We start from the raw sequence: 72,089 nt of genomic DNA, 5'->3' as shown, positions 1-72,089 counted from the left end.
TCAAAAAGGGGGAGATTGTTGAATCTTGGATTTTGATGATATAATCAATTGGTGGGTTAATTGATCTAATCCATATTATTGAGTTAAGTGCGCAGGATTAACTACGATAACCAGAAAACATAAAGCAAGGATACCGGAGTCGAGCTCGATAGACGTTTAAGAGACCGAAGAATCATCGGAGATGCTGCCGGAACCATCCGAGAAGAAATCGGGAACGTGTCGGAAGTTCGCCGAAGAAATCGTCGGAGGCTCGCGGAGATCACCGAGAAGGCTCGGCTACTCGTTAAAAGTCATCACAAAGATTGGGAGCTTGCAGGGAGTCCGTCGGAAGAAGTTCGTCGGAAAGCTCGCCGGAACAATACTCGACGTTCGCGGTTGAAAATTTGCTTAGGATGTGTTTTGGTTATGTAGTCCACTTGTAATTAGGATTAGGATTAAGAGATAATCCTATATCCTGGTTAGGGGCCAACTGGGCCCAAAGTCAGAGTTGGTTTAGGCTAAAAATTAAGCTAAACCAGCGAACTAGAGAGCCAAGATTGAAGCCCAACTAGTGGCTGAAAACACTGTAGTTGGGCTGAAAACACTGTAGGCGGTGGCACCGCCTAGTTGGGCGGTGGAACCGCCCAGCACCCGAGTGCTGGGCGGTGACACCTCCTTGGCTGGGCGGTTGCACCGTCCAGTACCCGAGTGCTGGGCGGTGGCACCGCCTGGCTAGGCGGTGGAACCTCCAGCACCGAGAACCCTAAAAGAATTCAAATTTTGAAACCCAAAATTTGAATCCTCTTGAGGCCTATAAATACCCCTCAAATCTCAACTGAGGTTACAACTTTTGAGAAGCATTTTGATTGAGAAAAAAGTCTTAGAAAGTCTTAGCAAGTCTTGTTTTCAATTTGCTAGAGAGTTCTCCTCCTTCTTTCTTATTGAAAATTTGTAAGAGGTTGAGCTGCTTGTAAAAGGTTGTAAGAGGGGTGTTTACCCTTCCATTTCAAGAGACTTGCTAGTGGAAGGTGGGAGCCTCATCGAAGAGGGGCCTCGCAAGTGGAGTAGGTCATTTGACCGAACCACTCTAAAAATCGGCGTAATCTCTGGTTTGCTTTTTATTGTTGTCATTTACATTACTGCAAATCTTCTTACTGCTTTAGTTTGTATTACTCTTGCTGCGCAACTTTAAGAATACGCCTTCAAGTTAAATTTCTCAAGTTTCGTTCTTAACGTACGAAAGATTTTGATTAAAATCGAAGTTTTAATCCGCTGCACTAATTCACCCCCCCCCCTCTTAGTGCCGCTCCGATCCTAACAAGGTGTCAGGCAGTGGTACCGCTAGGACCCCGAAAATCTAGGATTAGATACTTTTTAGCTCCATTTTTGAAGCTATTGGGGCCTATAAAAATCCCACCCTTTTCTGTATAAAAGGGCACAAAAACATTGAGATAATCTTGAGTTGTTGGGGTGTAAAAGTGTTGTAAACAAGTGCTAGAGTTCTCCTCCTCCCTTTCTAAGTTTTGAGATCATTCAAGAGAGGTGTGAGACTTATAAGAGTTATCTCCTAAACCCGTGAAAAGGAGAAAGCGTTGTAAAAGGTGGTTGGTCTTCACCTATTGAAGGAAGGCCTTTAGTAGATGTTGGAGACCACGTCGGAGGAGGAATCCGAAAGTGGATGTAGGCCACGTTGATCGAACCACTCTAAATTCTAGTTTGCTTTTCATTAGTGCAATTTACTTTAACTACAAATCATTTCAAAGCAAACTACTTCTCCTCCTCATCTTGCTTACGCTCTTATACGTTTTAAGTTGCTATCCTTCCGATTCAGTTTTCATTGAATGTACGAAATATTTTATACGAAAATCGAAGAATTTTCCACTACACTAATTCACCCCCCCTCTTAGTGCTGCTCTTGATCCTAATAAAATAATCCTAGAGTAAAAATTCTAATATCTCTTGAAGAGTAGAGTCCCTTTTTCCTAGTATTTAGAAAGTTCTTCTAAAGGGAGAAGAGATGTCTAGGTCTAAAAGAGAGGTGTAAAGGTTCTCTCCTGAGCTTGTCAAAAGGTGAATAGAGTTATATGGGTGGTTGGTCTTCACCTATTGAAGGAAGACGGTTAGTGGATGCCGATGGCCTCAACGAAAGAGGAATCGAGAGTGGATGTAGGTCATGACGATCGAACAACTATAAAACTTGGTTTGCATTTTTGTTCTTGCTATTTTCCCTTACTGCAAACTGCCTTACTTGCTTATTGTGCTCACTACCTTACGAAAATGCTTTCAAGTTAACATATCTTCAAAATAGTTTTTGTCAAAATCGATTTTAATCGAACGAAAGATTTTCAAAATTGACATTTTTATCTGCTACACATATTCACCCCCCTTTTAGTGCCAACTTGATTATAACAGTTGGTATCAGAGCCACATTATTTTTCGGTTGGTTTAACACTGAAGAGAAAAGGCTCTTTTCAGATTTCAAGAGGGACTTTCTATCATTCATCCTCTTATGTTCAATGGGACGAACTACACATATTGGAAAACTCGAATGAGAGTTTTTTTAATTTCTTTAGATTTTAATATATGGAATATCATTAAAAATTATTTTCAAAAGTCTTCTAATCCAATAAGTGAATGGAATGATTTGGAGAAGAAAACTTTTTTCTTAATGCTAGAGTAATGATTGCTCTATTTTGTGCCTTAGACAAAAATGAATTTAATCGTGTTTCTATTTGTGAAACCGCTTTCGATATTTGACACACTCTTGAAGCCACACACGAAGGCATTAGTAGAGTAAAAGAGTCTAAAGTCAATCTTTTAATGCATAATTTTGAACTATTTTGAATGAAGCCAAGCGAAACCATTGTTGACATGTACACCTGTTTTATGGATGTTGTTAATGGCTTAAAAGCTCTTGGCAAATATTTTTCGAATCTTGAACTTGTTAATAAAGTTTTATGATCTCTTTCTAAAAATTGGGATCCTAAAGTAACGGCCATTCAAGAGGCCAAGGATTTGAATACTTTCTCGATTGAAGAACTTACTGGGTCTTTAATGACCTATAAAATGAGTTGTATGGCACATGATGAACATGATGAACATAAAAATCACCTTCCAAAGAATAGGAAGAATTTAGCACTTCGAACAAAAGAATACCACTTGAGTAATGACTCAAGTGATGATGATGATGACCTTGAACTTCTCACAATAAAGCTTAAAAAGTTCTTAAACCAAGAATCAAAAAGTAAAAATAAACTTAAAAAGAAGAAGCTACAAAAGAATAAGAAAACACTCAAGGTGGCTTGGGATGAATCAAGTTCATCCGAAGATGAAGAATAATCCAACAAAGGCGAGGTGGCAAACTATGTCTTAATGGCTTTCGATGACGAGGTAACCAAAATCCCTTTACTTTATTTTGAAATTACATGATGCATTTCATGAGTTATTTTTAAATTTAGAAATAAATAAATACAAAAATACAAAAATATCATGCATCTTTACATTAAAAAAAATTAAAGCATGACAATTGCATTACGAGTTAAATTCACTTAATTGAAGTAATAATGATTTGAAGTCATGCTTAATGAGTTTATGTTTCGATATTATGCATGATGATCTTTGTGATGTATGACTTATTGATCTTGTCATGATGAACTTTGCTTTTAAACAATAATACATATTTTTGTTTGGCATAAAGATAAAGGTATGCGTATATGAAATCAAATCACTTAAATTGAAACAAAAAAGGGAGAATGCATGTTTCTTAAAACAAAAGGGGAGAGATTAATGAATCTATTTGTCTTTTTGTATGAATCTCTTGAAAATGATGATTTGACGATTTGAATTTAAATGAGCTTTATCTTTATTTTTCAAGATTTACAACTTGAGATTTCTTATTCATGAATCAATATATTATATCATTTGATCTCCTATGTTTCTCTATGCTATTTATAAAAGAAGATATTTGTTGAAATAAATCGTGTCTTGTGACATTCATGATTTGATATTAATGTCTTTCATGTCATGATTTATTAATGATAGTCCTTTGTATTCATTAATTGTATATCTTATCACCAAATTAATCTTTTTTTGTGATGACTTGAATATTTACACCAATATGTTCTTGCCTTCTTCTTTCTTGTTTACAATGACAAAAGGGGGAAAGAAAAGCGCTAGCATCTCAAGAGAACCAAATTTGCTAGCTTGAATGATAAACTTAGACATGTTAGATCTCCCAAATACTTAAATTCTTCTTATACATTTTTCGGATCATGATCTTGATTTCTCAATTTTTAGACTTGAATCTTCTTTTTGAATAGAGATCGTTTCCCTATCATTCCTTCTATATACAAAAGAAGAGATATGTCAAAAAAAACATGACTTGATCTTTCATTTTTGATGATTGGAATGGTGATTGGAATATTGATGTAAATTTATTATTTATCTTTGTCATGCTTTGAAAATTGTTGTAAAGGGAAAAAGAATTACAAAATTGTATTCTTCCCTTCTTTTTGACAATAACAAAGGGGGAGATAAAATTTGCTAGCTTGCATGTTCTAAAATGATGTAAAACTTGCTATGCTAGCTTATAAATTGCAAGGAGAAAAACTTGCTAGGAAGCAAAATTGCTAGCTTGCACTTCTCAAAAGAGAAGAAAGAACTTGCTATCTTGAACATCACTAAGAATTGCTAGCTTGCAATCTCAAGAAAAGAAAAAGTGCTATGTTGTTTATCTCAAGGAGCATAATTTACAAACTTACACAACTCAAAATTGTTGCTAGCTTATATGTTGTAAAACTTGCACATCTCTAAAATTTGCTAGTTGCACTTCTCTACAAAAGGGGAGAAGGTACGATGATAATCATGCATATTATGCCTAAAATGATAATTTGAAATTATGTATGATGATCATGCATGTAATGATGATTTCGAAAATATATATTATGTTTTGGAATGATGCATGCAATACTCATGATTTTATTATGATGATGTATATGATGTATTGAATATGATGTGATTAAAATAGTTTCAACTTGGACTAAAAGGTCATCATTTATTTGAATAATACCTTATTTCAATATGATATATTGATAGGGGGAATTTAGTTTAAACTCTATCATTAATTGGTTGTCATCATTAAAAAGGGGGAGATTGTTGAATCTCAGATTTTGATGATAAAATCAATTGATGAGTTTGTGATCTAATTTGCATTTTGAGTAATGCAGAACTAGCTTCGATCAAGAAGAGACAAATTGATTAAAGTAGGAGGAATCAGACATTGGGTTGGAGTGAATATGTCAGAAGATTGGACGTCGGGTCGGAGGATCGGTCGACGTGTCGGCAGAAGGCTCGTGCCGTGAATTCGGGCATCGAGCCGAAGGATTGGACATTATGCCAAGGAGATCAGAAGTTACAGGAGTCAACATGCTGATTGGGCAATATGCCGAAGGAGAGGATGATACACCGAAAGATCGAACGAGTGCTGAAGGAACCAATGACATGTCGGACAAAGGATTCATTCTTTGTAATCATTTATCTAAGATCGAAGTAGTTTAGGGGGCTAATTGAGTTAACTTTTAGTGTAATCATTCTAACTCAATTAGGGTCCAATTGGGTCTTAATTGGGAATGATTTGGGTTCATTGGGAGGCCCATTCAGTGACCCAAAAGTTGAGTCAAGCGGTGGCACCGCCAAAACAGGTAGTGGAACCGCTTGTGAGTTGAAAAACTAAAAAAACTCAGTCTCTAAGGCTGTCAGGTGGTGGTACCACCAGACTGGGCGGTGGTACCACCCGGTGATAGTGTGTCAGGCGGTGGTACCACCAAGTGTCAGGCTACAGGCGGTGGTACCGCTCGTACCCCGAAATTTTAGGGATTCGAATTTTGGGCTCCAAATTTGAATCCATTTGGGGCCTATAAATACCCCACTCTTTCCTGCTTGGTATAGCAAGAAAGTGAGTTAAAAATGAGGAAATAATCATAGAGTTAAAATTATAATCTCTCTTGAAGAGAAGAGTTTCTTCGTAGTATTTAGAAAGTTCTTCTAAAGGGAGAAGAGAGGTCTAGGTCTAAAAGAGAGGTGAAAAGGTTCTCTCCTGAGCCTGTCAAAAGGAGAATAGAGTTGTAACAAGGTGGTTGGTCTTCGCCTATTGAAGGAAGACCATTAGTGGATGCTGGTGGCCTCGATTGAAGAGGAATCGGGAGTGGATATAGCTCACGATGACCGAACCACTATAAAACTTAGTTTGCATTTTTGTTCTTGCAATTTTTCCTTACTGCAAATTGACTTGCTTACTGCTCTCACTACCTTACAAAAACACTTTCAAGTTAATATCTCTCTGAAGCGGTTTTTCTCGAAATCGGTTTTAATCGAACGAAAGATTTTTATAGAAAATCAATTTCGAGAAAAAAATCGCTTCAAAGAGATATTAGTGCTGACTCAGAGAGATAACAAGGATAAACTCCTATTAGGATTGAGTCAGCACTATGAGCAACACTTGCAGCAGTGTAGGGATTTAACACAGCACAAAAATGAGCATATTTCATAAGTCGATAAAACACCACAAGGATTGTGCTTTTACCTTTGGAGGGTGGTCCATGGAGATGTCAGTCCACACCAAGTCTGGTATGGGTAGTAGTTGTAGCTTCACTGGACTCGCCACTGTTTCACGCTTTTTCTGTTGACATACATCACATTGTGGCACATATTCAGAAATAAGTTTTTTCATCCCACTCCAGTAAAAATTTTGCTTCACTCTTTTGTAGATTCTCAGAAATCCAGAGTGCCCTACTGAAGGTGTAGAGTGCATTTCGTGCAGGATGATTTTGATGCAAGGGGAGTCGGGTATAAGCACAATGCGACCTTTATAGTGTAGATCTCTCGAATCCTAAGTGTAGTGGGCTATTGCGCTGGATCCTCCTCCAATTTTTTTATGATATTGCTGATCTCATGATCCTTCTTCCATTCCTCCCTAATGTCCTTAAGGAAGCCAGTGGTAGGAAGGGAGATGATGAAAAATTTAGCTTGCTCTGGTAGCCGTGAGAGTACATTTGCAACAACATTTTCTTTCTTATTTTTGTAAATAATTTTATAATCAAATCTTAGAAGTTTGATTACCCATTTTTACTGCTCAAGGGATGATATCTTTTGCTCTAAAATGTACTTGAGGCTTCTATGGTTGGTTTTAATTTGAAATCATCGGCCGATTAGGTAGGGTCTCCACCTCATTATTACGTGCACAATGGCGAGCATCTCCTTTTCATATACTGATTTTTTTGACGAGAGAGAGACAACGCCTTACTTGTGTATGCGAGTGGTTGACATCTTGCATGAGAATGACTCCAATTCCGACTCAAGATGCATCGGCCTTATTGATGAAGGGTCGGCTGGTAGCGCTAGCACCGGTATCATCTTCATGGCTACCTTAAGTTTGTCGAAGGTAGCATAGACTTTGTTCAACCATTACAAGGCGTCTTTTTTCAATAGAGAAGTGAGGGGTGCACTTATCTTCCCATAGTCCATAAATTTTGGGTAGTAGCCCGTTAGTCCTAGGAACCCGCATAGTAATATTATGTTTATAGGTTTCGGCTAGCCCTACATTGTTTCTTTTTTAATTGGTTCTACCACCACTCCTTCTGATATTATGTGGCCAAGGTACTCTATTGTTTGCTAGAGAAAGCTGCACATTGGTTGCTTAATAAAAAGAGTATTTTCTTAAAGGATGGTCAAAATAACCCATAAATGCTAAAAGTGAGTCTCAAGAGAAGAGTTGTAAATGAGAATATCATAAAAAAATACCAGCATAAATTTGTGAAGAAGGCTTCAAAAAATATTATTCATGAGACTTTGGAAGGTTGAAGGAGCATTAGTAAGTCTAAAAGGCATTACCAAGAATTCATAATGGCCGTTATATGTGTGGAATGCAATTTTTGGAATGTTGTCTTGACATACCCGAATTTGGTGGTAACCGGATCGGAGGTCCAACTTTGTGAAGACTCGAGCTCCTTTTAACTCATCAAGAAGTTCATCCACCACTAGTATTGGGTACTTGTCCTTGACGGTGATGCCATTTGAAGCTCGGTAGTCGATGCACATCCGCCAAGTTTCATCCTTCTTGCGTACAAGTAACACCGGTGAGGAATAGGGGCTGCAACTTGGCCGAATCACCCCTATTTCAAGCATCTCCTTTAAAATATTTTTAATTTCATCCTTCTAGAGGTGAGGATAATGCTATAGCTGAGTGTTTATTGGTGGTTTGCCTGGAAGAATTGGAATCCAATGGTCATGTTGCCGAGTAGGAGGAAGACTGCGCAGTTCAACAAAAACGTCATCAAATTCAACAAGCAATTAGGCAAGATTTTGACCTTCAATTTCTATTTTCTTTCCCTATGATTGTTGCTAGAGATGCATAAAAAAGTTACCATTTACCTTGCATAAAACTTTCTCCATTCATTAGGTCGAAATGGTGGTTACGTTGCTTCCGTGCGTCCCGCATAAGATGATCTGTTTGCCTTTGCAGTAGAATTTCATAATTAATTTGGAAAAGTTCCAAGAGACGTCACCTAGCATCATCAGCCATTCTATGACAAGCATGGCTTCATAATCATCAATTGGTAGGAGGAAGAAGTCTCCGATAATTTCTTGGTCTTGCAGTAATAGTTTCACCTGCGGGCATCTTTGGTCGCACTTTAGGATTCTATTGTCGACGACCTTTATGTTGAACTTGCTGCAACCTTTGATATAGAGCGCCATGCAAGCAGCAATATGATTATTTAGGAAGTTATTAGTGCTACACGTGTCGGTGAGAATAGTGATCAGTTGTTGTTTGAGAGGGCCTCCAACTTTCATCGTTTGCGGGTTTGAGTAGTCGACTAGCAAGTGTACCATAAAGTCGGTCAGTTGTGGCTCTTCTTCCACATCTTCTTCATGTTTAAGGCTCTCTTCTAGATATTCAATGACCTCTTCTTCTACTGGTTCAATCACAAGAAGTCTCCTTTTTTTTACAGCGATGCTCACGGCTCCACGGCTCGTCGCAATATTGACATAACCCCTTCGCAGATCACTCCTGAAGCTCTTCTTTTGTCAACTTTTTTGGTGCAGGGGCTCGGCTGACAGTAGGGGGGGCTGAGGGTTTCGGTGTTGCTGGTCAGAGAGCTACCCTAGTTCTCCGGGTTTCATGGTTCAATTGCTCCTTTTGAAGTTGTGCGAAAGAGATGGCTGCCATAAGCATGTATGGTTGTCGCGTTTTAACTTCTTCTCAGATCTCCAGCTTCAAGCCCTCAATAAAGGTCCTCGATAATTATTTTTTAGACCAATCATGAGTTTGATTAGATAACCTTTCAAACCTAGTTTGGTACTCCTGAATAGTTCATGTTTGTCGGATCTTTGCTAGTTGTCCGTTAATGTTCTCGTAATCGGCTGGTCCGAAGCAGATCAGCAGTCCTTTGAATTGTTGCCATGAGAGGACTCCATGAGTGTGTTCAAACCAATCAAACCATTATATAGCATCCCCTTCAAGATGTATAGCCACAATTTCCACCATAGATGCGTCCACGGTTTTGTGGTACCGAAAATATCGCTCCGCGCACGAGATCCAACCAATCGGGTCTCCTTCTTCCCATCTAGAGAAATCCACCCTCATGCATGGATAGTAGGGATCGATCATAGAGCCTCCCCTCTCGTAGAAGTCATCTCTTTGGTTAGAGCTCTCTCCTTGATGTGATTTCTTCGAGCTTGATGGTCGGCCCAAACTGAGTTCGGTAAAGAGATTATATATATTATTCTCTCTTTTATTGTCGGGTAAAATCCATGTATTGGTTGAGAGAAGTGGTGACCGAAAGGATTGGTGGATTAGTGTATGTAGGCTGTGGTTTAGGCTTGTTTTGTGGTTGTTTTGTAAGAGCAAAATTATCGTTGAAGAAACAATAGTTTCACGATGAAATTTTCAGCAAACACTGAGAGATTTGAGGAGAAAATTTGATAGCAACATCTTGATTTAGATAACAGCAATGATGATAAATTTGTTCAAGAAGATTTCGGCAGTATAACAGCAAGGAAATCAGTGCAAGTTGCGATAGCAGAATTCTCATCGAAAAATTCTAGCGATTTTTGATGAAAATTTGCAGCAACACACGAATGTTTTAGAGATGAATTCCTCAATAGATCAATCTCATATGGAAGCCAAGATGATCTTTGAAGCATATAAGAAATTTCATTCAAAAAGGATAGCAAATAGATCGGTTAAAGGCAATAATATGCGAATGAAATTTTCTACAGCAATCCTTCGTTAGCAAAGATGATAACTTTTATGACAAAAGGAATTTGCTGCATATGATAGATAAAAAGACTTCTTCTTGGTATTTTGAATGGAAAATTGTAGCAACAAAAGGTATTGGTGATAGGAGAATACCAGATCTCTTGATGCAATTGGAGGTGACGACAGTAGATTGATTTGATCTATGGTAGAAGATGATGGTGGAGATAGCGACGTCAAGAGCAATTGTGGGAATTGCTTGGCTGGTGATAGGCGGTAGGGGTGGCAGCAAAAGCAGCAAGATCATTGCTCTGATACCAAATGATAGAACCTTAGAGGAATTTTATGTAGATTGATCTTTAAGGGGGATCAATCCTTGGAACGCTATAGGGGTTTCACCCTTCTAGAAGTCGGCCATATGACTGCAATTATAGATAGATCTTATTCTTAAAGAGATGGAGGCTATATGCTTATATATGGCTCCAAACCCTTGCCCTAGGCGCTGCTTCCTAAGTGAGTTACCCCTTTTGCCCTCAACCCTAGTTGACTGGCCCAATAAAAAGGAGGGAGGGAGTGGGGGGCAACGACTAGGAACCCCAAAGGCCCAAATATAAATCCTAACTATTCTTCTTTATAGGATAGAGGTGGCTAGGTGGGGTTTATTATAATCTCAAGGGATTTTTTTTAGTTGCTTCTTGGTTGAGTAGGACCCAACCCTACTAGGGTCCTATCAAGTTGCATATATAGAAATACGATTAAACTCATTTTTGTTTAAAACACAAAATAAAGCACTTATAACTTTAGCATTTAAAGAAAATAATTTTTTTTTCTAGATCATTCTATTCATTCATTGGTGTAGAGGATTTTTGAAAATCACATTCGATAATATTTCATAAATCAAAGTCCATAAAAATAAAAAAATCCTCAATTCATGTTTTCTAATACGTGTAGTCCGTCCCATTGAAGATAGGAGGTTGAGTGATAGAGTAACCCTCTTGATTATCGGTAAAAGCCATTTAATCTCTTTTGAGTGTTAAACCAATCGAGAGAACTTGGCTACGATATCAAGTGTTATTATCATAAAGGCACTATGAGAGGGTGGAGGGGGGGGGGGGGGGTGGGGGGCGTGAATTAGTGCTTTCAAGAAATTATAATTTAAAAATTCATTCGATGAAATCGATATTGAAAATGTGCTTGACTTAGAATATGAATAAGTGTAATAAGCAATTAAATTAGAAAGCAATAGCAATTGAAGAGAATAAAAAGAATACCTACCGAATTTATAGTGGTTCGATCATCATGACCTATGTACACTCCCGATTCCTCTTCCGTCGAGGCCACTTGTTTTCACTAACGATCATTTTTCAATGTGCAAAGATCAACCACCCTTGTTACAACTCTTTTCTCCTTTTCATAGGTTTAGGAGAGAACTTTTACAACTCCTTTTTTTTATAGGTAGTCCTCACTACTCCCTTAGATTGACTTAGAAGATCGAGGAGGAATGACTCAACATTTTCAATAGAGATTGCACATTTAGAATCATAAATTTTTTTAGCTCTTTTCTTGCTCACTCAAGTAAGAATGAATGGGATATTTATAGGCCCAAATGACTTAAAAAATGGAGCCAAAAAGTCTCATCCTTAGGTTTTTGGGGTACTGACAGTACTACCGCTAGTGCTGCAGGCTATGGTACTAATGCCCAGTTTAGATGGTACTACCACCTGACAACCTAGAACGTCATATACTAGCGGTGCCATTGTCAGTCTAGGCAGTATCACTACCTGACACTGGCAATACTACCATCATGTCTTCTGAAAAATGTACACTTCATACATTCTAGCTCACAAGTGGTTCCACCGCTTAGTTTGATAGTGACATTGCTTGATCCAACTATAGGTCACTAAATGGGCCATTCAGTAGGCTCAAATCAGCCATGATTCAAGCCCAATGGGCCCCTAATTGAGTTAGCATGGTTACACACAAAACCATCTCAATTAAAACTTGAACTATGACGATCAATATATAAACAATTACAAAACAATAATCCTATGTTGTCCTCCATGTCATTGATGTTGAATCTCAGATTTTAAAGATGAAATCAATTGATGTGTTTGTGATCTAATCTACATTTTGAGTGATGCAAGAAGCTTCAATCACAGAGAGACAATTAAAGCATGAAGAATCATGTTGGGCCGAAGTGGAACATGTTAGAAGATTGGATGTCGAGCCGGAGGATTGATCGATGTATTGGCAGAAGGCTTTGCACTATGGGTTGGGGCATCGGGCTAAGACGAGCAAAAATGACACCAAGGAAATCGAAGTTGCGGACGTCAACTAGCCGATTGGGCAATAGGCCACAAGAGAGGATGATGCACCAAAGAATCGGACGAGGCTTCGATGAAACAATAACATGCCGGACAATATTTAATTTAGCTTTATAATAATTATCTAGATTGAAGTAGGTTTTAGGTGTAATTGTTTTGAAATTGGGCCAACTCAATTAGGAGCCAATTGGGCCCAAGTTTAGGCTATGTTGGGCCAAGTGAAAGGCCCAAACAATGACCCAACAAGTGGAACCGTCGGTGGCACAGTCTCTGAGACTATGTCAGGCAGTGGTACTTCTAGTTTGGGCGGTGGTACTGCCCATACATTGTCTTTGAGACTATGTCAAGCGATGGTACCACTAGACTGGGCGGTGGTACCGTCCAATGTTAGTGCTGTAGGCGATGGCATTACTAGTACTCGGAAGACCCGGGATGAGAATAGTTTTGGCTACAAGTTTGAATCCATTTGGAGCCTATAAATACCCCTCTCATCCCTGGTGAAGATATATAAGCACAAAGAACTTAAAAGTGGGAAAACACTATAGCAATCACTTGAGAGATCCCCTCCTCTAGTTCTAAAGTTTAGAATTCTATTTAGAGAGGAGTGAGTGCTTGTAAAAGGTTGTCTCCTAAACCTATGAAAAGGAGAAGAAGGGTATAAAAGGGTGGTTGATCTTCGTTCTTTGAAAGAAGATCGTTAGTGGATGTTGGTAGCCTTGATGGAAGAGGAATCGAGAGTGGATGTAGGTCACGACAACCAAACCACTATAAAACTTGGTTTGTATTTCTATTTATGCAATTTACCTTTACTATAAATTGCCTTACTTGCTTTACTTTTGTATTACACTCTTACAAACACTTTCAAGTTAAATACATTTCTGATATCGGTTTTATCGAAATGAAGATTTTTCAAAACCGACCTTTTTATCTGTTGCACTAATTCACCCCCCCTCTTAGTGTCGACTCAATCCTAACAATTGATTCATCCAAACTCCCATTGCATCATGTTTTCCTTTGGTGTATTGCTCAATCCATCGATATGTTGGCACAATTAGGACCATTTCGACACAAAGAGAGGGGGCTGAATTAGTACTTCCATAAAATTACGTCAATTCTAAAATCTTGTTCGATAAAGCTCGTATCAGAAAGATGAATTTAACTTAAAAAATTTGTAAAAGTAGAGAGTAAGTAAATTAGTTTGCAATATGAATGAAAAGCAGAAAGAAAATGCAAACCGAGTTTATAGTGGTTCGATCGTCACGACCTACGTCCACTCCCGATTCCTCTTCCATTGAGGCCACCGGCATTCACTGCTGATCTTCTTTCAATGGGTGAAGATCAACTTGCTAGTTATAGGTGCTCCGCAACTCAATCACGTGAATGATGACACGTGTGACTTGACACGCGGTCTTTTTGCTTATTATTATTATTTGATATTTTATTACTTTATATTGCATGTTGCTTGAATATATTATGATGTCCATGGATCTTTGCAATGAGAATCAGATCGTGATGAGGTCACGATAATGAGAATGATTCGCCTTTAAATACAAATCCTAAATAATCCCGGTCATAGGTTTCATAAGTGGGACATTGAGATAACCGAATAGACTAGTATGCTATATACTCATCCATATGATGGATGTAGCTGGTCTCAAAGCTGCTCGGGTGGGGATGTTAGAGATACAATACAGGTGCTCATTAGGAAATGTGTTCACTGATTGATCCACTTACGAAATGATGGATAGTTGATGATACCTTATTATCAGACAACGATTCTGTAGTCCCACTGGTATATCTGGTCCTTAGATTTGAGACACTAAGGATGTCCTATATGAGTACTCCAATCTTTGATACCGGACTTATAGGTATGGAGGTTTCAAATTTAGCATAACCAGTCATCGGGAATGGTAGCCAACTTACAAAGATTATTGAGTATTGATAGAGGATCATCCACTCTCGGTTTCATGAGAGGAATATCCCATATGTTCTTGATCAGAAAAATCCCTGGCTAGGGTCATTCGGATTGAGAGAGAAAGAGTTCTTCAAGAGAATCTGATTAGAGCGAGACTTTAGCAGAAACCATTTGGGTCTGATAGCACCGTGCTCGGTATACAGTCTTTGGGATATTAGATGGATGAGGGACGATAGTTATACGGTAACTGAGGACAAACAAGTTCAATGGATTGGATTCTCCTATATCATGTGTGGACTACAGCGTAGTGGCCTAGTACGTCCGCAATCGATGAGTTGAGTGAATTATTATGGCGATAATAATTCACTGAGCCAGGAGTTCTGACATGTATGACTCTCGGTCAGCTCGATATTGGGCCTAGAGGGTCACACACATATAGTAGGTATTGCGATGAGTAGAGGTTCGAATATGAGATATATGTCAGATCCCCTATCTTTTTGGATATCCAATTAGCCCCCGAATTATTGGATCCTATGTATTAGATCCAATAAGAGCCAATGAGAGATTATTTGATAGAGATCCACTAATTTAAAAGACTTGGGTAGTTGGATGGATATACAATACCCAATAGGGCATGATTCATTAGGGTTAAGTTGACAAGGGACCTCTATAAATAGGAGAGAACCAATGGTTCATAGGCTAGAGCTTTTTTGGGTTCCCTATCCTATTCTCCTCCCCTTCTCCTCCTCAGATAGTAGGCTTGAAGTTTTGAGGAGCATTATTGCAGCCCTACTATGTGGATCACCGCTAGAGAGGAGGACACTTGACCTCCTTCACCCTCTCGTAAAGATATGTTGGGGTTCAGGGATATACGATCTCCCTAGGTAACACAATCTTTAATATACATAGTTTTCTATTTTGTAGATTTTATGTACCAATCTTTGCACGATGACAAACACATCTTTGGGAAATTAGAAATTTTGTTTCATGTTCTTCCTCTACGTATGTGATGTCACCCCCTAAATTTTCCTAGAGTGGTATCTGAGCCAGGTTGTTCATACGAAAGATTAGTTTTGAACTGTATGTGTTGTGTTTTGGAGAAGCTTTTGACTTCAAAATCGTTGACGTAAAAGAAAGAAAGGGCAACAACTATTGCTGCCCTTGCTGCCCTCGCAGATGGAATCTTGCCGCCATCTGCGTGCGTGCAGCCGCAGGATGGCAACACAATGTCGGCGCATGCGTAGGTGTTGCGCCTGCAACAGCTGACCGACGGCTTGCTTGCAGCAAGCCCGCCCACATGGGGCGATGCCGTCCGGTGTACCACCAAGGCCGAGGCAGCATCCTCGCCCCCCCTCCTACAGCGGTCGCCACCAGTAGGGTGGCGGCTGCTGCGGCAAGGAAAAGCAGGGGAGGGTTTAGGGTTTTTGGGCAAAAAAGATAAATTTGTCCTTGTGAATTTGAGAAATTTTAGTTCTATCCTTTTGTCTATATTACCAAAATACCCCTCATAATTTAGAAAATTCTATATATATCCCTGATTTCAAAAAATATTAATTAATTAAAAGGTTTAATAAATTATTATTATTATTATCTAGTAGTCCTACATGATGATGATGTGTACATGTGATGTATGATGTGGACGGATGATCATAGACCGTGTGATGTGTGTGTACTTGTGATTATTATTATTAGAGCCTACGAGCCTCCATTTTATTTCTTGTTTATTATCGGGCCTACGTGTTGATAATTAAGTTGTAATCACACAAGGAGACACAGTAGGAGCATAGAAGCGATAACAGGACCCATGAGACAGACGATCGTGATGCATGGTGATGTATTGAGATACTGACAGAATCGACGAGGATGAGATGTACGATCATACGACATAGAGATACACCACTGCACACATAGATTTTGATGTGAGTGATTAAGCCCACTGGCTCGGGCTTGATCACATTAGGCGGTGGTCTATGATTATCTGGTGTGATTGCTCATGTGATGTGTGATTGGTTATATATATACTAGATATGTATGTATATATTTGCATGTAATATATATATATATTAAATATGTATGTGTGTGACACATTACATTAGGAGACCAAATAAAAAATCCCCTCTCTTTATAATATTAATTCGGTAAACGTGAGGCAATTAGATTAACCCATGTGGCCTTCCATCGTTATAGGTAGGGACCGATTCTCGATGTAGGTAGAGTTGGTCGAGTCTCTCGAGGCTCACCTATATCATGATTCACTATCTTTCCTACGACATAGAGATGTCACTCGTAACCTAAGGACATTGTATGCTTGGTCGAGTCACTCAAGGATATATCATCGAATTAGACTCATCTTGTAATGATGGTGTCGACTTAACCGAACATCATGGTTGGTCGAGTCCCTCGAGACCATGGTGGTTCGAGGCCGAATAGGACGAGAATCACAAGTAGTTGTTATCGACAAGAGTTGCCTACCTTTTGGGCTTATTATGATTTGTCGAGTCCCTTAAGTTTATACTAAGACGTTGATTGGATCTCGATCTCCACTAGAAGTTTGTCGAAGACTTCCATTTCACATGTTAAGGGTGTTGTGTGATTCGTCAGTAAAATAGTGGGAGTATATTAAGATAGAAGTCCATATCTTGATTGTTTATTTTTTTACAAAATCTGTATGTTATTTATTTATACTGCAACTTTATTTTAAGAAAATATCGCTTTCAAATCCCTTATGTGGTATACTTGATGTCAACTGCCTCACTGGTCCAAATTATATGGATTGGCTTCGTAACTTGAGAATTGTTCTCACGACGGAGAAAATCACGTACATCCTTGAGATAGTAATGCCTACGACTGAGGAAGGGGTAAGCAAGGATGAGATTGCTCGCTATGTGAAATACATGGATGACTCCACTCTTGCTTAGTTTTACATGTTGGGCTCCATGTCTCCTGAGTTATGGAGACAACATGAAAAGATGGATGCCAGATCCATTCTCCTACATGTCCGTAAACTATTTGAGGAACAGGGAAGGACTCAGCGATATGAGATATCCAAGAGCTTCTTCCGCACTAGGATGACTAAGGAGACACCGATTCAGGACCATGTCCAAAAAATGATTAAGTGGATAGAGAAACTCACAAGTCTAGGAATGGTCCTAGAGGATAACTTGTGTGTGGATTTTGTGCTTTAGTCCCTACTAGATTCCTTTTCATAGTTCATAATGAATTTTAATATGAACAAGCTTGAGGTGACTCTCTTTGAGCTCCTCGATATGTTGAGGGAGGCATAGAGCGCTATCAAAAAAGAGAAGCCAGTTCTCTATACTAATGAGACCAGAAAGAAAAGAAAAGTAGAAAAGTCCCTTAAGAAGGGCAAGGGCAAAGGCATACCGGGTAAAGCAAAGGTTGCTAAGAAAGACCCGGCAAAGGACAATGACCAGTGCTTCTACTGCGGTAAAAATGGACACTAGAAGAGAAACTGCAAAGAGTATCTTGGAGAGAGGGTGAAATAGAAGCTTAGAGAAGCTTCAGGTACATTTATTATCAGTCTCCATTTGTTAGGCTCATTTGATAACATATGGGTATTAGATATCGGTAGTACTTATCATATTTGTAATTCGTTGCAGGTTTTGACAAGACCTAGGAGATTGGCGAGATGAACCTAAAGATGGGCAATGAAGCAAAAGTTATTATAGTAGCTATTGGCGAGGTCACCCTATATCTACCTGGTGGAGCTATTATTGCATTGGATGCATGCTATTTTGTTTCTTCTATTATCAAAAATAATATTTCCATTTCTTGTTTAACAGTTCGTGGATATAAATTAGTTTTTGAGAATAATGATTGTTCAATATTATTAGATGATGAGATCATCACAAGAGGAATATTGCATAATGGTTTGTTTATGCTAGACACTACTTCATATATCATGAAAATAAGTGTGTCTAAGAGAAAACGAGATAAGGTGAACAATGCATACTAGTGGCATTGTAGGCTAGGTCACATCCATGAAGGAGGGATCCAAAAGTTGTTAAAGGATGGATATCTAGATCCATTCGACTATGAGTCATATGCGGCTTGCGAGCCTTGTCTTTGTGGAAAACTAACCAACTCTCCTTTTAGTGGAACTAAAGGGAGAGCCACTAAGCTGTTGGAACTCATACATAGTGATTTATGTGGACCTATGTCAACTCATGCCATTGGTGGCTATTCCTACTTTATTACTTTTACTGATGATTTCTTAAGGTATGGACATGTGTACTTGATGAAGTACAAGTCTGGGGCTTTTGAGAAATTAAGAGATTATAAGAATGAAGTGGAGAACTAAACTAGATAGAGTATTAAGATTCTTTGATCAGATCGAGGAGGTGAGTACTTGAGTACAGAGTTCACCCAATTCATCAAGGACCATGAGATTCTATCCCAATGGACACCTCCTTATACACTTCACCTCAATGGTGTATTTGAAAGGAGGAATCATACATTGTTAGACATGGTGTAATCCATGATGAGTTTCATTTACCTACCAATCTCATTCTGGCGATACTCTCTAGAGACCGTAGCTTACCTTCTGAACAAAGTTCCAACTAAGCCGGTAGTATCTATATCATATGAGATATGGAAAGGGAAAAAGCCCGATCTTAAGGTTGTTAAGATTTGGGGCTGCCTTGCCCACGGTAAAAGACATAACCCCGATAAGTTGGAATCGAGAATGGAGTGGTGCAAGTTCGTGGGATACCCCAAGAAAACTTGTGGGTATTATTTCTTTCATCTCAAGGACCAAAAGGTCTTTGTAGCCAAGAGAGAGGTATTCCTTGAGAAGGAACACATTCTTGGCGGAGACGGTAGGAGCATGATAGAGTTAAGCGAGGTTGGAGAACCTAGCTCAGCACCACTCTAAAGCCCGAGTCTCTTCAGGTACCTAGCACACAAGTTCTGACTTTATGTAGGCCCGATAGAATATCCCATCCTTTTGAGAGATATGTGTGACATATTAAGGGAAAGGATGTTGAGGATATTAATTCTCAGACTTACGAGAAGGCTATTATGAGTATAGACTCTAGGAAGTGACAAGAAGTCATGAATTCTAAGATGGATTCTATGTACTCCAACAAGGTTTGGAACCTAGTTGATACACTCAAGGGTATTGTACCAATTGGTTACAAGTGGATTTTCAAGAAGAAGATTGGAGTAGATGGAAATGTAGAGACCTATAAAGCAAGGCTAGTGGCTAAGGGGTATCGTCAAAGGCAAGGTGTTGACTATGATGAAACCTTCTCACCCTTAGGCATACTAAAATCCATCCAAATTTTATTAGCTATTGCAGCACACTATGATAATGAGATTTGGCAGATGGATATGAAAATTGTATTTCTCAACGGCAACCTCGAGGAGGAGGTGTATACGATACAGCTTGAGGGATTCATGTCCAAGGACTACCCAGATCAGGTGTGTAGGTTGCTTAGGTCTATTTATGGACTAAAGCAAGCTTCCTGAAGTTGGAACATAAGATTTGATAGGACAATCAGGTCTTATGACTTCGTTAAGAATGAAGATGAGCCTTGTGTATACAGGAAGGTAAGTGGGAGCACTGTCACCTTCTTAGTATTATATGTGGATGACATCCCGATCATTGGGAATGATGTAGGTACTATCCATAGTAAAGAATTGGTTATCTAGACACTTCTCCATGAAGGACTTAGGGGAAGCATCCTATATTTTAGAGATTCAGATCTATAGAGATAGATCCAAGAGGATGCGTAGCTTATCCCATTCCAGGTACATAGATACCATTGTCAAAAGGTTTAGCATGAAAAATTCTAAGAGATGTCTCATACCGATGAGACATGGGATATCACTTTCTAGGAGAATGTCCCCAAAGACTCCTGAAGAAAGGGCAAATATAGATAGGATACCCTATGCCTCAGCGATAGGATCTATTTGTTAGGATCGAGTCGGCACTAAGAGGGGGGGGGGGTGAATTAGTGCAACGGATAAAAGTGTCAGTTTAAAAATCTTCATATGTTGAACAAAAACCGATCTTGGAAGAAAGCTTGAAAGCATGTTTGTTCGTAAGGGTAGTGAAAGCCAAGTAAAGAGGAAGTGAAGCAATTGCAAAGTAAGTAAATGGCAATAATAGAAATGCAAACAAGAATTTATAATGGTTCGGTCTTTGTGATCTACATCCACTTCTAATTCCTCCTTCGTTAAGGTCACTAGCGTCCACTAATAGTCTTCCTTCAATAGGCGAAGACCAACCACCTCTTTACAAGCCTCACACCTCTCTTGAATGATCTCAACACTAGAAAGGGAGGAGGAGGACTCTTTTCACTTTTACAACACTATTAACACCCCAAAATTTTAAGATATTGTTCACACTTTCGTGTCCTTTCATGCAGAAAATGGTGAGGTATTTATAGGCCCCAATGACTTCAGAATTGGAGCCAAAAAGTATCACATCCCTAGATTTTTGGGTACTAGCGGTACCACCACCATTATTGGATGGTACTACCACTTGCAGACTGACACTAGGTGATACCACCACCCAGTCTAGGTGGTACCATCGCTTGACAGAGCTTGGAGACCGAGCTCTAGCAGTACTACCATTTGATAGGGGCGGTACGACCGCTTGACAAGGGCGATACCACCGCTTGACAGCATTAACTACCGACGATACCACCACCCAATCTAGGCGGTATCACCGCCCAGACCACCTAAGAGACTAAGCCACCAGGCGGTGCCACCGCCGGTCGTGACTTCAAGTGCTGAATGGGTGTTTAACCAGCCCAATTCAGCCCTATTGAGGGCCTAGTTGGCCCCTAACCGAGTTAGTAGGATTACCTTCCAATCTTAACTCAACTTATGATCTAACTATGATAATTAAGACATTTAAACAAGTAAACTCTATCAGGTATGTCAATTGTTCTCTCGGTGAACTTCTGACGAACTTCCGGCAAACTCCCGATGAACTCTCAATGAACTCCCGACGAACTCTCGGTGATCTTCCGATGAATTCTCGGCGAGCTCCGGATGAACTCTCGGTGAGCTTCTGGCAAACTTTCGACACATCGCCCAAATCTTTGACGTATCGTCCGATCTTTGACTCCGGCTCAACATCTGCTTTATGCCTTCATTGCTATTATAGTTAATCCTGCAATACTTATCTCAACATATGGATTAGATCAATAATTTACCAATTAATTTCATCATCAAAATCCGAGATTCAACAATCTCCCCCTTTTTGATGACGACAATTAATTGATGATGGTGTTAACCTTAACTCCCTCTATCTATATGCCATACTTGAGAAATGATTTTCTTGAATTCAAGGCTTTTGAATTCAAGAATCAAATTGATAAGTTATATTCATTTAAACTTATTAACATGCACATCATGATACTTGTCATGATTTACCAATACGATATCACATATTTATCAATAAAAATGATGTCAAGGCTTGACATCCATTTTAAAGTCCAATGATATAGACAATCATCATTCATGAAACATTTCAAGTATCTACATTGCATATGAAATACATTTTGATATGTTTCTAGTATTTGCGATGTGTTACTTCGTATTTGACTATTTCAATTATATTTCAAGCATTTGTAAAATATTCAAGTATTTACGACAAGATACATTTTATACATTTATCTCAAACATTCATAATGGTAATTTGTCATCAATTTGCCACATTTCTTCCCCTTTGTCATCAACAAAAAGGAGAACCATTTAACAATGCAAGTGTGGTAAACAAAATCAAGCAAGTTACACACCAATTTATCCGATCCATAAAGGAAGGTAAGCAAAAACTTTTCATGATAACCTTTTTGGATAAGGTAATGTTTTTACTCTAAGGGCTTTTTGGTTCTTATTTAGATATGCAAGTTTCGTTCTTCCTTTGTCATAAAAATAAGAAGAAGAGGAAGAAAGGTAAGGAAAGAATCCATTAAGAACCAAATTTATGAAATTATTTGAAACAAGTCAAATTCAAAATAATAAATGAGTTTTATTAAATCATGCTTCAATTTTAAGAAAGAGAAGGGATTCATGAAAAAGATCAAGATATCCATGTGAAATCAAATTACCATTCTTGCAAGTAATCTCTTATAGATATCTAAAACTTCTTTAGTTTTAATTTATATGATTGACTTTATATTAGCATGCTCAAATTTTTGTTCTTATGTCAAAACCATACATCATATTTGAAAAACAAAGACAAGGTTCATAAAATAAATATCAAGCCTTCCATACAAAAGCCGTGCATCGTCATTAAAAAGCAATATGGAAAGCATCAAAATTCACATTCTTGCTTCTCAAACACATACATAAGATTAATCTTACTATGTGTACAATCATTAGATTTATATCTAATATTTTATTGCATTAACATAAAACATATAATTTTCATTATCATTTTTAAAATTACGAGCATGATCATATTTTTGTATTTTCTTTTTTAAACATTTAATTTTTAAGAAAATTAATTCAAAACTAAGCTACAAAAAAAAATACATCATGAAAAGCATCATGTAATTTCAAAGTAAATTAGGGGGATTTTGTTTACCTCATCATTAAAAGCGATTAAGGCGTAGTTTGTCACCTCGCCTTTCTTGATTTTTTCCTTGTCTTCGGAGGAGCTTGATTCATCCCAATTTTTGTTCTTCTTCTTGCGTTCAAAGCAAGTCGTTTCGTTCTTTTTGTTCTTTAATTTTTATTTCATTAACTTTTTAAATTTCTTAGTTAGTAGTTCTTGTTCACTATCACTTGAGCTTATGCTCGAGTAGTCTTCAAATGTTCTATGTCCTAAATCCTTCTTGTTCTTTGGAATGTGGTTTTGTACATCATGTTTATCAAGTGCATTGTGCATTATTTCATATGTCATCAATGTACCGATAAGTTCTCTAAGTGAAAAAATATTTAAACCTTTTATTTCTTGTAAAGTTGTTACTTTTGAATCCCACTTCTTAGAAAGAGAACGTAAAATCTTATTTACGAGTTCAAAGATCGAAAAACTATTACCAAGTGCTTCTAGATTATTGACGACATCCGTAAAATGAGTGTACATGTCTCCAATAGTCTCTCTTGGTTCCATATAAAATATCTCAAAATCGCTCATCAAAAGATTTACTTTAGAATTTTTTACACTACTTGTGCCTTCGTGTGTGATTTCAAGAGTGCGCCAAATATCGAAAGCCGTTTCACACAAAGAAACCCGATTAAATTTGTTTTTGTCTAAGACACAAAATAAGACATTCATAGCCTTTGCATTTAGAGAAAATGTCTTCTTCTCCAAATCATTCCAATGGTTCATTGGAAGAGAAGACATTTCAAATCCGTTTTCAACTATGTGCCATAAATTCAAATCCAAAGAAAGTAAGAAAACTCTTATTCGGGTTTTCCAACAAGTATAATCCATCCCATTAAAAAAGGGAGGACGAATGAGAGAGTAACCCTCTTGTGTTAGGATCAAGAGCACTAAGAGGAGGGGGGGGGGTGAATTAGTGTAGCGAAAAACTTTCGATGATTAAAACTGCATTCATACGATAAAAGTGATTTTGGTAAGAAAGCCGATTCATAAATCACTTTAACTTGTGATCAAGCGAGATGTAATTAAAGCAAATATATAGAGGCAATTTGCAGTTTAAGATAGACAACAGAATGTAATAGCAAACTGGAATACGACGTTCGTACGATAAAAGTGATTTTGGTATGAAATCCGATTCATAAATCACTTTAACTTGTGATCAAGCGAGATGCAGTTAAAGCAAAGATATAAAGGCAGTTTGCAGTTATGATGGAAATCAGAATGTAAGCGCAATCTGAAATATGATGTTCGTACAATAAAATTGATTTTCGTCTTAACGCCGATTCGGAAAATACTTAACTATGAAACACGTTCGTAAATGAGCAAAAGGCAGTAAGCTACTGAGGAGGTTTGCAATAAAGATAAGATGCTCAAAGTAAATGCAAACCGAGATTTAGAGTGGTTCGGTCAATCTTGACCTACATCCACTTTTGGCTTCCTCCACCTATGACGTCACCGACGTCCACTAGAGGCCTTCCTTCAATAAGCAAAGGCCAACCACCCTTTTACAGTTTCACTCCTTTTGACGGGCTTAGAAGACAACCCTTACAAACTTTTCTCTCATCTCTTAAAAGATCAAAACTTGGAAGAAAAGAGGGAGGAGAACTTCTATCCTTTACAACACTTTTGAGCTCTAAAAATCATAAAGTAAGATTGGATTTTTAGTGCTTTTGGTTGCCCTTTCATGCAGGAAAGGGTGGGGTTTATATAGGCCCCAAACTGGTTTGAATTTAGAGCTCAAAAGTGTCTTTTCCCGGATTTTCGGGGTCCTGGCAGTACTACCTCCTGACTGGGGTGGTACAACCACCTGTCAGCTTGGAGACTGAGCCTCTGGGTAGTGCCATCGCCTGACAGGGGTGGTTGCACCACCTAGTCTCACTCGGAGACTGAGCCCAGGCGGTGCCACCACCTGACTGGGGCGGTTGCACCGCCCAGTCTCGCTCGGAGATTGAGCCCAAGCGGTGCCACCGTTTGACCTAGGCGGTTGCACCGCCCAGCTTTCCTAAGAGACCATCTCCTGGGCGGTGCCATCGCCGACCCTAGCGGTGCCACCGTCTGGCAGGAATTCTAGTTCAAATGGATTGATCCATTCAGCCCAATTTAGGTCTATCAAGGGCCCAATTGCCCCCAGATTAAGTTAATAGGATCACCTCCCATTCCTAACTTAATCTATATGCTAACTACGATATTTCTTAAGATTTTTACTGCAACTTGCTTCGGTGCGTCAATCGCTTCTTCCGGCGAACATCCGATGAACCTTCGGCGATACTCCGACGGACTTCCGGCAAACTCCTGGACTTGCAACGATCCACTTGGCGAGTTCCAATGAGCTTCTTTAGCAAGCTCCTGGACTTCTCATATTTGTCCCCGTAGAACCTCCGATGACCATCCAGACTTCCGTCGAACTCTCGAACTCCCAACGTGATCAAGGTCTTGACTTCGGTGCAACTCCTACTACATGTCTTTCTTCTATCATAGTTAATCCTGCACACTTATCTCAACAGATGGAATAGATAACAAATGACAATTGACTTCATCATCAAAATCCGAGATTCAATAATCTCCCCCTTTTTGATGATGGTAATCAATTGATAACGGAGTTAACCTTAACTCCCCCTATCTATATGGCATACTTGAGATAAGTCATTCTTGAATTCAAGGCCTTTGAATTCAATAGACTTATCGATATGTTAAGAACTCTTAACCTTATCAATTACTCCCATCATGATTCCTATCACGATGTATCTTACTGAAAATGATGTCAAGACTTGACATCCATTCTCAAGTTTTACATTTCGAATATGAATGATGGTAGCAGTTCAACATAAGATATCAACATGTAAATTTACAATTTAAGCTTTTGATATCTTAACGTAAAGCAAGCATTTCACGTGTTTAGCAATCGTAGCATCACATGGCAAGATATTAACAAGTAAAGTTGCTATGCAAGTTCTTGATATCTTATCATGATATGGCAATAACATAGTGCAAATATGATACTCATAGTATCAATTCATATATTTCTCCCCCTTTGTCATCAATAAAAAGGAGAACGATATAGCAAATTTTAAGCATAAGTGCGGTAATTATGCCATAACTAGGTTCATGTCCATGTCATTTTCCAATAGTGAGTGATAGGATACCAATTATGTAAACATCTCAAGGAAAACATGACATGGAGATAGCTTTGAATACTTCTTCCTTTTTATTTGTTATTATCATTTTGCATGAAGGAGGAAGACTATTTGTAATACCAGCTATTTATGAGTTTACTTTGAATGAAGTTAAAATCGATGAGAGATTAAATCATACTTCAATTTTACAAGGATCAAGATATGTATGTGAAACAAATCCTTGCAAGTAAAAACACTATCATTCATATAAGAAGGAATTTACAAGCAGGAATCATTTAATCAAATCCATTTCTCAAAAAAAAATATTTTTCACATAATAAGTGTATGAGAGATGTATTTGCTAATTGATTTTATATGTCAAAAATCAATGATGAGAATCAAACTCGATATGACATATGCTTATTAAGTTCGGAAGAGGATAATGTATCGAGAAAATCCGATTATTAGGATACCACTAGTTAAGAGAATCCGAAAATGAAATTAACACTTTCATGTATTCAGACAAGACTATACTATAGATTTTCAAATATAATCATGAAGACAAAACATGCTTATTATCATGATAATTTTTCGTATCCAATACACATAATTTCCAACATGTAATTAAGGCATGTAATTGTGTAAAATCATCATGGTAATTAAGTGATTTCATCAAAAAAATCTAAAAAATAATCTTAACAAGTTAATGCATTCGGACATATTAACATTCCTAATTCTCTTCTAATGAAATCAAATTGTTCTTCACTTAGTGGTTTTGTAAAAATATCAGCTAGTTGATGCTTAGTATCTATGAACTCTATGATTACATCATGATTAGTGACATGATCTCGTATAAAGTGATGTCTAATATCAATATGTTTTGTTCTTGAGTGTTGAATGAGATTCTTTGTTAAACATATTGCACTTGTGTTATCACATTTAATGGGAATGTTTTTAAGATAGACTTTATAATCTTTTAAGGTATTTTTCATCCAAACAACTTGTGTACAGCATGCACTAGCTACAATATACTCAGCTTCGGTTTTTGATAGTGCAACTGAGTTTTGTTTCTTAGATGACTAGGAAACAAGGGAATGTCCCAAAAATTGACATATTCCTGATGTGCTTTTTCTATCTAGTCTACACCCAGTAAAATTCGCATCAGCATAAGCAATTAACTCAAAATTCTCAGATTTTGGATACCATAATCCTAGATTTGTGGTACCTTTAAGATATCTAAATATTCTTTTAACCGCTTTGAGATAAGATATCTTAGGGTTCGATTGAAACCTAGCACAAAGTCCTATACTGAACATGATGTCTGGTCTAATTGCAGTGAGGTAAAATAAACTTCTTATCATACCCCTATAAGTTTTTTGATCGAAGCTTTCTTCATTTTCATCAACTTCTAACTTAATGGAGGTGCTCATAGGAGTGTTAATAGCTTTTGAGCTATCCATATTAAATCTTTTCAGCAAATCTAAAGCGTATTTAGTTTGACTAATAAAGATGCCATTGCTTAGTTGCTTAATTTGTAAGCCTAAGAAAAAGGTTAATTCTCCCATCAAACTCATTTCAAATTTAAGACTCATGATTTTAGCAAAATATTCACAAAGGGATTTATTCGTAGAACCAAATATAATATCATCAACATAAATATGAACAATGAGAAAATTATTTTCAAAATTCTTAATAAAAAATGTAGTATCGACCTTGCCTTTTGTGAAATTATTTTCAATAAGAAAAGTACTTAGTCTATCATACCAAGCCCTTGGGGCTTGTTTTAAACTATAGAGAGTTTTGGTTAATTTAAATACATAATTAGAGAGGCTATTATTTTTAAATCCGGAAGGTTGTTCAACATAAACTTCTTCAAAAATAAAGCCATTAAGAAAAGCGCTTTTAGCATCCATTTGAAACAACTTAAAATTATTATTACTAGCATAGGCAAGGAGCATCATTATTGCTTCTAATCTAGCCATAAGAGCGAAGGTTTCTTCGTAATCGATACCTTCTTCTTGGTTGAAACATTTGGCCACTAATCTAGCCTTGTTTCTAACCACGATACCATATTCATCTTGCTTGTTTCTAAAGACCTATTTAGTACCAATAACTAAATGGTCATTTGGCCTAGGAAGGAACAAACTTCCACACCTCATTTCTCTCAAATTGATTTAACTCGTCTTGCATTGCGATAATCCATGAATCATCTTTCATGGCTTCATTAATATATTTAGGTTCAATTTGGGAGAGAAAAGCGGCGTTAGCACAAAAATTTTTAAGAGAAGAACGTGTTTGAACCCCCTTAGATGTGTCTCCTAGGATTAGCTCCTTAGGATGAGCATCTACATACTTCCAATCCTTGGGTAAGGATGTTTCGGAAGTGGATGCATCTAAGTTGCTAGTTGGAGAAGGGGTTTCATTTAATTTAAAAGAATTGAAGTTAACATCATCATCAAAATTATTTTTCTTAATTTCGAAAATCTCATTAAAAATAACATGAATGGGTTCTTCTATAATTAATGTTCTTTTATTGAAGATACGGAATGCTTTAGAAATTGAAGAATAGCCAAGAAAAATTCCTTCATCGGAGTTTACATCAAATTTTGCTAAGGCATCTTTTTCATTCAAGATAAAACACTTACACCCAAAAACTTTAAAATATGAAACATTGGGTTTTTTATTATTCCACAACTCATAGAGAGTTTTGGTGAGTAAGGGTCTTACTAGAACTCTATTCAAAATATAGCATGTAGTGTTTACGGCTTCGGCCCAAAAGTATTTGGGTAGGCTATGTTCATTCAACATGGTTCTTGCCATTTCTTGTAAATTTCTATTCTTTCTTTCTACTAATCCATTTTATTGAGAATTTCTTGGAGTAGAGAAGTTGTGGTTGTATCCATTAGATTCACAAAATTCTTGAAAATCACAGTTTTGAAATTCACCACCGTGATCACTTCGAATTGATGAAATTAAGAGTAAACAAAACAGAATAAAAAGATACATCAATTAATCCTTAGGAGGTAATCCATAGTGCTGATACATGACATTTATTTTTTGATTCATTTGTTGTAGTTCCTTCAAAATTTCAATTTGTTGGATTTGAAATTGTTCTTGCTGCGATTTGAGTTGGTCTTGTTGGAATTTGATCTGAGACAGTTCTGTCAGATGATGAAACAGGAGCTGAAGGTGCTGTGCCAAAGGGATTAGGATGAGGAGATTCATTTCCCCTAAAGATTAGTGTTTCTGGGTGTTCTACTGGTGGAGGAATAGGATTAGTCCTTCTAGGTTGCCTTACCCATATACCATTGTTAAGTGTGCACCTAAGTCTTTTCAGTAGATTTCTATTGATAATGTTATATCTATCACTTTGAATTGTTTCTTCATCGGGTGGGATACAAATGTCATGGGCAAGAAGAAATCTAGTGATTAACCCCCCATAAAGCAACATAGTATCTTTAGCTATAATATCCTGCATGTGTTGCCGGATTGAGTATCCAAAATAGTTATGTTGACCGGTCATAATCCAATACATGGTGCTTATCTCTATTTGACTCATTTCATCAAGATGAAATTGCTTAGGGAATAGTATGCTTGTTATGATATGATGAAGAATTTTAGAGTTAAAGGGTAGTAAGTGTTCGCAACTCTTGGGTATTATTCCGAGGTCCGAGTTTGCAAAAATAGTTTCGATAGCTTCGGTGTAAGTTGCTCCGATTATATTAACATCCCGTTTACCTCTAAAATAGCAACCCCTATCTTTTTCAGTGATTCCAATTAGTTCACAAATAGTACTATCAAAAATCCTAATTTGCTTTCCTAGAAGGTAAGTACTTAGGCTATCGTCATCTACCCATAAGTTTGCATAAAAGTGCCTAACTAACCTAGGATAAATTGGTTCATCTATTTGTAGGAGAGGTAGAGCCTCTAGATGAGCAAACCACCTAATGGGTTCTAAGTTTCCTAGTTCATCGAGATCAACATGTTTACACTTATGGATACATCTCATTTCGAATTTTGGAAACCTAAGAGCTATTTCTTTGGATCTACAAAGATCGTGGTCATATGAATCTCCTTCAATCCTTTTCCCTTTTGATCTCTTAGGAGCCATTATCTAGTCAAGATGATAGAAAAAAAAATGAAATTGTAAAGAGTGGGTAAAACAATGAGAAGAGGAAGGAAAGATTTTACCTTATGGAATGTTTCTTGGAGGATGGAGAGCTTGGACCAATAAGAATCCCTCTCTAAGACTTCTAGAGGTTAGAATGAGAGTTAGAAAGTTTTTGGGAGAGTTTGAGCAAGGCATTCATGGGTTGGGGGCGGTGTCACCGCCGGCCCTAACCCTTTGGTATTTAAAGGGTGTCTTGGGCAGTGCGACCGCCAAACTGAGCGGTGCCACTGCTTGGCGCCCGAGCGCTCAGGTGGTGCTACCGTCGGTTCTGGCGGTGCCACCACTAGCATGTCGCGGAAGAAGGAAAAAAAATCCTTTCTTCCCCCTTTTGTGTTTGAGAGGTGTTTGACTCAAGATAGGTTAAGATAATGAGTTGTATGTCATTTTGAATCGAAGGAGAATGATGAAGTCAAATCCATAGAAGAATGAAAAAGGATGAGACATTTTTCAGAAAATACATTCAAACAAACTTATTTTCAAGGACAATTTAACATGCCTAGTTCCCTTCTAATGAATTCAAATTGGTCTTCATTTAAGGCTTTTGTAAAAATATCTACCAATTGATGCTTTGTGTCAATAAATTCTAAAACAACATTATTGTTAACGACATGATCGCATATGAAATGATGTCTAATATCGATATGCTTAGTTCCAGAGTGCTGAATTGGATTTTTTATAAGACATATGGCACTAGTATTATCACATTTTATGGGAACATTTTTGAAGTGAATTCCATAGTCTTCTAACGTATTTTTCATCTAAACAATTTGTGCACAGCATGCACTTGCAGCAATATATTCGGCTTCCACCGTAGATAGTACAACTGAATTTTGTTTCTTGGAAGTCCAAGAAACAAGTGCATGTCCTAAAAATTGACAAGTTCCAGATGTACTTTTTCTATCTATCCTGCATCCGCCAAAATCGGCATCTGTATACGCTATTAAATAAAAATTTTCAGATTTTGGATACCATAATCCTAAATTTGGAGTTCCTTTAAGATACCTAAATATTCTTTTAACACTCTTAAGATGAGATAATTTAGGATTAGATTGAAACCTAGCACAAAGTCCTATACTAAACATAATATCTGGTCTAGTCGCGGTGAGGTAGAGTAGACTACCTATCATTACCCTATATGTTTTTTGATTGAAATTTTCACTATTTTCATCCATATCTAACTTAGTCGAAGTACTCATAAGGGTGTTTATTGCTTTTAAATTATCCATGTTAAATCGTTTTAACAATTCTAATGTATATTTAGATTGGTTAAGAAATATACCATCACTAAGTTATTTGATTTGTAATCCTAAAAAGAAAGTTAATTCACCCATTAAACTCATTTCAAATTCATGACTCATACATTTGGCAAATGATTCACATAGTGATTCATCCGAAGAGCAAAAAATAATATCGTCAACATAAATTTGCACAATAAGAAAATTATTTTCAAAATGTTTGATAAACAATATAGTATCAACCTTGCCTTTGGTAAAATTATTTAAAATAAGAAAGGAACTAAGCCTTTCATACCAAGCTCTAAGAGCTTGTTTCAAGCCATAGAGAGCCTTAGTCAATTTGAATACATGATTAGGAAGAAGAGAACTTTTAAATCCGGGAGGTTGTTCGACATATACTTCTTCGGAAATAAAACCATTCAAGCAGGCACTTTTGACATCCATTTGAAATAGTTTAAAATTATTACTTCTAGCATAGGCAAGAAGCATCCTAATGGCTTCTAATCTTGCCACAGGAGCGAAGGTTTCTTCGTAATCGATACCTTTTTCTTGGTTGAAACCTTTGGCCACTAATCGAGCCTTGTTTCTAACCACGATACCATTTTCATCTTGCTTGTTTCTTAAGACCCATTTAGTACCAATGACTAAATGGTCACTAGGTCTAGGAACAAGCTTCCATACCTTATTCCTCTCAAATTGATTCAATTCCTCTTGCATTGCAATAACCCAAAAATCATCTTTTAAGGCCTCGTCAATGCATTTAGGTTCGATTTGAGAAAGGAAGGCGGTGTTAGCACAAAAATTCTTGAAAGAGGAACGAGTTTGAACCCCTTTTGATGTATCTCCTATAATTAGCTCCTTTGGATGAGCATCTATATACTTCCATTCCTTAGGTAAGGAAATTTCGGAAGAAGGTACATCCAAGTTGCTGTTTTGAGGAGGGGGTTCATTTAAATTCAAATTATCAAAACCAAGATCATCATCAACATCATTTTTCTTTAAATCAGAAATTTTATTAGAAACTACATGAATAGACTATTATATTACTAAGGTTATTTTGTTAAAAACCTGAAAAGCCTTAGAGATGTTGAATCTCGGATTTTGATGATAAAATCAATTGATGGGTTAATTGATATAATCCATATTATTGAGTTAAGTGTGTAGGATTAACTACGATAACCCAAAAAACACAAAGCAAGAATACCGGAGTCAAGTTCGATGGACGTTTAAGAGTCCGAAGAATCGTCGGAGATGTTGCCGGAACCAACCGAGAAGAAATCGGGAACCTATCGGAATTTTCGGAAGTTCGCCGAAGAGATCGTCGGAGGTTCACGGAGATCACTGAGAAGGCTCGGCTACTTGTTAAAGTCATCACAAGTTCGGGAGCTTGCTAGAAGTCCGTCGGAAGAAGTTCGTCGGAAAGCTCGCCGGAACAAGACTCGACGTTCGCGGTTGAAAACTTGCTTAGGATGTTTTTAGTTATGTAGTTCACTTGTAATTAGGATTAGGATTAAGAGATAATCCTATATCCTGGTTAGGGGCCAATTGGGCCAAAATTAGATGTGGTTTAGGCTAAATTTTAAGCCCAACCAGTGAACCGAAGGGTCTGGCGGTGGCACCCGAGAGCTGGGCGGTGGCACCGCCCAGCACTGTCAGTGTCAGACACTGACAGGCGGTGGCACCGCCAACATTGGGAACCCAAAGAGAATTCAAATTTTGGAGCCCAAATTTAAATCCTCTTGAGGCATATAAATACCCCTCAAATCTCAATTGAGATTACAACATTTTGAGAAGCAATTGATCGAGAGAAAGGTCTTAGAAAAGCCTTAGCTAGTCTTGTTTTCAATTTGCTAGTGTTCACCTCCTTCTTTCTTGCTAAAAATCTGTAAGAGAGTGAACCGCTTGTAAAAAGTTGTAAGAGGGGTATTCACCCTTCCCTTTCAAGAGATTTGCTAGTGGAAGGTGGGAGCCTCATCGAAGAGGGGCCTCATAAGTGGATGTAGGTCACTTGACCGAACCACTTTAAAATCGGCGCAATCTCTGGTTTGCATTTCATTACTGCTATTTACATTACTGCAAACTTTCTTACTTGCTTTATTTCCTCATTACCTTTGCTGCACAACTTTGCGAATACACTTTCAAGTTAAGCACTTCCGATTCCGATTTTTATCGTACGAAAGATTTATCAAAACCGATGTTTTAATCCGCTGCACTCACTCTCATATTTGGTTTGATACCCAAGAGAGATGGCTTACTCCGGCATACATGAGGGTCATTCTATCACACGTCCACCCTTGTTTAATGGGTCGGATTATACTTATTGGAAGACTCGTATGAGGATCTTCCTCATTTCTATGGATTTCGAGCTTTGGACTATTGTTGAAAACGGATTTCAAAAATCTTCTCTTCTAATGAGTGAATGGAATGAATCGGAGAAGAAGGTTTTTGCTTTAAATGCAAAGGCTATGAATGCCTTGTTTTGTGCACTAGACAAAAATGAATTTAATCGTGTTTCAATTTATAATTCGACTTTTGATATTTGGAGAACTCTTGAGGTCACTCATGAAGGCACTAGCCGAGTGAAAGAGTCCAAAATCAACATCTTTGTGCACTCTTACGAACTTTTCCGAATGAAACCAAGTGAGTCCATCGGAGACATGTACACCCGGTTTACGGATGTCATCAATGGACTCAAAGCTCTTGGTAAAGATTTTACTAACTTTGAACTAGTAACTAAAATATTAAGATCCCTCCCTAAAAGTTGGGATCCAAAAGTTACGGCCATTCAAGAGGCCAAAGACCTTAAAACATTCCCTCTTGAAGAACTCATTGGGTCTCTAATGACCTACGAAATAACATGTCAAGCTCATGACAAGCTCGAGAATCCCCTTCCAAAGAACAGGAAGGATATGTCACTCAAATCATAAGAAGACCACTTGAAAGGAACATCAAGTGATGAGGACAGTGACAATGACATTGCACTTTTGACTCAAAAATTTTAAAAATATTTAAGAAAGAATAAATTTAAAAATAATACAAAAAATAAATTCGAACAAAAGAAGGACCAAGTGATTTGCTATGAATGCAAAAAACCGGGACACTACAAGAACGATTGTCCTCAAGCCAAAAAGAGAACATAAAAAAAGAAGGTGCTCAAGGCAACGTGGGATGATTCAAGCGCGTCCGAAGAAGAGGAGTCCAACACCGAGCAAGTTGCTCATTACGCCCTAATGGCCTTTGGAGAATAGGTAACAGATTTAATTGATGCAGATTTACCTTATCATGAATTATTAAATGCTTTCCATGAGTTATTTGATGAATGTAAGACAATTAGTAGAAAATATAAATTGCTAAAAAAGGAGCACGATAGTCTCACTTGTGATATCGATAAATTAAAAACTGAATATTATGATAGTTTAGCTCCATGTATAAAATGCCATGATCTAGAATCTCTCCAAAATGAGAACTTGCTACTTAAGGACACCTTGAAGAAATTCGAGGTTGGTAGCAAATCTTTGAACATGATCCTTACACATAAGGGTCACGTTCCTAAAAGAAGTGGAATCAGATTTGTGAGAAGTCCTCACCAAAATCCAACCACCTTCATTAAAGGACCCGTCTTACATGTTCGGCACCAAAGCAATTGCAACTTTTGTTGTAAATATGGACATAAAACTTATAAATGTCCATTCAAGTAAATTAGTCCGAACAAACTAATTTGGATTCCTAAAGGAACCATGATCAATTCTATGCAATATGATGAACAAGTTAAATCAGTTTTTAAGGCACCCAAAAGAAAATGGGTACCTAAAAATAATCCCTTCTTGTAGAAACATACACCATCACAAGCTAGGAGCAAGAGATGGTATCTAGATAGTGGATGCTCAAGACATATGACTAGAGATCCATCTCATTTCTCTATGCTCACTAGCAAAGAAGAAGGGTACGTCACCTTCGGAGACAACAACCAAGGCAAAATCATTGGCAAGGGAACCATAGGTAACAAATTAAAATTTTCTATTGATGATGTCTTACTAGTTGATGGATTGAAACTTAATCTCTTGAGTGTTAGTCAATTATGCGATAAAGGTTATATCGTTAGATTTGAATCAAATGTGTGTATTATTGAAAAACTAAACCATAACATAACTATGATTGCATTAAAACAAAATAATGTCTACACCATCAACCTTGATGAACTAAGTAATGAAATGTGCTTCTCCACTTTAAATGATGATGCTTGGCTTTGGCATAGGAGACTAGGCCATGCAAGCATGAAACTAATATCTAAGATCTCATCTAGAGAATTATAGCGAGGAATTCCAAATATAAAGTTTATTAAGGACAAAGTATGCGATGCATGTCAACTAGGTAAACAAATAAAAACTAGTTTCAAACCAAAAACTCAAATTAGCACCACTAGACCATTACAATTGATTCATTTGGACTTATTTGGACCAATTGACACGACAAGTCTAGGGGGAAGCAAATATGTGTTTGTAATTGTAGATGACTATACTAGATACACTTGGACCTATTTCTTAGCTCACAAAAGTGATTGTTTCAAGTGTTTCTCTAAATTTTGTAAACTTACTCAAAACGAAAAAGGTTTCATGATTTCATCAATTCGGAGTGATCACGGTGGCGAATTTCAAAACCGTGACTTTCAAAATTTTTGTGAAGTTAATGAATACAATCACAACTTCTCCACTCTGAGGAATCCCCAACAAAATGGAGTAGTTGAAAGAAAAAATAGAAACCTACAAGAAATGACAAGAACTATGTTAAATGAACATAGTTTACCTAAGTATTTTTGGGCTGAAGCCGTAAATACGGCTTGCTACATCATGAATAGAGTCCTAATAAGACCATCCTTATAAAAAACTCCCTATAAATTATGGAATAACAAAAAACCTAATATTTCCTATTTTAAAGTTTTCGGTTGTAAATGCTTTATTTTGAATGAAAGGGATGCCTTAGGAAAATTTGATGCTAAATCCGATGAAGGCATCTTTCTTGGTTACTCTTCCATTTCTAAGGCTTTTCGAGTTTTTAACAAAAGAACCTTAGTAATAGAAGAGTCTATTCATGTAGTTTTTAATGAAATTTCTAATTTAAAGAAAAATGATTTTGATGATGATCTTGGTTTTGATAATTTGAATTTAAATGAGCCCCCTCCTCAAAATAGCAACTTGGATGCACCTTCTTCCGAAATTTCCTTACCCAAGGAATGGAAGTATATAGATGCTCATCCAAAGGAGCTAATTATAGGACATACATCAAAAGGGGTTCAAACTCGTTCCTCTTTCAAGAACTTTTGTGCTAACGCCGCCTTCCTTTCTCAAATCAAACCTAAATGCATTGATGAGGCCATAAAAGATGAATTTTGGGTTATCGCAATGCAAGAGGAATTGAATCAATTTGAGAGGAATAAGGTATGGAAGCTTATTCCTAGACCTAGTGACCATTTAGTCATTGGTACTAAATGGGTCTTTAGAAACAAGCAAGATGAAAATGGTATCGTGGTTAGAAACAAGGCTAGATTAGTGGCCAAAGGTTTCAACCAAGAAGAAGGTACGATTACGAAGAGACCTTCACTCCCATGGCTCGATTAGAAGCCATAAGGATGCTCCTTGCCTATGCTAGTAGTAATAATTTTAAACTATTTCAAATGGATGTCAAAAGTGCCTTCTAGAATGGTTTTATTTCCGAAGAAGTATATGTCGAACAACCTCCCGGATTTGAAAATTCTCTTCTTCCTAATCATGTATTCAAATTGACTAAGGCTCTCTATGGCTTGAAACAAGCTCCTAGAGCTTGGTATGAAAGGCTTAGTTCCTTTCTTATTTTAAATAATTTTAACAAAGGCAAGGTTGATACTACATTGTTTATCAAATATTTTAAAAATAATTTTCTTATTGTGCAAATTTATGTTGACGATATTATTTTTGGCTCTTTGGATGAATCACTATGTGAATCATTTGCCAAATGTATGAGTCATGAATTTGAAATGAGTTTAACGGGTGAATTAACTTTCTTTTTAGGATTACAAATCAAACAACTTAGTGATGGTATATTTCTTAACCAATCTAAATATACATTAGAATTGTTAAAACGATTTAACATGGATAATTCAAAAGCAATAAACACCCCTATGAGTACTTCGACTAAGTTAGATATGGATGAAAATAGTGAAAATTTCGATCAAAAAACATATAGGGGTATGATAGGTAGTCTACTCTACCTCACCGCGACTAGACCGGATATTATGTTTAGTGTAGGACTTTGCGCTAGGTTTCAATCAAATCCTAAATTATCTCATCTTAAAAGTGTTAAAAGAATATTTAGGTATCTTAAAGGAACTCCAAATTTAGGATTGTGGTATCCAAAATCTGAAAAATTTGATTTAATGGCTTATGCAGATGCCGATTTTGGCGGATGCAGGATAGATAGAAAAAGTACATCCGGAACATGCCAATTTTTAGGACATGCACTTGTTTCTTGGACTTCTAAGAAACAAAATTCAGTTGCACTATCTACGGCGGAAGCCGAATACATTACTGCAAGTGCATGCTGTGCACAAGTTGTTTGGATGAAAAATACATTAGAAGACTATGGAATTCACTTTAAAAACATTCACATAAAATGTGATAATACTAGTGCTATATGTCTTACTAAAAATCCAATTCAGCACTCTAGAACTAAGCACATCGATGTTAGGCATCATTTCATACGCGATCATGTCCTTAACAATGATGTTGTTCTAGAATTCATTGGCATAAAGAATCAATTAGCAGATATATTTATAAACTTGTTTGAATGGATTTTCCGTATGTTAAATTGTCCCTAAGAATAAACTTGTTTGAATGGATTTTTCGTAAAGTTTTTCATCCTCTCTCCATTCCTCGGTGAATCTGATCCTTCTCTTTCAATTCTAAATGACATGTTAAATTATCTTATCCTATCTTGAGTCAAACACTGCTCCCATCTGATCAAGATTAATGATTTTATGATATTTTGTGAATCTCGAAATTGATTTTGATGGCTTGATTATGAGTTTCAAGTTTACGAAGTGAATTTGAATGGATTTGTATTTGAATTATGATCTTGACTTATTGGAGTTACTACTTGAATTTTTTTTTTTATCACTATCTCTTCCTTATACATCTATAATTTTTATTATTTATAGAAAGAAGAGATTTGATAAAATGGATGAATGTTGAATTTTCCTTTAAGATGAACTCTGCGTAAATATTTTAGCATACTTAATTTTGAATGATAAAATTTTTATGATCAATGCTGAATTCCTGATGTTATAATCACAAATTATGTGCTTCAAGTCTCATTCCCTTTTTATTGATGACAAAGGGGAAGAAAAGTGATGACTTGTACCATTTTAATAGCATGACTTATATGAATTGCAAAAGCTTGTGTGATATGAATGTCTTATATGCCTTGCAAAATCTTTGAGAATATCGCAAGATTGATTGATCATATTGAAAGCATGTCTAACATGTATATCATGAAATTCATGTTGAAAATCTTTATCTCCTATCGTAGTAAAAATTGTCTCTTATCATTCGACTTGAAAATGATTTTCATCGAAGTTTCGCATTTACTTATGCTTAATGAGAATAACGATAAGTTCTGCGGTTAGAACTTATCGGTTTATGCTTAAATTCAATGGGATGAAATTCAAGTGTTTTTATCTTCTCATAATATGGCATATAGATAGGGGGAGTTATGTTTAACTCTATCATCAATTGATTGTCATCATCAAAAAGGGGGAGATTGTTGAATCTCAGATTTTGATGATAAAATCAATTGATGGGTAAATTGATCTAATCCATATTACTGAGTTAAGTGTGCAAGGTTAACTACGATAACCCAAAAAACACAAACCAAGAATACCGGAGTCAAGTTCGATGGACGTTTAAGAGTTCGAAGAATCGTCGGAGATGCTGCTGGAACCAACCGAGAAGAAATCGGGAACCTATCGAAATTTTCGGAAGTTTGCCGAAGAGATTGTCGGAGGTTCAGGGAGATCACCGAGAAGGCTCGGCTACTCGTTAAAGTCATCACAAGTTCGGGAGCTTGCTAGAAGTCCGTCGGAAGAAGTTCGTCGGAAAGCTCGCCGGAACAAGACTCGACGTTCGCGGTTGAAAACTTGCTTAGGATGTTTTTAGTTATGTAGTTCACTTGTAATTAGGATTAGGATTAAGAGATAATCCTATATCCTAGTTAGGGGCCAACTGGGCTAAAATTAGATGTGGTTTGGGCTAAATTTTAAGCCCAACCAGTGAACCGAAGGGTCTGGCGGTGGCACCGCCCAGCACTGTCAGTGTCAAACACTGACAGGTGGTGGCACCGCCATTGACAGGCGGTGGCCCCGCCAGCATCGGGAACCCAAAGAGAATTCAAATTTTGGAGCCCAAATTTGAATCCTCTTGAGGCCTATAAATACCCCACAAATCTCTGCTGAGATTACAACTTTTTGAGAAGCAATTGATTGAGAGAAAGGTCTTAGAAAAGCCTTAGCTAGTCTTGTTTTCAATTTGCTAGTGTTCACCTCCTTCTTTCTTGTTGAAAATCTGTAAGAGAGTGAACCGCTTGTAAAAAGTTGTAAGAGGGGTATTCGCCCTTCCCTTTCAAGAGATTAGCTAGTGGAAGGTGGGAGCCTCATCGAAGAGGGGCCTCACAAGTGGATGTAGGTCACTTGACCGAACCACTTTAAAATTGACGCAATCTCTGGTTTGCATTTCATTACTGCTATTTATATTATTGCAAACTTTCTTACTTGCTTTATTTCCTCAGTACCTTTGCTGCACAACTTTGCAAATACGATTTCAAGTTAAGCACTTCCGATTCTGATTTTTATCGTACGAAAGATTTATCAAAACCGACGTTTTAATCCGCTGCACTAATTCACCCCCCCCTCTTAGTGCCACTCCGATCCTAACAAGAGACGGAAGAGTAACCAAGAAAGACGCCTTCATCGGATTTAGCATCAAATTTTCCTAAGGCATCCCTTTCATTCAAAATAAAGCATTTACAATCGAAAACTTTAAAATATGAAACTTTTGGTTTTTTGTTATTCCATAATTCATAGGGAGTTTTTTATAGCGATGGTTTTATTAGAACCCTATTCATGATGTAGGAAGTCGTATTCACGACTTCGACCCAAAAATACTTAGGTAGACTATGTTCATTTAACATCGTTCTTACCATTTCTTGTAGGTTTTTATTTTTTCTTTCAACTACTCTATTTTGTCGAGGATTTCTTGGAGTAGAGAAGTTGTGATTGTATCCATTAACTTCACAAAAATTTTGAAAGTCACGGTTTTAAAATTCGCCACCGTGATCACTCCGAATTGATGAAATCATGAAGCCTTTTTCATTTTGAGCGAGTTTACAAAATTTAGAGAAACACTTGAAATAATCACTTTTGTGAGCTAAGAAATAGGTCCAAGTGTATCTAGTATAGTCATCCACAATTACAAACGCATATTTGCTTCCTCCTAGACTTGTCGTGTCAATTGGTCCAAATAAGTCCAAATGAATCAATTGTAATAGTCTAGTGGTGCGAATTTCAATTTTTGGTTTGAAACTAGTTTTTATTTGTTTACATAGTTGACATGCATCGCATACTTTGTCCTTAATAAACTTCCTATTTGGAATTCCTCGTACTCATTCTCTAGATAAGATCTTAGATATTAGTTTCATGCTTGCATGGACTAGTCTTCTATGCCAAAGCCAAGCATCATCATTTAAAGCGGAGAAGCACATTTCATTACTTAGTTCATCAAGGTTGATAGCATAGACATTATTTTGTTTTAATGCAATCATAGTTATGTTATGGTTTGGTTTTTCAATAATACACACATTTGATTCAAATCTAACGATATAACCTTTATCGCATAATTGACTAACACTCAAGAGATTATGTTTCAATCTATCAACTAGTAAGACATCATCAATAGAAAATTTTAATTTGTTACCTATGGTTCCCTTGCCAATGATTTTACCTTGGTTGTTGTCTCTGAAGGTGACGTACCCTTCTTCTTTGCTAGTGAGCATAGAGAAATGAGATGGATCTCCAGTCATATGTCTTGAGCATCCACTATCGAGATACCATCTCTTGCTCCTAGCTTGTGATGGTGTATATTTCTACAAGAAGGGATTATTTTTAGGTACCCATTTTCTTTTGGGTGCCTTAAAAACTGATCTGACTTGTTTATCATTTTGCATAGAATTGATCATAGTTCCTTTAGGAACCCAAATTAGTTTGTTCGGACTAATTTTCTTGAATGAACATTTATAAGTTTTATATCTATATTTGCAACAAAAGTTGCAATTGCTTTGGTGCCGAACATGTAAGACAGGGCCTTTAATAAAGGTGGTTAGATTTTGGTGAGGACTTCTCACAAATCCGATTCCACTTCTTTTAGGAACGTGACCCTTATTTGTAAGGATCATGTTCATGCTAGTCATAGGTGCCCAGCAAGCCAATCATGTGAGTGATGGCACGTGTGACTTGATACATAATCTTTTTTGCTTATTATATTTTGACGTATTTCACTTTATAACTATTGCATATGTGCATATATATATTGTGATGTCCTTGGATTTGTGCAATGGGAATCGGATCGTGATGAGATCACGATAATGAGATCGATTCACCTTTAAACACATATCCTAAATAGTCCCAGTCATAGGTTACTCGAGAGGGACATCGTGATAACCGGACAGACTGGTGTGTTGTATACCTGTCCATATGATGGATGCAGCTGGTCTACATTTTGTTGTTCCGCGTGTGCTTCCGATATGTGCTATTCATTGTTCATACTATCCTTTTGTACTCTGGTGTTTGTGGGATATTGTGAACCTTCGCTAGAAATGGTGAAGGAAGTTATGCATAGAGCTTGAGATGCTTTGCCGGCCCTTATGACTTCACTCAGACGTGGGTGGATGGAGCTCCCAGATGTGGGAGACCTCCCAGACATGGGAGACTTATGTTTGGTGGTCATTCAGAAATGGATGTACCATATTATGTTATGGTCCCACTTCACCTTCTGTATGTTTGATTTGATATCCAGAGCTTTGGTTATGTGTTTCTGTACATGCTTTGGATAAGAATGATATAAATGCAACGTTAAAGACGACGTTTGAGCTTCTGTTTGGTATTTGTTATTGATATGCTCCAAAATGTTTCATACGTCGTTGATATGCTCCGGAACATTTCATACGCTACTGATAAGCTCCGAAACATTTCATTTATTATTTTTATGCTCCGAAATGTTTCATTCATTGTTGATATGCTTCAAAATGTTCTATATGCCGTTGATATGCTCCGAAACATTTCATACGCCATTGATAAGCTCCGAAATGTTTCATTCATTGTTGATATGCTTCGAAATGTTCCATATGCCGTTGATATGCTCCGGAACATTTCATACGCCATTGATAAGCTCCGAAATGTTTCATTCATTGTTGATATGCTTTGAAATGTTCTATATGTCGTTGATATGCTCCGGAACATTTCATACGCCATTGACAAGCTCCGAAATGTTTCATTTATTGTTGACATGCTTCGAAATGTTCCATACGCCATGATATGCTCCAGAACATTTCATACGTCATTGATAAGCTCCGAAATGTTTCATTTCTTATTGATATGCTCCGAAACGTTTCATTCGTGGTTGATATGCTCCAATTACTCTATGCCCCATCTGTTATGAACCAAATAAGTATGATTGAAATGACAATTGTGATTCTTCACCTAATGATATTACGTCTATGAATTCTTATATTCTGCCTTGCATTTTGAAACTTTATCTCTTTGGAAATTGTCCTCTTTTGACATGGATATGTTAGTCACTTGCTGAGCTTTATATGCTCACCCCATTGTTGTATAAGTTTTTCAGGATAGCTTGTCGCTTGCTTAAATGGTAAGATTGGGCTGAGGCAGTGGAAAGCTAAAAGATTTTGGGCAGATCTTTATTAGTATATATGTTTTTGTTGGATAAGCACACGCTGCATTTAATGAAATGTTGACGATGAATCTAAACTTGTGGATTTTTTAAAAGTTTAAAGGACCTCTCATGTTTACGATTCTGGAATGTTAAGTTTAATTCGTGTAACGATATGAACTTATGGTAAACGTTGGTTTTATGATTATACAAACTCCCACACTTGTGAATTTATGTTGTGGTTATTATTTTGGTGAGTTGGGTTCAGATTTTATGAATCATCGAGCGATGTGTTATATGTTTATGAACTGCACAGGGTTTATAAATTTGTGAATTTATGTTGTGGTTATTATTTTGGTGAGTTGGGTTCAGATTTTATGAATCATCGAGCGATGTGTTGTATGCTTATGAACTGCACAGGGTTTATAAATTTATAGATTATAGAGGTGAAATTTTAATCTGAATGTTTTCTTAGTGACCTCAAATGTTAGTTTGGATCCTGGATTGATTTGTTTTCTTGAATTTTAATATTATCGATATTTTGAGGGGCGTGATAGCGGTGGCGGTAGCAGTAAGAGGGAATTAGGGTTTTGGGCAAAAAGATAGTTTTGCCCCTGTGAATTTGAGAAATTCCAATTTCTGTCTTTTATCTAAATTACGAAAATACCCTTAGGAATTTAGAAATTTCCTATATGTCTCTGATTTCAAAAAATATTAATTAATTAAAAGGTTAGTTGATTATTATTTTTATTATTATCTAGTAGTCCTACATGATGATGATTATTTATACATGTGATGTATGATGTGTGGACGGATGATCATGGACCGTGTGATGTGTGTACTTGTGATTATTATTATTGAGGTCTGCGTGTCTCCATTATATTTCTCGTTTATTGTCGGGCCTGCGTGCCTATGATTAAGTTGTAATCACATAAGGAGGCACAGCGTGAGCGTGGATGCGATAGCGGGACCCACGAGACGGATGATCGCGATGCATGAAGATGCATCAAGATATCGACAGAAACGACGAGGACGAGATGGACGATCATAGGGCATGGAGATGCACCGTTGCACATATAGATCTTGATATGAGTGATTAGGCCTACTGGCTCTGGCCTAATCATATTAGGTTGTGGTCCATGATCATCTGGTGTGATTGCTTATACACATACTAGATATGTATATATATTTGCAAGCGATGTAGATATATATTAAATATGTATATGTGTGACATGTCATATTAGGAGACCAAATCATAGAAACATCTCTCGATAATATTAAGTTGGTAAACGTGAGACAATTAGATTGATCCACGTGGCCTTCCATCGTTATAAGTAGGAACCGATTCCCGGTGTAGGTTGAGTTGGTCGAGTCCCTCGAGACTCACCTATATCGTGATTCGCTATCTTGCTTACGACATAGAGATGTCACTGGTGACCTGAGGGCATGGTATGCTTGGTCAAGTCCCTCGAGGGTATATCATCAAATCAGACTCATCTTGTAACGAAGGTGTTGACTTAACCGCACATCATGGTTGGTCGAGTCCCTCAAGGCCATGGTGATTCGGAGGCCAAACAGGATGAGAATCACAAGGAGTTGTGATCGGCAAGAGTTGCCTACCTTTTAGGCTTAGTGTGATTGGTCGAGTCCCTCGAGGTTACACTAAGACGCTGATTGGATCTTGATCCCCACTAGAAGTCTGTCGGAGACTTCCGTTTCACGAGCTGAGGGTGTCGCGTGACTCGTTAGTAAAATAGTGGGAGCATATTAAGATAGAAGTCCATATCTTGATAGTTTATTTCTTGCAAAATCTGCATGTTATTCATTTCTACTGCATCCTTATTTTCAAAAAATGTTGCTTTCAAATCCCTTACGTGGCATACTTGATGTCAACCGCCTCACTGGTCCAAATTATACGGATTGGCTCCGTAACTTGAGAATTATTCTCACAGCGGTGAAAATCGTGTACGTCCTTTATACAGTGATGCCTACGCTCGAAGAAGGGGCAAAAGAGGATGAGATCGCTCGCTACATGAAGTACATTGATGACTCCACTCTTGCTCAGTGCTATATGTTGGGCTCTATGACTCCTAAGTTACAGAGACAATATGAAAAGATGGAAGCCAGATCCATTCTCCTACATATCCGCAAATTGTTTGAGGAACAGGGAAAGACTCAGCGATATGAGATATCCAAGAGCCTCTTCCGTGCTAGGATGACTAAGGGGACATCGGTTCAGAACCATGTCCTAAAGATGATTGAGTGGATAGAGAAACTCACAGGTCTAGGAATGGTCCTAGAGGATAACTTGTGTGTGGACATTGTGCTTCAGTCCCTACCAGATTCCTTTTCACAGTTCATAATGAATTATAATATGAACAAGCTTGAGGTGACTCTCTCAAAGCTCCTCAATATGTTGAGGGAGGCAGAGAGTACTATTAAGAAAGAGAAGCCAGTTCTCTACACTAGTGAGACCAGAAAGAAAAGGAAAGCAGAAAGGTCCCTTAAGAAGGGAAAGGGCAAGGGCAGATCAGGTAAAGCAAAGGTTGCTAAGAAAGACCCAACAAAGGACAAAGGCCAGTGCTTCCACTGTGGTAAAGATGGGCACTAGAAGAGGAACTGCAAAGAGTACCTTGCAGAAAGGGCGAAATAGAAGCTTGGAGAAGCTTCAGGTACATTCATGATCAATCTCCAATTGTCAGATTTTTGTGATAGTGCATTGGTATTGGATACCAGTATTGCTTATCACATCTACAATTTATTGTAAATTCTAGCAAAGTCGAGGGGAGATTGACGAGAGGAATATTGCATAAAGGTTTATTTATGCAAGACACTACTCCACATATCATGAATGTAAGTGTCTAAGAGGAAACGAGATGAACAGTGTATACTTGTGGCATTGTAGGCTAGGTCACATCCATGAAAGAAGGATTCAAAAGTTGCTAAATGATGGATATCTAGATCCATTCGACTATGTGTCATATGCAACTTGTGAGCCTTGCATTTGTGGAAAACTGACCAACTCTCCATTTAGTGGAATTGGAGAGAGAGCCATTGAGTTGTTAGAACTCATACATAGTGATGTATATGGACCCATGTCAACTCATGCCATTGGAGGTTACTCCTACTTCATTACATTTACTGATGATTTCTCAAGGTATGGATATGTATACTTAATGAAGTACTAGTCCGAGGCCTTTGAGAAATTCAGAGAGTATAAGAATGAGGTAGAGAACTAGACTGGAAAGAGTATCAAAACTCTTCGATCAGATCGAGGAGGTGAGTACTAAAGTATAGAGTTTACTTAGTTCCTCAAGGACCATGGGATATTATCCCAATGGACACCTCCTTATACACCTCAGTTCAATAGTGTCTCTGAAAGGAGAAATCGTACGTTATTAGATATGGTACGGTCCATGATGAGTTTCGCTGACCTACCTATCTCATTCTTGGGATATGCCCTAGAAACCACAGCTTACCTTCTGAATAGAGTTCCAACTAAGTCGGTAGTGTCTACACCATATGAGATATGGAAAGGGAAGAAGCCTGATCTTAAGGTTGTTAAGATTTGGGGCTGCCCTACCCATGTTAAAAGACACAACCCCGATAAGTTAGAATCAAGGACAAAGCGATGCAAATTTGTGGGATACCCCAAGGAAACTTGTGGGTATTATTTCTATCATCTCGAGGACCAAAAGGTCTTTGTAGCTAAGAGAGTAGTGTTCCTTGAGAAGGAACACATTCTTGGCGGAGACAGTGGGAGAATGATAGAGTTGAGCGAGGTTGGAGAACCAAGCTCAAGCACCACTCTACAGCCCGAGTCTGTTCAAGTACCTAATACACAAGTTTCAACTTTACGTAGGTCTGATAGAGTATCCCATCCTCCTGAGAGATATGTATGACATATTAGAGGAGAGGATGTTGAGGATATTGATCCTCAGACCTACGAGGAAGCTATTATGAGTATAGACTCTAGGAAGTGGCAAGAAGCCATGAATTCTAAGATGGATTCTATGTACTCTAATAAGGTTTGGAACCTAGTTGATGCGCCCGAAGGTATTGTACCCATCGGTTGCAAGTGGATCTTTAAGAAAAAGATCGGAGTAGATGGAAAGGTAGAGACCTATAAAGCAAGGCTAGTGGCTAAGGGGTATCGTCAAAGGCAAAGTGTTGACTACGACGAAACCTTCTCACCCGTAGCAATGCTAAAGTCCATCAAAATTCTATTGGCTATTGCAACACACTATGATTATGAGATCTGGCAGATGGATGTGAAAACCGCATTCCTCAATGGGAACCTCGAGGAGGAGGTGTATATGATGCAACCTGAGGGATTCGTGTCCAAGAACTGCCCAGATAAGGTGTGTAGGTTGCTTAGATCCATTTATGGACTAAAGCAAGCTTCCCGAAGTTAGAACATAAGATTTGATGAGGCAATCAGATCTTATGACTTCGTTGAGAACGAAGATGAGCCTTGTGTGTACAGGAAGGTAAGTGGGAGCGCTATCACCTTTTTGGTGTTATATGTGGATGACATCCTCATCATTGAGAACGAATAGGAATGCTATCCACAGTAAAGGCTTGGTTATCTAGAAACTTCTCCATGAAGGACTTAGGGGAAGCATCCTATATCTTCGGGATTATAATCTATAGAGATAGATCCAAGAGGATGCTTGGCTTGTCCCAGTCCAGGTACATAGAAACCATTGTCAAAAGGTTTGGCATGGAAAATTCCAAGAGAGGTCTCATACCGATGAGACATGGGATATCGCTTTCTATGAGTATGTCCCCAAAGACTCTAGAAGAAAGGGCGAACATGAATATGATACCTTATGCCTCAGCAATAGGGTCTATCATTTATGTCATGCTATGTACTAGGCCTGATATAGCGCATGCTCTGAGTGTCACGAGCAGGTATCAGGCGGATCCAGGCTTGGAGCACTAGAAAGCAATAAAGTGTATCCTTAAGTACTTGAGAAGGACTAAGGATCTTTTACTAGCATATAGAGGTAATAGCCTTAAGGTTGAAGGCTACACTGACTCAAGTTTTCAGTCTGATGTCGATGATAGCAAGTCGAATTCAGGGTATGTGCACACCTTGAATGGAGGAGCAGTGTGCTGGAAGAGTTCCAAGCAAGATACCACTACTGACTCGACCATAGAGGCGGAGTACATTGCTGCATCAGATGCAGCAAAGGAGGGAGTCTGGTTGAAGAAGTTCATTACAGATTTGGGAGTCGTTCCGGATAGTGAGAAGTCGACTTCCTTATATTGCGACAACTATGGGGCGATTACTCAAATAAGGGAACCCGGGTCTCATCAGAAGTGTTCTGAGGAGGTTCCAGCTTATTAGAGAGATCGTAACCCGAGGAGATGTAGTAGTGGAAAGAGTTCCATCCGAAGATAACATTGCAGATCCACTGACAAAGTCGTTGTCTCAGATTGTCTTTGAGCGTCACAGGGGTCTGATGGGGATCAGACACATAGGTGATTGGCTTTAGGTCAAGTGGGAGATTGCTAGTCATAGGTGCCCAACAAGCCAATCACGTGAGTGATGGCACATGTGACTTGATACATAATCTTTTTTGCTTATTATATTTTGGCGTATATCACTTTATAACTATTGCATATGTGCATATATATATTGTGATGTCCTTGGATTTGTGCAATGAGAATCAGATCGTGATGAGATCATAATAATGAGATCGATTCACCTTTAAACACATATCCTAAATAATCCCAGTCATACATTACTCGAGAGGGACATCATGATAACAGGACAGACTGGTGTGCTGTATACCCGTCCATATGATGGATGCAGCTGGTCTCATAGCTGCTCATGTAGGGACACTAGGGATACAGTACAGGTGCTCATTTGAGAATGAGTTCACTGATTGATCCACTTACGGAATGCTGGATGGTTGATGATGCCTTATTGTCAGACAGCGATTCCGTAGTCCTAGTGGTGTATCTGGTCCTTAGACTTGAGACACCAAGGATGTCCTGTATGAGTGCTCCACTCTTTGATACCAGACTTATAGGTTTGACTATCCCAGATCTAGTACAGATGGTCATTGGGAGTGGTAGTCGACCTTACGAGGGCTATTGAGTGTCGATAGAGGATCATCCACTCTCGGCGTCATGAGAGGAATATCCCATATGTTCTTGCTCAAACAAATCCCTGGCCAGGGTCATTCGGGTTGAGAGAGAAAGAGTTCTCCGGGAGAATCCGATTAGAGCGAGACTCGAGTAGAAACTATATGGGTCTGACAGCACCATGCTCGATATACGATCTCTGGGATATTAGATAGATGAGGGACTATAGGTACACGGTAACTAAGGATAGATAGGTCCAATGGATTGGATTCCCCGTATCGTCTAGGGACTACGGCATAGTGGCCTAGTACATCCATAGTCGATGAGTCGAGTGAATTATTACAGAGATAATAATTCACTGAGTTAGAAGGAATTCTGACAGGTATGACTCACGGCCAGCTCGATATTGGGCCTAGAGGGTCACACACATCTGGTAGGCATTGCGATGAGTAGAGGTTCGGATATGAGATATCCGACAAAGCCCTTGTCTTATTGGATGCAGATCCAATACCCACTAGGGGAGGACCCATTAGGGTTTGATAGGGGACCTCTATAAATAGGAGGGATTCAAAGCCTCATAGGCTAGAGTCTTTGGTTTTCTTTCCTATTCTCCTCTCCCTCTCCACCTCAGAGCAGGCCTGGAGTTTTGAGGAGCATCGTCGCAACCCTACTATGTGGATCACCGCTAGAGAGGAGGACGCTTGACCTCCTTCACCCTCTCCTAAGGATCTGCAAGGAAACAGGGATATACGATCTCCTTAGGTAACACAATCTACTCTATACGCAGTTTTAAGTTTCGCGGACTTTGCGTACCAATCTTCGCTTGACGACGAACATCTTTTTGGGAATCGGGGATTTTGTTTTCTTGTTCTTCCGCTGCGCATATGATGTCCCCCCCAAGATTTCCCAACAGTTTAAAGACTTGCTACCAACCTCGAATTTCTTCAAGGTGTCCTTAAATAGCAAGTTCTCCTTGTTGAGAGTTTCTAGATCATGGCATTTTATACATGGAGCTAAACTATCATGATATTCAGTCTTTAATTTATCGAAATTATAAGTGAGACTATCATGCTCCTTTTTTAGCAATTTATATTTTCTACTAATTGTCTTACATTCATCAAATAACTCATGGAAGGCATTTAATAATTCATGATATGGTAAATCTGCATCAATTAAATCCGTTACCTCTTCTCCGAGGGCCATTAGGGCGTAATGAGCAACTTGCTCGGTGTTGGACTCCTCTTCTTCGGACGTGCTTGAATCATCCCACATTGCCTTGAAGGGGCCTTCTTCTTTGATGTTCTCTTTTTGGCCTGGGGACAATCGTTCTTGTAGTGTCCCGATTTTTTGCACTCATAGCTAATAACTTGGTCCTTCTTGTGTTCAAATTCATTTTTTGTATTATTTTTAAATTTGTTCTTTCTTAAAAAAATTTTAAAATTTTGAGTCAAAAGTGCAATGTCATTGTCACTATCCTCATCACTTGATGTTCCTTTCAAGTGATCTTCTTGTGATGTGAGTGTCATATCCTTCCTGTTCTTTGGAAGGGGGTTCTCGAGCTCATCATGAGCTTGACAAGTCATTTCGTAGGTCATTAGAGACCCAATAAGTTCTTCAAGAGGGAATGTTTTAAGGTCTTTGGCCTCTTGAATGGCCGTAACTTTTGGATCCCAACTTTTAGGGAGGGATCTTAAGATTTTAGTTACTAGTTCAAAGTTAGTAAAATCTTTACTAAGAGCTTTGAGTCCATTGATGACATCCGTGAAACGGGTGTACATGTCTCTGATTGACTCACTTGGTTTCATTCGAAAAAGTTCATAAGAGTGCACAAGGATGTTGATTTTGGACTCTTTCACTCGGCTAGTGCCTTCATGAGTGACCTTAAGAGTTCTCCAAATATCAAAAGCCGAATAACAAATTGAAACATGATTAAATTCATTTTTGTCTAGTGCACAAAACAAGGCATTCATAGCCTTTGCGTTTAAAGCAAAAACCTTCTTCTTCGATTCATTCCATTCGCTCATCGGAAGAGAAGATTTTTGAAATCCGTTTTCGGCAATGGTCCAAAGCTCGAAATCTATGGAAATGAGGAAGATCCTCATACGAGTCTTCCAATAAGTATAATCTGACCCATTAAACATGGGTGGATGTGTGATAGAATGACCCTCATGTATGCCGGAGTAAGCCATCTCTCTCGGGTATCAAACCAAATATGAGAGTGAGCCTTGCTATGATACCAATTATTAGGATCGAAGCGGCACTAAGAGGGGGGGGGGGGGGGGGGTGAATTAGTGTAGTGGATTAAAATGTTGGTTTCGACAAATCTTTCTTACGATAAAAATCGAACTTAAAAAGCTTAACTTGAACGCGTGTTCGTAAAGGTGTGCAGCAAAGGTAATAAGGAAATAAAGTACGTAAGAAGGTTTGCAGTAATGTAAATAGCAATAAGAAAATGCAAACCAGAGATCACGCCAATTTTAAAGTGGTTCGGTCAAATGACCTACATCCACTTGCGAGGCCCTCTTCGATGAGGCTCCCACCTTCCACTAGCAAATCTCTTGAAGGGGAAGGGCAAATACCCCTCTTAGAACCTTTTACAAGCGGTTCACACTCTTAAAAATTTTCAGCAAGAAAGAAGGAGGTGAACACTCTAACAAATTGAAAACAAGACTTGCTAAGACTTTTCTAAGACCTTTTTCTCAATCTATTGCTTCTCCAAAAGTTGTAATCTCAGCTGAGAATTGAGGGGTATTTATAGGCCTCAAGAGGATTCAAATTTGGGCTCCAAAATTTGAATTCTCTTTGGTTCCCGATGCTAGCGGTTCCACCGCCTGTCAGTGTCTGACACTGACAATGTACTGGCGGTGCCACCGCCTGGCTCTCGGGTGCTGGGTGGTGCCACCGCCATATACTTCGGTTTACTGGTTGGGCTTTAAGTCCAGCCCAAACCATGTCTAATTTTGGGCCCAGTTGGCCCCTAACCAGGATATAGGATTATCTTTTAATCCTAATCCTAATTACATGTGAACTATGTAACTAAAAACATCCCAAGCAAGTTTTTAACCGCGAATGTCGAGTCTTGTTCCGGCGAGCTTTCCGACGAACTTCCAGCGGACTTCCGATATGCCCTCGGATTTCTTTCGACGGACTCCCAGTAGGCTCCCGATCTTGTGACGACTTCAATGAGTAGCCGAGCCTTCTCGGTGATCTCCGCGAACCTCCGACGATCTCTTCGGTGAACTTCCGAAAACTCTGAGTAGTTTCCGATTTCTTCTCGGTTGGTTTCGGCGTCATCTCCGATGATTCTTCAAACTCTTAAACGTCCATCGAACTTGACTCGGGTATTCTTGCTTTATGTTTTCTGGTTATCGTAGTTAATCCTGCACACTTAACTCAATATTATTGATTAGATCAATTAACCCATCAATTAATTTTTATCATCAAAATCCGAGATTCAACATTGATAGCCTTTGAACTATCCACATCAAACTGTTTTAGCAAGTCTAATGCATATTTTGTTTGACTAAGAAAACTACCATCATTAAGTTGTTTGATTTGTAAGCCTAAAAAAAAGTTAGTTCACCCATTAAACTCATTTCAAACTCTTGACTCATACTCTTGACAAACGATTCATATAAGGATTCATTTGTAGAACCAAAAATAATATCATCAACATAAATTTGAATAACAAGAAAATTATTTTTAAAATTTTTAATAAACAATGTAGTATCGACCTTGCCTTTAGAAAAATTATTTAGATAAAAAAGGAGCTAAGTCTCTCATACCAAGCTCTTAGGGCTTGTTTTAATCCATAGAGAGCTTTAGTCAATTTAAACATATGATTCGGAAAGTTATCATTTTCAAATCCGGACGGTTGTTCAACATAAACTTCTTCGGAAATAAAGCCATTAAGAAAAGCACTTTTGATATCCATTTGAAATAACTTAAAATTATTTCTACTAGCATAGGCAAGGAGCATTCTTATGGCTTTTAATTGTGCTATAAGAGTAAAGATTTTGTCATAATCGATACATTCTTCTTGGTTGAAACCCTTGGCCACTAATCTAGCTTTGTTTCTAACCATGATACCAAATTCATCTTGCTTGTTTCTAAAAACCCATTTAGTACCAATCACTAAATGGTCATTTGACCTCGGAACAAACTTCCACACCTCGTTTTTCTCAAATTGGTTTAACTCTTCTTGTATTGCGATAACCCATTAATCATATTTTAGGGCCTCATCAATGCTTTTAAGTTCAATTTGGAAAAGAAAAGCGGTGTTAGCACAAAAATTTTTAAGAGAAGAATGAGTTTGAACCCCCTTTGATGTGTCTCCTATTATTAGCTCCTCAGGATGAGCATTTGCATACTTTCATTCCTTGGATAAGGATGTTTCGGAAGAAGATGTATCCAAGTTTCTAGTTGGAGGAGAGGGTTCATTTAAATTCAAATCATCAAAATTAAGATCATCATCAAACTCATTTTTCTTAAATTCGAAAACTTCATTAAGGACAACATGAATAGACTCTTCTATAATAAAAAAGTTTTTTTATTAAAGATACGAAAGATTTTAGAAATAGAAGAGTAGCCAAGAAAAACCCCTTCATCGGATTTTGCATCAAACTTTCCTAAGGCATCTTTTTCATTCAAGATAAAACATTTACAATCGAAAACTTTAAAATATGAAACGTTGGGTTTTTTGTTATTCCATAATTCATAAGGAGTTTTGGAAAGTAATGGTCTTATTAGAACCCTATTCATGACACAGCATGTCGTATTAACGACTTTGACCCAAAAATATTTGGGTAGGCTATGTTCGTTGAACATGGTTCTTGCCATTTCTTGTAAATTTCTATTTGTTCTTTCTACTACATTTTGTTGAGGATTTCTCAGAGTAGAGAAATTATGATCGTATCCATTAGATTCACAAAAATTTTGGAAATCATGATTTTAAAATTTGCCACCATGATCACTCCGAATTGATGAAATCACAAAGCCTTTTTTATTTTGAATAAGTTTATAAAACTTAGAAAAATATCTAAAGCAATTACTTTTAAGTGTATCTACTATAATCGTCTACATTTACAAAGACATATTTGCTACCTCCTAGGCTTGATGTATCAATTAGTCTAAATAAATCCGTATTGATCAATTGAAATGGTCTAGTGGTGCTTATAATATTCTTTAGTTTAAAAGTATATTTTTATTTGTTTTTCTAGTTGTCATGCATCACAAATATTGTCTTTAACGAACTTAATATTAGAAATACCTCTTACAAGTTCTTTAGATGAGATTTAAGAGATTAGTTTTATGCTAACATGACATAATCTCCTTTGTCAAAGCCAAGCATCATCATTCAAAACCGAAAAACACATTTCATTACTAAGATTATCAATGTCGATAGTGTATACATTATTTTATTTTAGGGCAATCATAGATATATTTCTGTGTGGTTTTTCAATAATGCAAGCATTAGATTCAAATCTAATGATGTATCCTTTATCACACAATTGACTAATGCTCAAAAGATTATGCTTTAAGCTATCAACTAACAATACATCTTCAATCAAAAAGTTGGATTTGTTACCTATGGTTCTTTTGCCAATGATTTTACCCTTATTGTTGTCTCCGAACAAGACATGCCCTTCGTCTAGGCTAGTGAGCTTAGAGAATTGAGATGGATCTTCGATCATGTGCCTTGAGCATCCACTATTAAGGTACCATCTCTTACTCCTAACTTGTGGTGGTAAATATTTCTATAAAAAATGGTGATTTTTGGGTACCCATGTGACCTTAGGTGCCTAAAAAATCGATCAACTTAACTTATCATTTTGCATGGAGTTCTTTACGGTTCCTTTAGGAACCCAAATCAATTTGTGTGGACTACATCTCTTAAATGGACATTTATAAGCAATATGTCCTAGTTTGCAATAAAAGTTACATTTGGTGTAGGGTGATATATTCAAGGTAGGGCCTTTAACAAAGGTGGTTGGATTTTGGTAAGAGCTACTTACAAATCTGATTCCGCCTCTTCTATTAACGTGACCCTTAATGGTAACGATCATATTTAAGGACTTGCTACCGACTTTAAATTTCTCTAAGGTTTCATGTAGTTACAAAATTTTCTTTTTAAGTATTTTTAATTCATCACATTTTGTGCAAGGAGCTAAACTAGCATAATGTTTAATTTTTAATCTATCGAAATCATTAACAAGAGAAGCATGCTCCTTTTTTAATAGTTTATACTTTTTACTAACTAATTTACATTAATCAAATAATTCATGAAAAGCACTTAAAAGCTCATCGAAAGATAAATTTGCATCTAATAAACTGCTTACCTCATCTCTGATAGCCATCAGTGCATAGTGAGCAACTTGCTCTTTGTTGGTTGGCTCCTCTTCTTCGGATGCACTTGAGTTGTCCCAAGTTGCTTTAAGTGCTTTCTTCTTCTTTGGTTGCTTCTTCTTTGCTTGGGGACATTCACTTTTGAAATATCTTGGCTTCTTATATTTGTAGCATATAACTTATTCTTTCTTAGGTTCAATTTTATTTTTTATATTATTTTTAAATTTATTCCTTTTTATGAAAATTTTGAACTTTTTTATCAAGAGTGCCAAGTCATAATCATAGTCCTCATCACTTGAACTTTCTTTCAAGTGGTCTTCATGAGTTCTTAGTGTTGAATCTCATATTTTAATGATGAAACTGTTGAATCTCGTATTTTGATGATGAAACTACTTGATATATGTTTATGATTTAATCTGCGTTTTGAGTGACGCAGGATGCTTCGATCAGGATGAGACAATTAAAGCAGGAAAATCATGTTGTGCTGAAGGAACATGTTAGAAGATTGGACGTCAGGCCGGTGGATCGGTCGGCGTATCGACAGAAGGCTTCGGGCCGTGGACTCGGGCATCGGGCCAAGAAGAGCGGGTATTGTGCCAAGGATATCGGAGTTGCGGAGTCAACTGGCCGATTGGGCAATAGGCTGCACGAGAGGACGATGCGCCGAAGAATCGGACGAAGCGTCGAGGGACCAATGACATGTCGGACAACTTGGTTAATTGCTTAGGATTAATTGTCTCGATTGAAGTTTTGTTTTGTTGTGCAGGATTAACTATGATAACAATGAAGACATAAAGCGAAACAAAGTGTCGGAGTCAAGCGCGAAGGATTTGTTGCGAGTTTGAGAGTTCGACGGAAGTCCGAAGGTTCGTCGGGAATGCTACCGGAACTAGCCGAGAATGAGTTGGGAGCTTGCCGAAGGGTTTTTCGGAAGCTCGCCGGAAGGTTCGTTGGAAGTTCACGGAGCTCGCCGAGAAAGATCGGAGCTTGCCGACGAAGCTCGTTGGAACTCGCTAAGATCAAATCGTGAAGTCTAGGAGCTTGCCGGGAGTCCGCAGAATGGTTTCCGAGAGTTCATCGGAAGACCGCCGGAAGTTTGCCGGAAGCTCGCTAGAAGAAGTCTTGACTTGCGGACTTTGTAATAGCTTAGAAAATGTCTTTAAATTCATAGTTAGCACGTTAATTAGGGTTAGGATTAGGTGTTAATCCTATAACCCAAGTAGGGGCCAATTAGGCCCAAGTTCGGACTGGTTTGGACCAAGTTTGGAGCCAAACCAAGTGAGCTGGAATAGTAAAAGAGGTGCAACCGCCCCAGCCAAGAGGTGCAACCGCCCAGGCTATGTCTCCCAGCGAGATTGGGCGGTGCAACCGCCCCAGCCAAGAGGTGCAACCGCCCAGGGCTCAGTCTCCAAGCGAGACTGGGCGGTGCAACCTCCTCTGTCAAGAGGTAGCACCGCCAGAGCTCAAGTTTCGAGCTCTGCCAAGAAGTGCAACCACCGAGCTCGGTCTTCGAGCTCTGGCAGAGAGGTGCAACCTCTTTGGACAGGAGATGCATCGCCTGAGCTCGGTCTTCGAGCTCTGGCAGAGAGGTGCAACCACCTCTGGCAGAGAGGTGCAACCACCTCTGGCAGAGAGGTGCATCAGCCTGAGCTCAGTTTCGAGCTATGCCAGGTGATGCAACCACCAAGCTCAGACTTCGAGCTCTGCCAGGCGATGCAACCACTGAGCTCAGTCTTCGAGCTCTGGCAGAGAGGTGCAATCGCCTGAGCTCAGTCTTCGAGCTCTGCCAGGCGGTGCCACCTCTCCAGTCAAGAGGTGCAACCGCCTGATCCCGGAATTCCGGGATGTGATCGTTTTGAGCTCCAAATTTGAATTGGGTTGGGGCCTATAAATACCCCACCCATTCAACACTGAAAGGATACAGATCCACACCGAATTCTTGATCTTTTCAGTGATTCTAAGAGCTCAAATTTGTGTAAAGTCCTAAAGTTCTCCTCCTTCTGTTCTTTAAGTATTGAGTTGTAAAGAGAGGAGAGAAAGGATCTGTAAAGGTTGTCTCCTAAGCCTGTCAAAAGGAGAGAAACTGTAAAAGGGCAGTTAGCCTTCGCCCATTGAAGGAAGGCAGCTAGTTGACGTCGGTGACCTCGTCGGAGGAGGAAGCCAAAAGTGGAGTAGGTCAAGACTGACCGAACCACTCTAAATCTCTGGTTTGCTTTTACCTTGAGCACTTTATCATTACTGCAAACCTCCTACATTGCTACTGCCCTCTGCGCCTTTACGAACGAGTTTCTAAGCTCTGATCTTTTAGAATCTGCATTCAAACGTAAATCGTGTTTTCGTACGATCTTCACACTGCAGTTTACGCTTACATTCGGATTCCATTTATAACTGCAAATTGCTTTCTATGTAAAATGCTTTTCAAGGTTCAAAACTGCTTTTAGACGCAAAACTACATTTAGACGTAAAATTACGTTTAGACGTAAAACTGCGTTTAGACGCAAAACTGCGTTTAGACGTAAAACTGCGTTTAGACGTAAAACTGCGTTTAGACGCAAAACTGCGTTTAGACGTAAAACTGCGTTTAGACGTAAAACTGCGTTTTGACGTAAAACTGCGTTTGGACGTAAAACTGAGTTTAGACGCAAACTGCGCTTAGACGCAAACTGCGCTTAGACGCAAACTGTGCTTAGACGCAAACTGCGCTTAGACGCAAACTGTGTTTAGACGCAAACTGCGCTTAGACGCAAAACTGCGCTTAGACGCAAACTGCACTGTGATTCTGCTTTTATATCGAAATCATTTTTTATCGGACGAACGCAGCTTTAGCTTTTAAATTGCTGTAAGATTTTCGCTGCACTAATTCACCCCCCCCCCCCTCTTAGTGCTCTCGATCCTAACAATTGGTATCAGAGCGGGGTATTTCTCATTTCGGATTTACACCCGAGAGAAATGACTTTTCAAGAGGGCTGTTCGGTCTTTCGTCCACCGTTCTTTAACGGATTGGATTACACTTATTGGAAAACTCGAATGAAAGTTTTCTTAATTTCTCTAAATCTGGATTTATGGAATATCATTGAAAACGGTTTTCAACTTCCCTCCAAACCGATGAACGAATGGTCGGTTTTGGAGAAGAAGAATTTTTCTTTAAACGCAAAAGCTATGAATGCCTTATTTTGCGCATTGGACAAAAATGAGTTCAATCGGATTTCTACGTGTGAAACAGCTTTCGATATTTGGCGCACTCTTGAAATCACGCACGAGGGAACTAGTAGAGTCAAAGACTCGAAAGTTAATATTTTACTGCTTGATTTCGAGCTTTTTCATATGAAACCAAGCGAAACCGTTGTTGACATGTACACCCGTTTTACGGATGTCGTCAATGGTTTAAAATCACTTGGTAAAAGCTTTTCGGATTTTGAACTCGTTAACAAAGTTTTGCGCTCACTTTCTAAAACTTGGGATTCAAAAGTAACTGCTATTCAAGAATCGAAAAACTTGAACCATTTTCCACTTGAAGAACTAATTGGTTCATTGATCACATATGAAATGACGTGCAATGCACGTGAAGAACTTGAGAACCACCTTCCAAAGAACAAGAAGGATTTGGGACATAGAACATTTGAAGACCACTCGAGCATAAGCTCAAGTGATGGTGAACTTAAACTACAAATGAAACGAAAATTAAAAAGCAAAAAGAATGGAACTACTTGCTTTAAACGCAAGAAGAAGAACAAAAATTGGGATGAATCGAGCTCATCTGAAGACGAGAAAGTCCACAAAAGCGAGGCGGCAAACTACGCCTTACTAGCTTACGACATTGAGGTAATTAAAATGCCTTTGGTTTATTTTGAAATTACTTGATGCTTTCATGATATATTTTCTTTTTTAGTTTAGAACTAATTTTCTTGAAAATTACATGTTTAAAAATAAAAATACAAAAATTATGATCATGCTGATAATTTCGAAAATAATATTGCATATTTTATGATAAACAAACAAAATGATTTTGATCATGGTTAAGAAGTAATAATGTGTATCATGTTTGATTAACATTGTTGAATGAAATCACGTTTGATTTAAAGTAATGCATAAAGATGTAATATGAAATGGTTATTAACAATTTTATGCATGTGATTTTAAGTTATCCATGATCATGAGCTTGTTTGATCTTCTTGACTTAATTTCAAGATCTATAGCAAAAATCATGTTTGAATATATGAAAGTGTTAATTTCATTTTCGGATTCAGTTAACAATTGGTATCCTAACAATCGGATTTTCTCATACACTTATGAAAAATATTTTTCTAAAATGGATTTGATGAAATGATTCATGCTTATAAACTCCATCTTGAAATATGAATGATAGTGTTTTTGCTTGCAAAGATTTGTTTCACATTCATATCTCCTATGATTCGTGTGCAGAAAAAGAATTTATAAATCATAACACAATGTGATTTCTTATGCAAAAATAAAGTGCTTTTGTGATTCTTTGCTAAAGAGAATAATTATTAAAATCATGATCTTGATAACATGAAGCTCTTTATGAATCAAGATCGTTCATTATGCTCCCTACATTTATCAAAAAGGAGTTCTTCAAATGAAATGCAATTCAATGAAGTGTCATATTGATATCTTGAAACTTGGAATATTTTAAAATGTGATCTTGATAAGAATGTTTCAAGTTGCTCTTTGTACTATATCTTTTCGAATGAATCATGAGCCTTGATATCATATATTTCATAATACAAGATTTCTTTGCCTTATGTCTTGAACTTTAATGCTTATCTTAATTTGGCATATAAAGACTAAGGCATGCTTAGGTGAAAAAGAATATCTTAAAAAATGCTTTTCCCATCTGATCGAGATTAATGATTTCATGATATTTTGTGAATCTTGAAATTAATTTTAATGACTAGATTATGAATTTCAAATTAATAATTTGATTTGAATAAGTTTTATCTAAATCATAATCTTGATCTTGCAAAATTGAAGTCACAAATAATATCTTGTGGTATTCATGAATTGATACTCACAATATGAAAGCATTGATATTCATGACTTGAATTGGATTGAAACATTGTATGCTTAATTTAATCATTCTCCTATGTTTCAAAAATTCCTTAAATGCCTTATGTGATGATTGAAAACTAATCTGCTTTATGATGAATTACGAATCATGACTTGATCTATGATATAAATGCCTTGAAATGATTGAAATATTTAACACTTTTATGCTCTACCCCCTACTTTCTTCTTGTTTTCAATGATAAAATGGGGAGAAGTTTTGATCATGCATGGTAGGATATAATTTGACAAAATTGATACCATCATGATATGAAACATTTATGATGTACAACTATGCATGCAATACTTGTGCTTTCTAATTATGATGTGATGTATTGCATATGATGTAAATCATGATTTAAAATGCTATGAGTGCCAAGTTACACATTTTGAGAAGAAATTGTTATATTGAAATATTAATGTAATTATGAATGGTGATATGATATCATGCATGTAATACTTCAAGTTATGATAATGATGCATGCAATGATAAAATATTCATGATGAAAAATTGTCTTGACATTCATAACTTGATTATCCATCATTTGTCATGATTTTGAAATCGTTCTAAAAGGAAAAGAGAACTACAAAACTGTATTCTCTCTTTCATTTTTACAATGACAAAGGGGGAGATAGCTAGCTTGTACAAGTCAAGAAGATGCAAAAACTTGATTGCTAGCTTACCTATTTTAAGAAGCAAAGATTGCTAACTTGCTTATTTCAAGAAGAAAAATTGTCTTCTTGAACATCACTATCTTGAATATCTCAAGAAGCAAAACTTGCAATTTGCACATTGCAATAGGAAGCAAGAATCATGAGCTTACACAAGAAATTTATCTTGCATTTGCTTTCGAAATCTTTGCTAGCTTATATATTGTGAAACTTGTATATCATAAAAATTGCTAGCTTGTTGGTCTAAAGAGAAGCAAAAAGTTGCTATCTCAAAAGAAACAAATGTGCTATCTTGCCTATCTCAAGAGGCAAAAATGCTAACTTGCGCATCTAGCAAAGTGAGCAAAATTTTCAAGAAGCAAGAGTTGCCTTCTTGAACATCTCTAATTTGCTAGCTTGCATGATATAGAACTTGCTATCTTGAACATTACCAAAAGTGCTATCTTATATGTTATAAAACTTGAATATCTAAAACTTGATAGCATGAATGTTCTAAGCATGATGTAACACTTGCTAAATCTTCTAGCTCCAAGATTGCATGATGATAAAACTTGATATTATGATTTTCATGCAAAGAGTTGAACCAATATCACACACAAACACTTGATTGTGATACTTCTCCTTTTTGTTGATGACAAAGGGGGAGAAGTATGTTGATGAAAGTATGTTGATGACATGACATGTGATGCATAAGTTTATGCATATGTTCATGTTGACGTATTGCAAGTATTCATGATGAATATTGCAATGACTTGAATTCAGTTTGAATTCAAGGTTCTATCAATATGGCATATTGATAGGGGGAGTTTGTTTAAACTCCGGGAGTTAAGTTTAACTCCGTCATCAAGTGGTTGTCATCATCAAAAAGGGGGAGATTGTTGAATCTCGTATTTTGATGATGAAACTACTTGATATATGTTTATGATTTAATCTGCGTTTTGAGTGACGCAGGATGCTTCGATCAGGATGAGACAATTAAAGCAGGAAAATCATGTTGTGCCGAAGGAACATGTCAGAAGATTGGACGTCGGGCCGGTGGATCGGTCGGCGTATCGACAGAAGGCTTCGGGCCGTGGACTCGGGCATCGGGCCAAGAAGAGCGGGTATTGTGCCAAGGATATCGGAGTTGCGGAGTCAACTGGCCGATTGGGCAATAGGCTGCACGAGAGGACGATGCGCCGAAGAATCGGATGAAGCGTCGAGGGACCAATGACATGTCGGACAACTTGGTTAATTGCTTAGGATTAATTGTCTCGATTGAAGTTTTGTTTTGTTGTGCAGGATTAACTATGATAACAATGAAGACATAAAGCGAAACAAAGTGTCGGAGTCAAGCGCGAAGGATTTGTTGCGAGTTCGAGAGTTCGACGGAAGTCCGAAGGTTCGTCGGGAATGCTACCGGAACTAGCCGAGAATGAGTTGGGAGCTTGCCGAAGGGTTTTTCGGAAGCTCGCCGGAAGGTTCGTTGGAAGTTCACGGAGCTCGCCGAGAAAGATCGGAGCTTGCCGACGAAGCTCGTTGGAACTCGCTAAGATCAAATCGTGAAGTCTAGGAGCTTGCCGGGAGTCCGCAGAATGGTTTCCGAGAGTTCATCGGAAGACCGCCGGAAGTTTGCCGGAAGCTCGCTAGAAGAAGTCTTGACTTGCGGACTTTGTAATAGCTTAGAAAATGTCTTTAAATTCATAGTTAGCACGTTAATTAGGGTTAGGATTAGGTGTTAATCCTATAACCCAAGTAGGGGCCAATTAGGCCCAAGTTCGGACTGGTTTGGACCAAGTTTGGAGCCAAACCAACTGAGCTGGAATAGTAAAAGAGGTGCAACCGCCCCAGCCAAGAGGTGCAACCGCCCAGGCTATGTCTCCCAGCGAGATTGGGCGGTGCAACCGCCCCAGCCAAGAGGTGCAACCGCCCAGGGCTCAGTCTCCAAGCGAGACTGGGCGGTGCAACCTCCTCTGTCAAGAGGTAGCACCGCCAGAGCTCAAGTTTCGAGCTCTGCCAAGAGGTGCAACCACCGAGCTTGGTCTTCGAGCTCTGGCAGAGAGGTGCAACCTCTTTGGACAGGAGATGCATCGCCTGAGCTCGGTCTTCGAGCTCTGGCAGAGAGGTGCAACCACCTCTGGCAGAGAGGTGCAACCACCTCTGGTAGAGAGGTGCATCAGCCTGAGCTCAGTTTCGAGCTCTGCCAGGTGATGCAACCACCAAGCTCAGACTTCGAGCTCTGCCAGGCGATGCAACCACTGAGCTCAATCTTCGAGCTCTGGCAGAGAGGTGCAATCGCCTGAGCTCAGTCTTCGAGCTCTGCCAGGCGGTGCCACCTCTCCAGTCAAGAGGTGCAACCGCCTGATCCCGGAATTCCGGGATGTGATCGTTTTGAGCTCCAAATTTGAATTGGGTTGGGGCCTATAAATACCCCACCCATTCAACACTGAAAGGATACAGATCCACACCGAATTCTTGATCTTTTCAGTGATTCTAAGAGCTCAAATTTGTGTAAAGTCCTAAAGTTCTCCTCCTTCTGTTCTTTAAGTATTGAGTTGTAAAGAGAGGAGAGAAAGGATCTGTAAAGGTTGTCTCCTAAGCCTGTCAAAAGGAGAGAAACTGTAAAAGGGCAGTTAGCCTTCGCCCATTGAAGGAAGGCAGCTAGTTGACGTCGGTGACCTCGTCGGAGGAGGAAGCCAAAAGTGGAGTAGGTCAAGACTGACCGAACCACTCTAAATCTCTGGTTTGCTTTTACCTTGAGCACTTTATCATTACTGCAAACCTCCTACATTGCTACTGCCCTCTGCGCCTTTACGAACGAGTTTCTAAGCTCTGATCTTTCAGAATCTGCATTCAAACGTAAATCGTGTTTTCGTACGATCTTCACACTGCAGTTTACGCTTACATTCGGATTCCATTTATAACTGCAAATTGCTTTCTATGTAAAACGCTTTTCAAGGTTCAAAACTGCTTTTAGACGCAAAACTACATTTAGACGTAAAATTACGTTTAGACGTAAAACTGCGTTTAGACGCAAAACTGCGTTTAGACGTAAAACTGCGTTTAGACGTAAAACTGCGTTTAGACGCAAAACTGCGTTTAGACGCAAAACTGCGTTTAGACGTAAAACTGCGTTTTGACGTAAAACTGCGTTTGGACGTAAAACTGAGTTTAGACGCAAACTGCGCTTAGACGCAAACTGCGCTTAGACGCAAACTGTGTTTAGACGCAAACTGCGCTTAGACGCAAAACTGCGCTTAGACGCAAACTGCACTGTGATTCTGCTTTTATATCGAAATCATTTTTTATCGGACGAACGCAGCTTTAGCTTTTAAATTGCTGTAAGATTTCCGCTGCACTAATTCACCCCCCCCCCTCTTAGTGCTCTCGATCCTAACAGAAACCAATTGATAGTGTGTATGATTTGATCTTTGTTTTGAGTGACACAGGAAGCTTCAATCAGGGAGAGAAAATTAAAGTAGAAAGAATCATGTTAGGCCAGAGTAGAACATGTCAAAAGATTGGATGTCATGCCGAAGGATCGGTCGATATATCGACAGAAGGCTTTGGGCCATGAGTTCAGACATCGGGCCAAGAAGAGTGAAAATTGCGGTAAGGATATCGGAGTTGCAGAGGTCAACTGGCCGATTGGGCAATAGGCTGCAAGAGAGGACGATGCGTCGAAGATTCGGATGAAGCACTGATGAACCAATGACATGTCGAACAACATTTGATTAGCTTTATAAATTGTCTAGATCAAAGTAGGTATTAATTATGCAGGATTAACTATGATAGCGAAAAAGGCGTAAAGCAAAATGAAGTCTCAGAGTCAAGAATGATATTTATTTGGGAGTTCAAGAGTTCGTTGGAAGTCCGGATATTCGTCGGAAGTTCTATTGGAATTGACCGAGAAGTCCAGGAGCTTGTCAAAGAAGCTCGTCGGAACTCACCAAGAAGATCATCATGAAGTCTAGGAGCTTGCCGGGAGTCCGTTGGAACATTACTAAGAGATCGTTGGAAGTTTTTTGGAAGATTACTGGAAGCTAGTCGGAAGAAACCTAGACTTACCGGACTTATTTAGGTTAGTGTATGCCTTAAAATTCATAATTAGCCCATAATTAGGTTGGAATTGGGCCAACTCAATTAGAGGCCAATTGGGCCTAAGTTTGGGCTATGTTGGGCCAAGTGAAAAGGCCCAAACATTGACCTAACAAGTGAAACCATCATGACATAGTCTTCAAGACTATGTTAAGCTGTGGTACCGCCAGTCTAGGCCGTGGTACTACCCAAACTTAGTCTCCGATGCTGTTAGGCGGTGGTACTGCCCAATGGCAGGGTGTTAAGCGATGGTACCGCCCAGTGTTAGTGTTGCAGGCGGTGGTACCGCCCAGTGTTAGTGTTGCAGGCGGTGGTACCGCTAGGACTCGGGAAAACCGGGATAAGATACTTTTAACTCCAAGTTTAAATCCACTTGAAGCCTATAAATACCCCTCTCATCCCTAGTTAATATACACACAACTAAAAGCAAAAAGAAAAGAAAATGCCATTGTAATCTTATGCGCACTCCTCTCAAACTCTAAGTGTTAGTCTTGTTAAAGAGAGGAAGTGAAGGATGTTGTAAAGGTTCTCTCCTGAACCTGTCAAAAGGAGAATCAAATTGTAAAAGGATAGTTGATCTTCACCCATTGAAGGAAGATCGTTAGTGGATGCCGGTGACCTCGACGGAAGAGGAATCGGTCGAGTGGATGTAGGTCACGACGACCAAACCACTATAAAACGGTTTGCATTTCATTTTGAGCAATTTACCTTCACTATAAACTACTTTACCGTCTTATTGCTTTCACTATGCTCCCATACGCATTCAAGTTAATACATTTCCAAGATCAGTTTTTATCATACGAAGATTTTTTAAACCGACGTAATTTTTTCGCTACCCTCTTAGTGCCGACTTGTTCCTAACACTTGGTATCAAAGCCATGTTATTTCTCCTTTGGTTTAACACCAAAGAGAATTGGCTCTTTTCAGCTTTCAAGAGGGCTTTTCTATCATTCGTCCTCCCATGTTCAATAGGATGGACTATACTTATTGAAAAACTCGAATGATAATTTTCTTGCTTTCTATGGATTTGAATTTATGGAATATTATCGAAAGCAGTTTTCAAAAGTTTTCTACTCCAATGAACGAATGGAATGATTTCGAGAAGAAAAGTTTTTCTTTAAATGCTAGAGTTATGAATGCTCTATTTTGTGCTTTAGACAAAAATGAATTCAATCGGGTTTCTACTTATGAAACGGCTTTTGACATTTGGTACATACTCGAAATCACACACGAAAGCACTAGTAGAGTTAAAGACTCTAAAATAAATATTTTGATGCATGATTTTGAATTATTTCGAATAGAACCAAGCGAGACTATTGGAGACATGTACACCCATTTTATGAATGTTGTCAATAGTTTAAAAGCTCTTGGCAAATGTTTTTCAAATTTTGAACTTGTTAATAAAGTTTTATGATCGCTTTCTAAAAATTGGGATTTGAAAATAACGGCAATACAAAAATCAAAGAACTTGAATCATTTTCCACTTGAAGAACTTATTGAGTATTTAATGACCTATAAAATGAGTTGTATGGCACATGTTGAATATGATAAACTTGAGAAGTGTTAGGATCGGAGCGGCACTAAGAGGAGGGGGGGGGGGGGTGAATTAGTGCAGCGGATTAAAATTTTCGTTTCGACAAATCTTTTGATACGATAATAACCGAACTTTAAAAGCTTAACTTGAATGCGTGTTCATAAAGATATGCAACAAAGGTAATGAGGAAATAAAGCACGTAAGAAGGTTTGCAGTAATGTAAATAGCAATAATGAAATGCTAACCAGAGATCACGCCGATTTTAAAGTGGTTCGGTCAAATGACCTACATCCACTTGCGAGGCCCTCTTTGATGAGGCTCCCACCTTCCACTAGCAAATCTCTTGAAGGGGAAGGGTAAATACCCCTCTTACAACTTTTTACAAACGGTTCACACTCTTACAAATTTTCAGCAAGAAAGAAGGAGGTGAACACTCTAGCAAATTGAAAACAAGACTTGCTAAGACTTTTCTAAGACCTTTCTCTCAATCAATTGCTTCTCAAAAAGTTGTAATCTCAGCTAAGAATTGAGGGGTATTTATAGGCCTCAAGAGGATTCAAATTTGAGCTCCAAAATTTGAATTCTCTTTGGTTCCCGATGTTGGCGGTGCTACCGCCTATCAATGTCTGACACTGACAGTGTACTAGCGATGCCACCGCTTGGCTCTCGGGTGCTGGGCGGTGCCACCTCCTGGCTCTCGAGGGCTGGGCGGTGCCACCGCCAGACCCTTTGGTTCACAGGTTGGGCTTTAAGTTCAACCCAAACCAAGTCTAATTTTGGGCCCAGTTGGCCCCTAACCAGGATATATAGGATTATCTTTTAATCCTAATCCTAATTACATGTGAACTACATAACAAAAAACTTCCCAAGCAAGTTTTCAACCGCGAACGTCGAGTCTTGTTCCGGCGAGCTTTCCGACGAACTTCCGGTGGACTTCCGATATGCCATTGGATTTCTTCCGACGGACTCCCAGCAAGCTCCCGATCTTGTGACAACTTCAATGAGTAGCCGAGCCTTCTCGGTGATCTCCGCGAACCTCCGATGATCTCTTCGACGAACTTCCGAAAATTTCGACAAGTTCCCGATTTCTTCTCGGTTGGTTTTGATAGCATTTCCGACGATTCTTCGGACTCTTAAACGTCCATCGAACTTGACTCCGGTATTCTTGCTTTATGTTTTCTGGTTATCATAGTTAATCCTATACTTATCTCAATAATATGGATTAGATCAATTAACCCATCAATTGATTTTATCATCAAAATTCGAGATTCAACAATCTCCCCCTTTTTGATGATGACAATCAATTGATGACGGAATTAAATATAACTCCCCCTATCTATATGCCATATTATGAGAAGATAAAAACACTTGAATTTCATCCCATTGAATTCAAGCATAAACCGATAAGTTCTAATCGTTGAACTTATCGTTATTCTCATTAAGCATAAGTAAATATGAAACTTCGATGAAAATCATTTTCAAGTCGAATAATAAGGGACAATTTTCACTACGACAGGAGATAAAGATTTTCAACATGAATTTCATGATATTGAAGTAAGGCATGCTTTCAATATGATCAGTCAATCTTGCGATATTCGCAAAGATTTTGCAAGGCATATAAGACATTCATATTACACAAGCTTTTGCAAGTCATGCTATCAAAATGGTACTAGTCATCACTTTTCTCCCCCTTTGTCATCAACAAAAAAAAAGGATGAGACTTTGAAGCACACAATTTGTGATTATAAATTCATATGAGAGAGAAGTCAGTATTAAGATTAATCATTCAAATTTGTTAAAAATATTTATCTAGAAATCATCTTTAAAAAATCAGAATTCATCCAAAAAATATATCAGCATTCATTCAGAAAAAAAAATCAGCATATATCCAAAATTTTTAAAAATACATCTAAAAAGAAGGTTCAATTTTTGTTCAAAAGATGACAAGCTTCGAACTTGATATTAAGAGAAAACAAGACAGAATAGAAAGATAATCAATTAATCCTTAGGAGGTAATCCATAGTGCTAATACATAACATCTATTTTTTGATTCATTTGTCGTAGTTCCTTCAAAATTTTAATTTGCTGGAGTTGAATTTGTTCTTACTGCGATTTGAGTTGGTCTTATTGGAATTTGATCTGAGACAGTTTTGCCATAATGAGTCCTTCAGAGGATGAAACAGGAGCTGAAGGTGCTGCACCAAAGGGACTAGGAGGAGGAGATTCATTTCCCCTAAGAATTGGTGTTTCTGGGTGTTCTACTGGTGGAGAAATAGGATCGGTCCTTCTAGGTTGCCTTATCCATATTCCATTGTTAAATGTGCACCTAAGTCTTTTCAGTAGATTTTTATTGATGATGTTATATCTATCACTTTGAATTGTTTCTTCATCGGGTGGGATACAAATATCATGGGCAAGAAGAAATCTAGTGATTAACCCCCCATAAGGCAACATAGTATCTTTAGCTATAATATCCTGCATGTGTTGCCGGATTGAGTATCCAAAACAGTTATATTGATCGGTCATAATCCAATACATGGTGCTTGTCTCTATTTGACTCATTTCATTAAGATGAAATTGCTTAGGGAATAGTATGCTTGTTATGATATGATGAAGAATTTTAGAGTTAAAAGTAGTAAGTGTTTGCAACTCTTGGGTATTATTCGGAGGTCCGAGTTTGCAAAGATAGTTTCGACAACTTCGGTGTAAGTTGCTCCTATTATATTAACATCCCATTTACCTCTAAAATAGCAACCCCTATCTTTTTCAGTGATTCCAATAAGGTCACCAATAGTACTATCAAAAATCCTAATTTGTATTCTTAAAAGGTAAGTACATAGGCTATCGTTATCTACCCACAAGTTTGCATAAAAGAGCCTAACTAACCTAGGATAAATTGGTTCATTTATTTGTAGGAGAGGTAGGGCCTCTAGTTGAGCGAACCACCTAATGGGTTCTAAGTCTCCTAGTTCATCGAGATCAACGTGTTTACCCTTATGGATACATCTTGTTTCAAATTTTGGAAACCTCAGGGCCTCTTATTTAGATCAAAAAAGATCGTGGTCATATGAATCTCCTTTAATCCTCTTCCCTTTTGATCTCTTAGGAGCCATTATCTAGACAAAATGATAGAAAAAAAATTTGAAATTGTAATGAGTAGGTAAAACAAGAAGAGGAAGGAAAGATTTTACCTTATGGAGTGTTTCTTGGATGGAGAGCTTGGACCAATAAGAATCCCTCTCCAAGACTTCTAGAGGTTAGAATGAGAGTTAGAAAGGGTTTTGGGAGAGTTTGAGGGAGGCCTTCACGGTTTTGGAAGAATGATGAAGTCAAATCCATAGAAGAACGGAAAAGGATGAGACATTTTTCAAAAAATATATTCAAACATGCTTATTCTTAGGAACAATTTAACATACCTAATTCCCTTCTAATGAATTCAAATTGGTCTTCATTCAATGCTTTTATAAATATATCTGCTAATTGATGCTTTGTGTCAATGAATTCTAGAACAACATTATTGTTAAGGACATGATCACGTATGAAATGATGCCTAACATCGATGTGCTTAGTTCTAGAGTGCTGAATTGGATTTTTAGTAAGACATATGGCACTAGTATTATCACATTTTATGGGAACGTTTTTGAAGTGAATTTCATAGTCTTCTAATGTATTTTTCATCCAAACAACTTGTGCATAGCATGCACTTACAGTAATGTATTCGACTTTTGCCGTAGATAGTACAACTGAATTTTGTTTCTTGGAAGTCCAAGAAACAAGTGCATGTCCTAAAAATTGGCATGTTCCGGATGTACTTTTTTTATCTATCCTGCATCCGCCAAAATCGACATCTGCATAAGCTATTAAATCAAAATTTTCAGATTTTGGATACCACAATCCTAAATTTGGAGTTCCTTTAAGATACCTAAATATTCTTTTAACACTCTTAAGATGAGATAATTTAGGATTAGATTGAAACCTAGCGCAAAGTCCTACACTAAACATAATATCTGGTCTAGTCATAGCGGTGAGGTAGAGTAGACTACCTATCATTCCCCTATATGTTTTTTGATCAAAATTTTCATTATTTTCATCCATATCTAACATAGTCGAAGTACTCATAGGGGTGTTTATTGCTTTTGAATTATCCATGTTAAATCATTTTAACAATTCTAATGTATATTTAGAATGGTTAAGAAATATACCATCACTAAGTTGTTTGATTTGTAATCCTAAAAAGAAAGTTAATTCACCCATTAAACTCATTTCAAATTCATGACTCATACATTTGGCAAATGATTCACATAGTGATTCATCCAAAGAGCCAAAAATAATATCGTCAACATAAATTTGCACAATAAGAAAATTATCTTCAAAGTGTTTGATAAACAATGTAGTATCAACCTTGACTTTGGTAAAATTATTGGAAATAAGAAAGGAACTAAGCCTTTCGTACCAAGCTCTAGGAGCTTGTTTTAAACCATAGAGAGCCTTAATCAATTTGAATACATGATTAGGTAGAAGAGAATTTTCAAATCCGGGAGGTTGTTCAACATATACTTTTTCCGAAATAAAACCATTCAAGAAGGCACTTTTGACGTCCATTTGAAATAGTTTAAAGTTATTACTACTAGCATAGGCAAAGAACATCCTTATGGCTTCTAATCGAGCCATGGGAGCGAAGGTTTCTTTGTAATCGATACCTTCTTCTTGGTTGAAACCTTTGGCCACTAATCTAGCCTTGTTTCTAACCACGATACCA

The sequence above is a fragment of the Musa acuminata genome, chromosome BXJ2-9 (genome assembly GCF_036884655.1).
Source record: "Musa acuminata AAA Group cultivar baxijiao chromosome BXJ2-9, Cavendish_Baxijiao_AAA, whole genome shotgun sequence".
NCBI lineage: Eukaryota > Viridiplantae > Streptophyta > Magnoliopsida > Zingiberales > Musaceae > Musa > Musa acuminata.
Note: the sequence above shows the minus strand (reverse complement) of the source record.